Source organism: Panthera onca, chromosome D4, assembly GCF_046562875.1.
Source record: "Panthera onca isolate mPanOnc1 chromosome D4, mPanOnc1 haplotype 2, whole genome shotgun sequence".
Classification (NCBI taxonomy): Eukaryota; Metazoa; Chordata; class Mammalia; order Carnivora; family Felidae; genus Panthera; species Panthera onca.
This window is the reverse complement of record NC_138351.1, coordinates 31551522-31623610: the sequence shown is the minus strand read 5'-3', so window position 1 is coordinate 31623610 and position 72089 is coordinate 31551522. Positions and strand designations below refer to the sequence as shown.

The following is a 72089-nucleotide window of genomic DNA, read 5'->3' as shown; positions in this document are numbered from 1 at the left end:
ATTTCCACAAATTTGAATTTTCTAATTTTTCTTCTGTTACTGATTTCTGACTTCGTCCTGCTATGGTCATAGAAGAGCCTTTGTATAATACCTTTCTTTTTAAATCTATTGAGACTTCATTTTTATCCTAACATTTGGTCTCTCCTGAAGAATACCCCATGTGCACTTGAGACAAATGTGTATTTTGTTTAGTATTGTGTTCTATAAGTGTTAGATCTAGTTGTTTTATTTTGTTCTATAAATGTTTGTTAGATCTGGTTGGTTTATTTTGTTATATAGATCCTCTATTTCCTTATTTATCTTCTGTCTGGTTGTACTATCCATTATTGACAGTGAGATATGGAAATCTCCCTGTTATTGTAGAAATATATGTTTCTCCCTCAATTCTGCCTATTTTTGCTTCTTATATTTTGATCTGTTACTATGTGTGTAATTGTTTGCAATTGTTAGATCTTCTTGCTCTATTGCACCTTTTATTGTATAATGTATTTTGTGCCAAACTTTTTTTGATTTAAAGTCTATATTGTCTGATATTATAGGTATCCAGGCTCTCTTTTGGTTACTGTTTGCATAGAATATCTTTTCTATCCTTTCACTATCAACTAATTTGTTTCTTTGGATCTAAAGTCTCATGTAAATAGCGTAGAGTTAGATCAAGGTTTTGTTTTGTTTTGTTTTAATCCATTCTGCCAGTCTCTCACAATTGGAGAGTGTAATCCATTTACATTTAATTACTGAAAAAGAGGAATTAACTTCTATTTTACTTCTATTCATTTTGCTGTATGTTGTCTATATGGCTTATTGGTTTTTTTGTCCCTCATTTTCCACATTCATCTTTTTTGTTTTGTAGACTTTTTTTAAGTGAAACATTTAAATTACCTTCTCATTTCCTATTGTGCATATTCAAGAGCTATTTCTTTGTGGTTACCATGGGGATTACATTTAACTTCCTAGTGTTATTGCACTCTATATCAGCTTAACTTCAGTAATTTACAAAAGCTCTTGCCTCTATACAGGGATGGAGGGATGGAGATCCCTAACCCCTTTCAGTTATTGATGTCACAAAATTACATCATATGTTGTGTCTCCAAAACCATTAATAAGGTTTTTTTTATGCATTAGTCTCAAATCATGTAGAAAACAAAAAGCAGAGCTATCAACCAAAATTATAATACTGCTTTTTATACTTGTCTATATATTTATCTTTACTAGAAGTCTCTATTCTTTATATGACTTTCAGTTACTATCTGGTCTCATTTACACCTGAAGGACTTCGTTTAGCATTTCTTGCAGGACATGTAGTTGTTATAAACTTTTATTATTTGGTTTATCTGGAAATGCCTTATTTTCTGCCTCATTGAATGATGATTTTCACAGATACAGGATTCTTGACTGGCAGTTTTCTTTCTTCCTGCAGCATTTTGAATATATCAACTCCTGGCATCCAAAGTTTCTGATGAGAAATCTGCTTACTTTCTTATTGGGGTTCCTTGTATAGGATGGTTCGCTTCTCTCGCTGCTTTCAAGATTCTCTCTTTGGCTTTCAAAAGTGTGATTATAATTTGCCTCAGCGTGAGTCTTTGACTTTATCCTGATTGGGGTTTGTTGAGCTTTTGGTATGTTTATGTTCATGTTTTTTCATCAAACTTGGGAAATTTTAAGTTATAATTTCTCTAATGTTTCTGCCCCTTTCTCTTTCTCTTTTCCTTCTCAGACTCCCACATTGTGTATGTTGGTACACTTCATGGTGTCCCACGGGTCCCTTAGGCTCTGGTCACTTTTCTTACATATGTTTTCTTTCTGTTTCTCAGACTCTTATTTTATTTTATTTTATTTTATTTTATTTTATTTTATTTTATTTTATTTTATTATTATATGAAATTTATTGTCAAATTAGTTTCCATACAACACCCAGTGCTCATCCCAAAAGATGCCCTCTTCAATGCCCATCACCTACCCTCCCCTCCCTCCCACCCCCCATCAACCCTCAGTTTGTTCTCAGTTTTTAAGAGTCTCTTATGCTTTGGCTCTCTCTCCCACTCTAACCTCTTTTTTTTCTTTTTTTTTCCTTCCCCTCCCCCATGGGTTTCTGTTAAGTTTCTCAGGATCCACATAAGAGTGAAAACATATGGTATCTGTCTTTCTCTGTATGGCTTATTTCACTTAGCATAACACTCTCCAGTTCCATCCACGTTGCTACAAAGGGCCATATTTCATTCTTTCTCATTGCCACGTAGTACTCCATTGTGTATATAAACCACCATTTCTTTATCCATTCATCAGTTGATGGACATTTAGGCTCTTTCCACAATTTGGCTATTGTTGAGAGTGCTGCTATAAACATTGGGGTACAAGTGACCCTATGCATCAGTACTCCTGTATCCCTTGGGTAAATTCCTAGCAGTGCTACTGCTGGGTCATAGGGTAGGTCAGACTCTTATTTTAAATCCATAGATTCTTCTGCCTACTTAAATCTGCTTTTGAATCCTCTGTTGAATTTTTCATTTCAGCTACACTTCAGGTCCAAAATTTCTTTTTGGTTCCTTTTTATGTTTTCTGTCTCTTTATTGATATTTCCATTTTGACATTATTTTCCTGATTTTGTGCATGTTTTCTTTCAGCTCCTAGAGTATCTTTAAGACAGTTGTTCTATATCTTTGTCTAGTATAGGAGCACCTGGGTGGCTCAGTCGGGTAAGCGTCTGACTTCAGCTCAGGTCATGATCTCATGGTTCATGAATTCGAGCCCCATGTCAGGCTCTGTGCTGACAGCTCAGAACCCAGAGCCTTCTTCAGATTCTGTGTCTCCCTCTCTCTGCCCCTCCCCCTCTCATGCTGTCTCTCAAAAAATGAATAAACATTAAAAAAAAAAAAGATACACCCATACAATGGAATAATATGCAGTTGAGGAAAAAGATGAGGTAGTTTTACATATTTTTCCCAAAGAGCATGGCCATAAAACAATGTAAGTATAAAAGCAAGCTGTAATTTAATATTTTTTGCTCATATTTTGGGTTTTTTGAAAACTGTGTTTGTGTTTTCAGGACTGCACTGAAATCAGTCTAGAAAGCTAAACTCCATTTAACAGAGTGGGGAGGAGAAGGTAAGGAAGCTGTCATTTTCCATCAGTTACTGTTTTGGTTTTGTTTGAATAGTGCCTCTTTAGAAATGAAAAATAAAGTGGTTTAGACTTTCACTTTTGCCTTGGAGATGCAGAAAGCTGAAAGTGTCACTCCCACACTAAAAGCAAGGAGCTTGCAGGAAAAAAACAGAACTTGAGCATTTGTTTAACAAGGGCACCTGTTACAAAGACCATTTAAACCTGAGAGATTCAGCTTTATTTTTTAATTGAAAGGCTGAAGACTGAGATGGGCTATGGTAAGAATGTGAAGCATTCACATGGAGTCCCCATACATGGGGGTTTACACTGTCTTTCAGATTTTTCTTTACAGACTTCACCAGGTGCTCACAGAGATTACCTGAGAGATCCTTACTCTACCCAGGCCATCTTCCCTATCTTTCCTGTGGAACAAAAGCCTAATTCTTCAAGAAATATTGTAACAAAAATGGTAGCCTTGGGGCTCTGGTAGAAACTGACTGCAGCTGACTAACTAAAAGATATAACACCACAACAGAAGAAAAAAAATCTTGGGGTGCCTGGGTGGTTCAGTCAGTTAAGTGGCCGACTATTGATTTCTGCCTGGGTCATGATTTCAGAGTTCCTGAGCCCTGCATTGAGCTCCATGCTGATAGCACAGAGCCTACTTGGTATTCTCTTTCTCTCCCTGTCTCTCTGCCCCTCCCCTGCTCATGCTCTCCCTCTCAAAATAAAGGAGGAGGGAGAAATACAAGTGAGGCCTACCATACTGGAGAGGTAGAGTACTTGTGAAAGCCATACACCTGAGACCCAGGTTCATAGTGCGTGCATGAGACTGAAGCCTAACCTGAACATCATAGAACACACTCACTACAACACTAACGAGCATCTCATACAAGTAACAGTGGCATATGGATGGAAGAGCTACAAGAGACATTCTCTCTGGGGAGCAGTGCAAAGGGAAGACTGAAGGCAAACTGGGGACCAATACTGAGAATTTTCTGGCAACTTAGCCCACACTCTAAACACAAGTTACCACTAGTGTCCTTATGGTGCACTGAGAATAAACTCCAGCAGTGAGAAACTTTAAACTCACCCAGCTGCTGACTAGATGAACATAAAACCCCACATTAAAGGCCTAGGAGAAGGAAGGGTGTGCTCATCTCCCAGCATCAATGTTTGAAATGTCCATCTTTGAATTAAAAAGTATGAAACATGCAAAAACGCAAGAAAACACACAGTCGGAAAATACAAAGCAATGATCAGAAAAAAATTCAGATGAAGTTGGTACTATTAGGAAATTTAAAGTGTGAATAATAATAAAGACAATATTGGAAAAGGTACATAACATGCAAATTGGAGAATTTCAGAAGAGACAAAAAAATATGAAGAAAGAATGGGATGTAGTACTAGAAATAAAAAAAAAATAGTAACAGATAACACATCAGTAGACTTAACAATTCAGGAAAGAATCAATGAATTTGAGAAAAAAAGAGTGAAAGAAAAAACAGAACAACCAAGACCTATGGGGCAATATCAAACAGTCTAATATATACTTATTTGGAATCCCAGAAGAAGAAAAAAGACAGAAGAAATGTGTACTGTAAGAAAGAGCCTGACAGCTTTGTTTATTGTAATGTAAGTTGCTTGACATTAAGCTTTTGATTGCTACAGCATCCCTTTCAGACATCCATCTCAAATAAACACATTGCCAGATACACAACTGGATAAAGGGCCAGACCACCCAACCCATGAATTTCCCCTTTTTATTTTTTTAAATTTGTTTTTAAGTTTATTTATTTTTGAGAAAGAGAATGAGCAGGGAAGGGCCAGAGAGAGGGAGACAGAGGGTCAGAAGCAGGCTCCATGACAACAGAGAAGCCTGATGCAGGGCTCGAACTCACAAACCATGAGATCATAACCCCAGCTGAAGTTGGGGTCAAACTGACTAGGCCACCCAGGTGCCCTTCCCCTTTTTAGAAAGCTCTGAGTGGGGCGCCTGGGTGGCTCAGTCGGTTAAGCGTCCGACTTCGGCTCAGGTCACGATCTCGCAGTCTGCAAGTTCGAGCCCCGCGTTGGGCTCTGGGCTGATGACTCAGAGCCTGGAGCTTGCTTCCGATTCTGTGTCTCCCGCTCTCTCTGCCCCTCTCCCGTTCATGCTGTGTCTCTCTCTGTCTCAAAAATAAATAAACGTTAAAAAAAAAATTAAAAAAAAAAAAAAAAAGAAAGCTCTGAGTAACCTAGATAACGGACCATTTGAGTGACCATACTTTTCCCTTCCCACACCCTAATTCCCACTCTTGTTTTAAATTCACCAATAAAGAGTGAACTTGTGAAACCCTAGGCAACCCACCCTCAACCCCAATATAAAGCAGAACTCTAAGTCCCTGCTCTCTCTCTTGCTCACTCTCCCTTTCTCTCTCCCACCCTCACCCCTGCAACCTCACCATTTGGCCCCAGGCATGCCATATATCCTCCAGGAATTGTAATAAACCTTGCTTTTTTCAAAGCTGCCTGATGGTTGTTTCTGTGGTGTGTCTTGCAACCAAAAGAACCACAGAGGTTCTATAGTCTATTAAATGTACAACAGCATTATGTGTAAAAAAAAAAAAAAAAAAAAATTACACACCCTTATTTTAAAGATATTTTATTGCTAAAAAACAGCTTTCAGTGAGTCATAATCACTGATCACAGATCACCATAACAAACAAACAATAAAAAGTTTTGAAATATTGTGAGAATTATCAAAATGTGACACAGACACAAAGTGAGCAAATGTTATTGGGAAAACAGCATCAAATGACTTGCTTGATGTAGGGTTACCACAAACCTTCAATTTATGGGGGGGGGGGGGGAGAGGTGCAGGGAATGCAGTATCTATATAGTGCAATAAACTGAAGTGCAATAAAATGAATTATGCCCATATGTATTTCATTGGCTGAAATGCACCATAGGCCACTCCTGAGTCCACTGGGGTAGGAAAATATTAACTGTAACTGATAAATTGCTAGAGGCTAAGTATGAACAAATCTGAAGAGTTTTAAAAGCTTCAGAGGGGCACCTGGGTCGCTCAGTCGGTTGAGCATCCGACTTCAGCTCAGGTCATGATCTCGCAGTCTGTGACTTTGAGCCCTGCGTCAGGCTCTGTGCTGACAGCTCAAGAGCCTGGAGCCTGCTTCCGATTCTGTGTCTCCCTCTCTCTCTGCCCTTCCCCTGCTCATGCTCTCTCTCAGTCAAAAATAAAAAAAACATTTAAAAAAAAAAAGCTTCAGAGGGAGGGCACAGTCTTAGGGGAGCATTTTTTTGCAAGTTTTCCTCCATTAGTTCTATCAGATTCTCACAGTGAAGATTGGAGAACAGTGCTCTCATGTTTCACTCAGGGGAAAGAGAAAAGTAGTAGCCATTTTGCAATAAGCCAGAGCATTCTGTTCATCCTAATATAATCTGCCCTCAAAGGAAACTATTTTACCAAAGCCTAATCTGTAGAGATTTTATCAGAAACTTAACTGACTTGTGGAGAGAGAAATACCCAACTCCAGCCTCCTCTAGCCATCCTGATGCACCTCAAGATGGAGAAGGGGATTAATAAGCACCTATGAAGTACACTTGTAGTACACACTCCAGGTGTACAGGTTCACTGAAAATTTAACTGAGACCTAATAATTATAGGACTTTAGAATACTTCCTCTCTCCCACTTTATCACAACATGACCAAAGGCCTATGTACCAGAGTTCTTTACATCCAGTACATCTTATCTGGCTTTTAACAAAAATTTGCAAGGCATATTGAAAAAAACAAAAACAAAACACTGTTTGAAGGGAAAAAGCAAGCACAAGAAGCAGCTAGATATGGGAGGAGTATTGAAATTATCAGGCCAGCAATTTAACTATGACTAATATGCTAAAGACTCTAAAGGAAAAAAATATGCAACATGTAAGATCATCTGAGTAATGTAATCAAAGAGATAGAAATTGCAAGAAAAAATTCAAAAGAAATGCTAGAAATAAAACACACAGATATAAAAAATGTCTTTGATATACTCATTAGTGGACTAGACAAGGCTCAGGATATAATATCTGAGCTTGCAGATATATTAACAGAAACCTCCAGAACTAAAAACCAAAGAGAAAAAAAAAATGGAACAGAATATCCAAGAAATGTGGGACTATTACAAAATGGATAACATACTAATAATGGGAATACCAGAAGGAGGAGGAAGAGAAAAAGAAGCAAAAGAAATATTTGAAGTAATCATGACTGAGAATTTCCTCAAATTAATGTCAGACACCAAACCACAGATTCGGGAATCTCAGAGAACACAAAGCAAGATAAATGCCAAAAAACAAAAGCAAAACAACAACAACAACAAACATATACACAGGCATATAATATAACTCAGAAAATAAATGCTAAAGAAAAAAATCTTTAAGAAGTTTTTCTGAAAATCTGAAAGAAGCCAGAGGAGAAAACACTTTACCTATAGAGGAGCAAAGACAGGAATTAATCTGATTTCTCAGAAACCATGAAAGTAAGAAAAGAGTAGAATGAAATATTTAAAATGTTGAGAGAAAAAACTCACAAACCTGGAATTCTGTATCCTGCAAAATTATCTTTCAAAAGTAAAGAAGAAATAAATACTTTTTTGAACAAACAAAAATTGATGAAATTTTTACCAGTAAGCCCGCCTAGCAAGAAATGCTAAACTTCTTAAGAGAGAAGAAAAATTATATAAGCCATAATTCATATCTACATAAAGAAAGATCATTAGAAGAGGAATAAGTGATAGTAAAATAAAAACTTTTATTTTTCTTACTCTTAATTGATCTAATATAACAATTTGCTCAAAATAATAGCAAAAATATATTAAATAAATTATAGTTTATATATAAGTAAAATGAATGATAGTAATATTATAAGCACCAGGAATGAAGAATCTAAAACATTTTGTTATTACAAGGCACTTTATCCATGAAGTGATATATTAAAAGTGGACTTGGAATAGCTGTAAATGTACATTGCAAACTCTAGGGCAACCACTAACAAAAGTAAAAACAAACAAAAAAAACCCCTGTAATTGATATGTCAAAAATGAGAGAAAATAGAATCATGTAAAATGTTCAATTAAAAACACAAGAGGCAGGGGCGCCTGGGTGGCTCAGCCAGTTAAACATCCTACTTTTGATTTTGGCTCAGGTCATGATCTCATGATTCACGGGATCAAGCCCCGCATCAGGCTCTGCGCTAACAGAATGGAGACTGCTTAGGATTCTCTCTCTCTCTCCTTCTGCCCCTCTCCCTTCTCATGCTTTCTCTCTCTAAATAAATAAACAAACAAACACACAAAAGACAAAAATAGGAACAAAGAACAAAAGCAACAAATAGGAAACAATAACAAATATGGTAGATATTAATCCAATTGTATCAATAATTACTTTACATGTCAATGGCCTAAATATACCAATAAAAAGACAGAAATTGCCAGAGTGAATCAAAATAAGATTCAACTATAGGTTGTCTACAAGAAACCCAATTTAAATGTAAAGGTACATATAAATTAAAAGTAAAGGGTTGGATGGGGCCCCTGGGTGGCTCAGTCGGTTGAGCATTGTACTTCAGCTCACGTCACGATCTATCTTACAGTTTAGGAGTTCCAGCCCCACATTGGGTTCTCTGCTGTCAGTGCAGACCCCACTTTGGATCCTCTGTCTCCTCTCTCTGCCCTTCCCCTGTTCTCTCTGTCTCTCAAAAATAAATAAACATTAAAAAAAAGAAGAAAAAGGGATGGAGAAAGATATACCATGTTAACACTAATCAAGAGAACACTGCCAGGTGGCTGGCTGGCTGGCTGAGTTGGTGGAGTATGCAACTCTTGATCTCAGGGTTGTCGGTTCAAGCCCCCAGGTAAAGATTACTTTAAAAATAAAATATTAAAAAGAGAGAAAGAGAACACTGTAAGACCTGTATTAATTTAGACAAACAGACTTTAAAGCAAGGAAAATTATCAGGGATATAAAGGGGCTTTATGTAATGATAAAGGGGTCAATTCTCTAAGAAGTCATAACATTCTTTAATGTGTATATACCTAGCAACAGGGAATTAAAATATGAGGCAAAAACTGAAAGAACTAGGAGAAATAGATGAATCTACTATTACAGTTGGAGACTTCAATAGCCCTTTCTCAGAAATGGACAGAAAATCAGTAAAGACATAATTGAATTCAACAGCACCATGAATTAACTGATATAATTAACACCTACAGACTCATTTAACAACAGCAGAATACACATTCTTCTCTCAAACTCACGTGAAACATTCAGTAAGATAGACCACATTCTACATCTAAAACACATATCAACAAATTTTAAAGAATAAAAATCACACAGTGTAATACCACAATGGAATTAAACTAGAAATCAGTATAGAAAGATAGCTGGGAAATTCCAAAATACTTGGAGATTAAGCAATACACTTCTAAATTACAGATGAGTCAAAGATGAACTCCTGGGACGCCTGGGTGGCTCAGTTGGTTAAGTGTTTGACTCTTGATTTCAGCTCAGGTCATGACCTCATGATTTGTGAGATCAAGCCCCACATCAGGCTCTGAACTGACAGCACAGAGCCTGCTTGGGATTCTCTCTCTTCCTCTCTCTCTCTGCCCCACTTGTGTTCTATAAATAAATAAACAAACATTTAATGAAGAAGATGGCATAAAAACACTCAGATCAATGGAACAGAATAGAGAACCCAGAAATGGACCCACAAATGTATGGCCAACTAATCTGACAAAGCAGGAAAGAATATCCAGTGGAATAAAGACAGTCTCTTCAGCTAGTGGTGCTGGGAAAACTGGGCAGTGACATGCAGAAAAATGAACCTGGAACACTTTCTTACACCATACACAAAAATAAACTCAAAATGGATGAAAGATCTAAATGTAAGACAGGAAGCCATCAAAATTCCCAAGGAGAAAGCAGGCAAAAACCTCTTTGACCTTGGCCGCAGCAACTTCTTACTCAACATGTCTCCAGAGGCAAGGGAAACAAAAGCAAAAATGAACTATTGGGACCTCATCAAAATAAAAAGCTTCTGCACAGCAAAGGAAACAATCAGCAAAACTAAAAGGCAACCAATGGAATGGGAGAAGATATTTGCAAACAACATATCAAAGGGTTAGTATCCAAAATCTATAAAGAACTCAACACCCAAAAAACAATCCTGTGAAGAAATGGGGGAAATACATGAATAGACACTTATCCAAAGACATCCAGATGGCCAACCGACACATGAAAAAATGCTCAACATCACTTATCGTCAGGGAAATACAAATCAAAACCACAATGAGATACCACCTTACACCTGTCAGAATGGCTAACATTAACAACTCAGGCAACAACAGATGTTGGTGAGGATGTGGAGAAAGAGGATCTCTTTTGCATTGTTGGTGGCAATGCAAGCTGGTGCAGCCACTCTGGAAAACAGTATGGAGGTTCCTCAGAAAACTAAAAATAGGGGCGCCTGGGTGGCGCAGTCGGTTGAGCGTCCGACTTCAGCCAGGTCACGATCTCGCGGTCCGTGAGTTCGAGCCCCGCGTCAGGCTCTGGGCTGATGGCTCGGAGCCTGGAGCCTGTTTCCGATTCTGTGTCTCCCTCTCTCTCTGCTCCTCCCCCGTTCATGCTCTGTCTCTCTCTGTCCCAAAAATAAAAAATTAAAAAAAAAAAAAAAAAAAAAAAAGTTGAAAAAAAAAAAAAAAGAAAAAAAGAAAACTAAAAATAAAACTACCCTACGACCCAGCAATTGCACTACTAGGCATTTATCCACAGGATACAGGTGTGTTTTTTCAAAGGGATACATTGCACCCCCATGTTTATAGCAGCACTATCAACAATAGCCAAAGTATGGAAAGAACACAAATGTCCATCCATGGATGAATGGATAAAGAAGAGGTGGTGTGTGTGTGTGTGTTTGTGTGTGTGTGTGTGTGTGTGTATACATATACATACATATATATACATATACACACACACAATGGAGTATTACTCAGCAATCAAAAAGAATGAAATCTTGCCATTTGCAACTACATGGATGGAACTAGAGGGTATTATGCAAAGCGAATTGAGTCAGTTGGAGAAAGACATATATCATATAACTTCACTCATATGAGGACTTTAAGACACAGAACAGAAGAACACAAGGGCAGGGAAGAAAAAATAATATAAAAACAGGGAGGGGGACAAAACATAAGAGACTCTTAAATATGGAGAACAAACAGAGGGTTATTGGAGGGGTTGTGGGAGGGGGGATGGGCTAAATGGGTAAGGGGCATTAAGGAATCTACTCCTGAAATCATTGCTGCACTATATGCTAACTAACGTGGATGTAAATTTAAAAAAAGAAGAAGATCTATCAATAGAAATTTAAAAAATTTTTGAACTAAATGAAAATACAACTTAGCAAAATTAGGGGATGCAGTGAAAGTGTTTAGAGGGAATTTTATAGCCTTTTATGAATATATTAGAAAAGAGGAAAGCTCTAAAATCAGTAATCTAAGATTCTACCTTAGAAAACTAGAAAAGGAAGAATAAATCTAAAGTAAGCAGAAGAAAAGAAGTAATTAGGACAGAAATCAGTGAAATTGAAAACAGGAAGCCAACAGAGAAAAACAATGAAGACAAAAGCTGATTCATTTAAAAGATAAAATTGATTAACTTCTAGCCAGTCTAAAGAAAAAGAGAGAAGACACAAGTTACTAATATCAGAATTGAAAGGACATCACTACAGATACTGTGGACATTAAAAAGATATTAAAGGACTAGTATGAACAACTCACACACAAATGTTATAACCTAGATGAAATGAACCAATTCCTCAAAACACAGAAGGTACCAAAATTCACACAAAAAAATAAACAATCGGGATAGGCCTAATATCTATTAAAGAAATTAATAATTACTAAACTTCAAAAACATAAAGCACCAGGCCCAGATGAGTTTACTGATGAATTCCTCCAAACACTTAAGAGATTATACCAATTCTTTACAATCTCTTCCAGAAGGCAGAAGCAGAGGGAATACATGCTATTCATTCTATGAGGACAGCATTACCCTAATACCAAAATCAGACAAGGACATTGCAAGAAAAGAAAACTGCTGACCAATATTTCTCATTAACATAAATGCCAAAATTCTCAAAATATTAGCAAATTAAATCAAATGTATAAAAATAATTATATATACAACCAACTGGTTTATCCCAAATATGCAAGACTGGTTCCACATTTGAAAACCAATTGTAACATAACATAATCCCTCATACCAACAAGCTAAAGAAAAAGATCACATGTTCATATCAGTAAATGCAGAAAGAGCATTTAACAAAATCCAATACCTATTCATGATAACTCTCAGCAAACTAGGAATACAGAGGAGTTTCCGCAACTTGATAAACAAGATCTACAAAAAACCTACAGCTAACATCATACCTGATGGGAAGAAGCTTTCCCACTAAGATCAGGAGCAAAGCAAGGATGTCCCCTCTCACCACTCCTTTTTGACATAATACTGGAAGTCCTAATAAATACAGTAATATAAGAAAAGGAAATAAAACTTACTGATTGGAAAGAAATAAATAAAACTATCTTTGTTTGCAGATGACATGATTGTGTAGAAAATCTGAAAGAATGAATAACAAAACTCCTGGAACTAATAAGCAATTATAGCAGGGTTGCAGGATACAAGGATATGTACAAATGTCAATTATTTTCCTATACACCAGCAATAAGCAAGTGTCATTTGAAATCAAAAACATAATGCCATTTACATTAGCACGCCTCCAAAATCAAAAAATTAAATATAAGTCTAACAAAAAATGTACAAGATCTATATGAAGGAAACTACAAAACTGATGAAGAGATGAAAGAATAACTAGACAAATGAAAAGGTATTTCATGTTTATGAATAGGAAGAATCAATATGGACAGCATGTCAGTTATTCCTAATTTGATGTATAGATTCAATGGATTAAATGTAATCCCAATTAAAATACCAGAAATATTTTATGGATACAAACTGATTCTAAAGGTAATGTAGAGAGGCAAAGGACCCAGACTAGCCAACATAATATTGAAAGAGAAAAACAAAGTCATAAGACTGACACTACCTAACTTCAAGACTTACTATAAAGCTACAGTAATCAAGATAATGTGGTAGAAAGAATGGTGAAAGAAAAGACTAATAGATAATGGAACAGAACAGAGAGCCCGGAAATAAACCTACTAGTCAACTGATTTTTTTTTTCATTTTATTTTTTATTTTTTTAAATTTACATCCAAATTAGTTAGCATATAGTGAAACAATGATTTCAGTAATGCCCCTTACCCATTTAACCCATCCCCCCTCCCACAACCCCTCCAGCACCCCTCAGTTTGTTCTCCATATTTATGAGTCTCTTCTGTTTTGTCCCCCTCCCTGTTTTTATATTATTTTTGTTTCCCTTCCCTATGGTCATCTGTTTTGTATCTTAAAGTCCTCAGATGAATGAAGTCATATGATTTTTGTCTTTCTCTAATTTCACTTGGCATAATACCCTCCAGTTCCATCAACGTAGTTGCAAATGGCAAAATTTCATTCTTTTTGATTGCCGAGTAATACTCCATTGTATATCTATACCACCTCTTCTTTATCCATTCATCCATGGATGGACGTTTGTGTTCTTCCATACTTTGGCTATTGTTGATAGTGCTGCTATAAACATGGGGGTGCAATGTGTCCCTTTGAAACAACACACCTGTATCCTGTGGATAAACGCCTAGTAGTGCAATTGCTGGGTCATAGGGTAGTTTTATTTTTAGTTTTCTGAGGAACCTCCATACTGTCTTCCAGAGTGGCTGCACCAGCTTGCATTGCCACCAACAATGCAAAAGAGATCCTCTTTCTCCACATCCTCACCAACATCTCTTGTTGCCTGAGTTGTTAATGTTAGCCATTCTGACAGGTGTAAGGTGATAGCTCATTAAGGTTTTGATTTGTATTTCCCTGACGATGAGTGATGTTGAGCATTTTTTCATGTGTCGGTTGGCCATCTGGATGTCTTCTTTGGAGAAGTGTCTATTCATGTCTTTCCCCCATTTCTTCACTGGATTATTTGTTTTTTGGGTGTTGAGTTTGATAACTGATCTTTGAAAAAGGAGCAAAGATAACACAATGGAGAAATGACAGATTTTTCAATAAATGGTATTGAAACAACTGTATATCCACATGCAAAAAAGAAGCATCAGGACTTTACATCCTTTACAAATATTAACTTGAAATGGACCAGAAACCTAAATGTAAAGTACAAAGATAACATAGGAGAAAATCTAAGTGATCTTGGGTTTGGCAATGACTTTTTAGATACAACACCAAAGACATGATTCATAAAAGAAATAATTGATAAACTGGACTTCATTAAAACTAAAATTTTCTGGGGGTGCCTGGGTGGTTCAGTTGGTTAGGCATCCGACTTTGGCTCAGGTCATGATCTCAAGACTCTTGAGTTCAAGCCCCGCATTGGGCTCTATGCTGACGGTTCAAAGCATGGAGCCTGCTTTGGATTCTGTGTCTCCCTCTTTCTCTGCCCCTCCCCTGGTCAGGCTCTATCTCTCTCTCTGTCTCTGTGTCTCTGTCTCTCTCTCTCTCAAAAATAAATATTAAAAAAAACAAATTTTCTGGGGTGCCTGGGTGGGTCAGTCTATTAGGCGTCCGACTTCAGCTCAGGTCATGATCTCATAGTTTGTGGGTTCAAACCCCGCATTGGGCTCTGTGCTGACAGCTCAGAGCCTGGAGCATGCTTCAGATTCTGTCTCCCTCTCTCTCTGTTCCTCCCCCACTCATGCTCTATCTCTCTGTCTCTCAAAAATAAACATTTTAAAATTTTTTCTGTTCTGCAAAAGTCACTGTCAGAAGGATAAGGAGACAAGCCACAGACTAAGAAAATATTTACAAGAGACATATCTGATAAAGGACTGTTACCTAAAATATACAAAGAACTCTCAAAAGTCAATGATAAGAAAACAAACAACCTGATGAAACAAACAATGGACAAAATATCTGAATAGACACCCACCAAAGAAAATCTACAGACGGCAAGTAAGCATAAGAAAAATGTTCAACATCATATATTATTAGGGAGTTGCAAACTGAAACAATAAACATCAATACACAACTATTAGAATGGCCAGATTCAAAACACTGACAACAACAAATGCTGGTGAGGATGTGTAAAAACAGGAACTCTCATTCATTGCTGATGAGAATGCAAAATGGTTCAGCCATTTTGGAAGACAATTTGTTAATTTCTTACTATACACACTATACCATGTGATCCAGCAATCACGCTCCTTAGTAGTCACCCAAATGAGTTGAAAACTTATGTCTGCACAGAAGCTTGCACATGGATGTTCATAACAGCCTTACTTATAATTTTCAATACTCGGAAATAACCAAGATGACCTTCAGTAGGTGAATGAATAAATAAACTGTGGTACATCCAGACAATAGGATATTATTCAGTGCTAAAAAGAAATGAGCCATTGAGCCACGGAAAGACATGGAGGAACCTTAAATGCACCTTAGTAAGTCAAAGAAGCCAATCTGAAAAGGCTTCATACAATATAATTTCAAATATAATGACATTCTGAGAAAGACAAAATAATGGAGACAGAAAAAAATGAGTGGTTATCAGGAGATGAAGAGGAGGGAAGGATGAACAGGAAGAGCACAGAGGAGTTCTAAGACAGTAAAACAATTCTGTATGATATTTTAATGGTGGCAACATTTGTCAAAGCCTATAGAATGTGTAATACCAAGAGTGAATTCTAATGTAAACTGTGTATTTGGGTGGATAATGATATATCAAAGCAGGCTCTTTAAATGTAACAAATATACCATCCTTTGGTGTGAGATGTTTATAGGGGGAAGGCTGTACTTGTGTGGAGGCAGGAAGTATATAGGAATTGTCTGTATTTTATGAATTTTGTCATAAACTAAAACTGTTCTAAAAAATAAAGCCTATTAAGAGAAAAGGAAAAAAAAAAAAAAAAAGGACACAGAGCCAGCCTGAAAGAACTCCCAATAGCCAAAGATGGCACATATTTAGCAAAATAATAAATCTAGTAAAATAGTCCAAAGAGTGAAATAAATCTCCACGTGTCCATGCAGATAAAAACAAATGATTGAAAATAAATATATTGGAGAGAAGGGACAAATCTTTCTAACAGAATTCCAACTAATAACTGTAGAAGATGTCAATGTAATTCGGCCAAATACCACCAGCAACACACATGCAGTTGAACAATTTAGATTTTAGTAGTCATTGCAGTAAGACAGAGCACATATTACATTGGATGATAGGAATGATAAAGTGCTTCAGTAACAGATGTTAGGAAGGAATTATAGGATTTGAGTGTTAGTTACTTCATTTTGCAGTGGTTCCAAAGCAGCTGAGTTTATTCAGGATTGGGTGTTGTTAAAGCAAAGCAAAACAAAACAAAAACAAAAAAACAAAAAAACACAAGCAACAGTCACTTGTATCAGGTGAGAGGGGGATGTTTGGTATTTTGAAAGTAGCAGAGCAACCTTGTTTTTGTCTTTACTCATGCAAAACAATGACCTTGTTTGTGTTACATCATAAGGGTCAAAAAATGATTTTGTCTGCTTGGTGTTTGGTGTCATTGTTCTGCAGCCCATCTCAGCACACACAGGCCAGTTTTCCTTCGGTGTAGGGTAGGGTCTCAGGCATGGGATAAGAGTGAAGAGATAGGGTTTCCTAGGAAAGGAACGGAAAGGCCTTATATTTTTAAAACATTTGTATTCTTTAAGAACTTGGAAAATTCAGAAATTGAAATTTTAAAACTTTAGAAATTGTCTTTAATTGCTTATATTTGAATCCCTATGAAAGTTATTTATTGTAATATGAATTCCACGGATATGGCCTTGTGTTCCAGCACTTACCTTGTTCTAACAAAATTATTGAATGTTCTCTTTCCACTGCTTTAAATCCCAGCTCTGACATATACTACCTTCTCACTTTCTTTTCTACCTAGACTTAAACTTTTATTGCACCAGGATCAGTTTTTAAATACTTTAGCAATATCATACATGTTAATACAAACACATTGCTAGGCATTTTCAATTCTCTTCTGATCATTACTAAAAGTTTTTATTGGAATAAAAGTTGGGATCATTTCTTTAGGTTTAACAAACAAAATAAATGTCAAAGAGAAAGAACACAGAGAAAACTTTTTTAGGATTCTGATGGGAACATTAATTATATTCTTTTCATCTAGAAAGATGGTATTTATTAAAGTTTTTTAAGTGTCAACAGAATCGTTTTATACCTGGATTCACACCAGTTGCAATAACGTACTGGCAACATCAATCCTTCTTTTTTCTTGCTAATCAAAACTATTTGGTATGAGTGGTAGCTCAGTCAGTTAAGGGTCTGACTTTGGCTCAGGCTATGATCTCTCGGTCTGTGGGTTCAAGCCCTGCTTCAGCCTCTGTGCTGACAGCCCGGAGCTTGCTTTGGCTTCTGTGTCTCCCTCTCTCTCTGTCCCTGCCCCACTTGTGCTCTCTTAAAAATAAATAAATGTTTAAAAAAATTTGTTATTATTTTTTTTTAACGTTTATTTATTTTTGAGACAGAGAGAGGCAGAACATGAACAGGGGAGGGTCAGAGAGAGAGGGAGACACAGAATCCGAAACAGGCTCCAGGCTCCGAGCTGTCAGCACAGAGCCTGACGCGGGGCTCGAACTCATGGACCGTGAGATCATGACCTGAGCCGAAGTCGGAAGCTTAACCGACCAAGCCACCCAGGCTCCCCTAAAAATTTTTTTTTTTAAACTATCTTTTGGGGCACCTGGGTGGCTCAGTTGCCCCAAGCATCAGACTTCGTCTCCAGGGTTCGAGCTCCACATTAGGTTCTTCACTGACAGTGCTGAGCCTGCTTGGGATTCTCTCTCCTTCTCTCTCTGTCCCCCACCCCCCTCCCCAAAACACACACACACTCTCTCTCTCTCTCAAAATAAACTTAAAAAAAAAACCTATCTTTTTATCATTGCCATATATAATAATGTTACAAAATAACCAAGAAAAGTATGTGTTTATATGTAAGTATATGTATGTTTTGTATATATGTATAACACACACACACACACACACACACACACACACACACACACGAAGGCAGTCATAAAATGTGTTCATAGGTTCCTAATTTGGTTCCTAATTTCAGAAGTGTGCAAATGCAAGTTTATCCCTAGGAGATGCATAATTTGCATGATAATTGTTTTCTAACTGAGTTGTGTGTACTTTCAGATATTACTTACGAAAGATTGAACAGCTTACTTTTTCTTTTTTTCTCAGAAATAAACTCTGAGGATCACAGATATTCTTTTTTTATGTTACATTTTACAGTCTTAGTCACAAAAACTGTTTACACATGGTAAAGTTAATTGCATACTGGTACCCACAAAACGGGGGCCAAGGTCACAAATCTCAACCTAAGTCAGCCTGATCTAATGGTACTCCTCTCATTGTCAAAGAAACCTAATATATGCCAGTCACAATCTTGCAACTCAGCTTTAGCTAGCTTACTTGGCCTTATTAGGAAATCCCTATTAATCAAATTCACTCTTGACCAACATCCCTCCGAAGAGTGTTTATGGTTTGTTTTCCCTTGAATAAAAGACATCAAATTGTTACTGTTTTAGTTTTGTTATTTGACACATGTACCTTTCTTCCTTTTGGCAGCTCTGAGTTAAAAGGCACACTTTCGGAAAAATAGTTTAAAATTTCCCCTTTTATGAACTTTATATTACAAAACTTCCTAGCACATAGAAAAGGAGAAAACAGTAAAATGATCATACCCACATATTAGACGTAGAAATCCTTAACATGTTACTATATTTGCCTTTTCTGGTTGTTATTTAATTACAAATATATAATATAATGCTAAGTATTCTAATATGCATCTCTAAAAAAACTAAATCTTCCTACATAATCCCAATAGTTATTATCACAATTAACAAAACTAACGTAACTTCCCTTAATACTTTTAAGATCCGATCCATACACAAATTTCCCCAGTTGTTCCCAAACGTCTTTTTGTTTTCTCCAACCACGATCTGATCCAGGAGCACACTGTATTTGATGGTATGTCAAAGTTTAACCCATAACCTCTGGGACTTTGGTAGAATTTGGGCGCCAGAGAGCAATACAGACTGTTGATACCATCTCATTAATAACGCCCCCTTTACCGTCTGCCTCCCTGCCACGTGGACTGCCCCAACGTACACGAAACCTGCGAGCGGTCGCGGTATTTTCATGGAAATGTAGTTCTGGATGTTCCGGCTGACCGCGCGGCATTCTAGGAACGGATATCCTGGGCTTTTCCCTGCGCATGTGCAGTCACCCCCATTTACCGGCTTCCGTCCTCCCTGGCTGTGCGGATGCGCCGGGTTTGCCCTCAGGTGAGAGAGGCCTACTCCGCACGCTGGGAGGGAAAGGGGCGGGCTCGTGCCCACAGGAAGGGACCACGACGTCTCGGGAACTCCCCGTTCACCCCAAGTGCCGACCCCGGCAGGAACGTAGACCTGGCAAAGACGGGTGGGTGTGGGCTCCAGGGGCCCAGATGGGGCGAGTGCTGTCGGAAGATGTTCCCTGCAGACTGGGGTGCGGGAGCTGACTGCAGCGGGAGCGGGGAAGATCCAGGCCGGCGGCGGGAGGGTAATGCGCGTTTCCGTATTGGATACTGACCGTGAGCCCGGCACAAAGCGCGCCCTGGCGTTGAACTTGGAAGCCAGAAAGACCGGATAAATTCCGCCTTTGTCACTTGGGCATAAGTGAGGTTCTTATCTGAAAATAAGGATAGTAGTTAAAAACTGCTTTGTGGCGTTGTTCAGAAAGAGGTAAGTCATAATCTATAATGCATTTAGCCAAGTGTTAGTAACACTAGTAAGTAGTAGGCAATAAGCCAAAATATAGTGTTGGCTCCCATCATATTTGAAAGACACTTTGTTCTTTTTTATTTAGTATTTAACTTAGTTTTTGCAGCCACCCCATTTATAGGAATAACCATATCCTTAAAAAAAAAAAAAAAAAAAGAAAGAAAGAAAGAGAAAGAGAGAAAGAAAGAAAATGGGGGCTCAGAAGAGTGAAATTACAGACCACAGGTCAAAAAGGCGATGAAGCCAGGATGCAAATACTGATAGGCTTTACTCCTAAATTCAGCTGTTCCTAATACCCTGCCTCCCTAAAACCCAGCATTGTAGGCTTCACGGCAGTAGCAGAGTGACTATGATTATAAAGTTAGCATGATGTCACTCTCTGACGTAAATGTCACTTGCTGACACGTGCATCTATTCTGGGGCTTCTGGCATGTCTCCAGAGCCTCTGGATAAGACTGAGGCTCCTGGTACCTCCTGTGCTGTCCAGGCTGTCTTCAGAAGGCACAGTCTGATATCTAGTACAGTGCTGTCCAGTAGATAAGGTGAGCCACGTTGGTAATTTTAAATGTTCTAGTAGCCATATTAAAAACTAAAACGTGAAATTAATTTTAAGAACATACTGTGTTTATCTCAATATGTACAAAATATTCTTCAACATGTGGCACTAGCCACATTTCAAGTGCTCAGTAGTGGGATGTGGCTAGTGGCTATAATAATAGAACAGTTATAATGATCTTGAAGAAAATCAGGCCCTACACTAGTGGTGCCCAACTAGGGCAATTTTGCTCTCCAGAGGACTTTTGGAAATGGCTGGAGATGATATGGTTTGTCACAACAGAGAAGGATTGCTCCTAACATCTGGTGGGTAGACACCAGAAACACTGCTAGGCATCCTACAACGTACAGGACCCCCCCACCCCCCGTCACAAAGAATTCTGCAGCCCAAAATATCAGTAGTGCTGAAGCTAAGAAATTTTGCTCTCAATGAAAGTTTCAACTAAAAGGAATTTGTTTCCTAGGCCTAAATCTCAACGTCTTTGGAACAAAGCGGCTCTTGTGTGGCAAGCAGGAGAGAAGCCCTGGGGACAGGAGTCCCACCTGGAAGAAAAGTTTATCTGACAGGGACCATCCTCACCAAAGCTTCAGAACAAATGCAGAAGAACCCAGAAAGGAGTGGGTCCTAATTTGTTTCACCAGAAGCATTTTGTTATTACCTTTTCCAGAAAGAGCCAGACTTGGTGATGTCACCACATCCAGAAGCCATCACAGACTGTATGACAGTGGAAACTGGTCCAGCTTGCAGAAGGTGGTGAGCTGGGGTTGGAAGAGATTGGTGATTGTCAGGCCGTACAAGAAAAGCCAAGCCAGAGCCAAGGAAATTCATTCTCCGTCCCTAAACAGCCCCCTATTTTCTTCATTCTTCACTTATTTGCAGATTCTGAGCCACTCTCTCATTGTGTCCATCAGAAGGGGCATCTAGGGATATGCTGAGTTTTCCTTTATCCTGAACATAAAGAATTACAAAATGACAGTATAGGAGTAGATTTCTATCTCTGACTCTTTTGAAACTTTTAAAAAACTGGAGCCTCAGATGTATGTCCCCTGGTCACCCAGGACAGAGCTAGGAGGAAAGCATAGTGCTGTTCATTCTGTCACACGTAAGTCATTAGAAGTGTCTTATCAAAAGTCTTACCAAAAGTCCTTTGTTCAGAAGAACAAAAGTATTTTAAAATATTTGGTCACTAAGCATCTTTTTTTCCCAGAGTTTTCTGTTGATTCTCTAACTCAAAGTATAAATAATATTAATAGGATATTAATAATCAACGGGGAAATAATTCACAGTCACCTAGTGAAAAATAGCAAGGTTACATCCATGTGATCATATCAGAGATGTACTACATATTCAGGGAATGAAGCACTCTGTGGTGCTTCCTGCCCCTTCTCAAGGGTCAACAGGACATTTTTCCATAGGGAGGCTTTTCCCCAGCTGGTGTGATGAGACTTTTAGGCAACTGAATGCAGAATCTCACCAGACCTCTCATGATTCCTTTCCTCTTTCCTTATTCCCAGCTTATCCTTCACAGTTGTCCGTACTCTCCCAACAACAGCAGAAAATGGACACAACTCAGGTGAGTTGTATGTATGCACCTTTTTTTATAATGGATTTTATGGGTGGTTAATTAACATAGAAAAGTAGAAATAGAAATAGATCAAAACCCTCACAGTTTGTGAGTTCAAGCCCCATGTTTAGGCTCTGTGCTGACAGCTCAGAGCCTGGAGGCTGCTTCAGATTCTGTGTCTCCCCCTCTCTGTCTGCCCCTACCCCACTTGCACTTTGTCTCTCTTTCTCTCAAAAATAAATAGACACACAAAAAATTTTTTAATAATAATAAAGAAATGGATCAAAACCATTCAAGGAAGATACAGGAAAGCAGATGAGTAGTACAGCAGAGTTGGCATGTGGATAGATGGCAGTCCTCTGACTTTCCAGATTTTTCAAAGTGCAGGGGCAGATTTCTTCCTGACCTAATAAGCCATGGCAGAGAGTCAGACAGACAATATTTGTTTCAGATATGCATTGATGAGAATCTTAAACCAAACATTCCTCGTGGAGTCTAAAGTTACTGAAGTCAGGAAAAATGTCTTTGTTGGTCTTCAGGTAGGTGATAGTGCAGATCTTTCCAGAACAACCCTGAAATAATTATAGAATGTTGTTTCCACTTTTTCCTCAGTGGAAGTAAAGGGCACATTATCAAAGCAGGGCTTTCATTAATACAGTTGTCTGTGTCAATAAAACAGAAGAAGTAGACCTTTCTCTGATCATCCTGCTGGACCCAGAGATGACACTTAGACTAACTGGAGCCCAGCATGAATAGCTGGTACATTCATGTCCTAAAAATAGCTCTGTGTACATATTTCTCTCAAGTGCCCGAATTGAACAAGCTGTTTAGCAGACAGCTTAAAGTTCTATTCTCTAGCAAATGCTACTGCACTTTCCATTCACATTTCAGGCCGCTGCATGTGCCTGTGACCTACACTCACCGGTGACCTAATTACAGTTCAATCCAGTGGGTCTCGCACAGATCTGTCTGCAGTGTCTGACTCCGCCCCTACTTTGTCCTTCTGGACGGTCTCCCATGTTAGTGTCTGTGTCGGTTTATACTTGTTTCTTTTGTGGAGTCACCTTCCTTCTCTTGCCCTTTCACATGTCCCTTCACAAGTTTCCATTCCTTCTCCCTATTTTTCCAGCTAGTCTTCTTGACTCCTTTCATCCCCGCTCTGGTTTGAACAGTGATGTATTTGTTAGTTCTTGCAAATGTGTCTCTGCAGCCCCCTGTGACCAGTAGCACTTTTTGTGATGATGGAAATGATCTTTATCTGCATTGTCCCAAACGGTGGCCACTAGCCACATGTACCTGTTGAACATTCAAAATGCAGCTAGTGTGACTGAGTAACCGAATTTTTAATTTAGGTTTCAAATAGTCACACGTGGCTAGTGACTACCACATTGGACATAGTTCACTCGACATCTCTCTGTAGGTATCCAAAAGGCATCTCCAGCTCAACTGATTCAAAGTAAAAGTTAAGATTTACAGCCCTCCCCAAACTATCCCCTCATCTTTCCCTCCCTAGTCAGCCAGGCACCCAAGCCACAAAAGTGCAGTGCATCCCAGGCTCCTTTTGTTCTCAGTCTCGCAACTTCTGCCACATCTGGTGTGTACTCACGTCTTGCTACTTTCCTATTTGTCAAAGATGACAGCTATTTTATACGGTTAAACCTAAATGCATATTTTAAATGCATTCTTGGGGTGTGTGGGTGTCTCAGTTAAGCGTCCAGCTCTTGTTGTTGGCTCAGGTCACGATTTCGTGATTCATGAGTTCGAGCCCCACATCAGGCTCTGCGCTGAACCTGCTTGGGATTCTCTCTCTCTCTCTCTCTCTCTCTCTCTCTCCCCCTCCCTCCCTCCTTCCCTCCCTCCCTCCCCCCCCTCCCTCCCCCTCCCTCTCTCTGTGTTCCTCCCCCACTTGTGCTCTCTCTCTCTCTCTCTCTCAAAATAAATAAACCTAAAAACAAATAAATGCATTCTGCTACTTTATTCCTTTTTTGCTATCTCACAGTATCACAACTGAACTGTTGGAATAGCTTCTTTACTAACCTGCCCATTTCTTTTGTCACCTACTCAAGCATACCTTCCACATGGGTAGTTCATCTAAATGCTAATGAAGTAACGTCTTGTCCTTGTGTAAATCACCTCATGGCTCTTTACCCTATATGATAAAATTCCTAATTTCTCAAGACAATGTTCAGGCTTTGGAAGCATTACCCCTTCCTTTTATTTATTTATTTATTTTTCCACTTTTTTTGGTGTTCTGACTTTTTTGATAACTATTGAGCAACCAAGATGTTCCAAGAAAGTAGCATGTGCCATAGTTACAGCTTAAACAATACAGATACTTTTCTTCACTAATAGTGTTCACAATCTAGTGGGGAATATGACATTAAAAAAATTTGCTATTAAAAATATTACTAAAAGGTAAAAAAAAAAAATTACTAAACCAAACCTCATTGAGTTTTTTAAACATATCCTCCTATCCCTAACTGCTTCATATTATCTTTTCATTGTCTCCTCTGGATTGACCTTTAGAACCGCATCCTCATCCTGTGCATCTGGTGCTGTGGATTGAATTGTGTTCCCCCACCCCAAATTTATATGTTGAATCCCTACCCCCCAGTGTGACTGTATTTAGAGATAGAGCATTTTTTAAAAATGTCTATTTATTTATTTTGAGAGAGAGTGCACATGTAAGTGAGGAAGGAGTAGGGAGAGAATCCCAAGCAGGCCCTGTGCTGTCAGTACAGAGCCCTGACGTGGAGCTCGAACCCACAAACTGAGATCATGACCTGAGCCAAAGTCAAGAGTCTGACGCTCAACCAACTAGCCATCTAGGCACCCCTAGAGATAGAGCTTTTAGGAGGTAATGGAGATTAAGTGAAGCACAACAGTGGGATCCTAATCCAGTAGGATTGATGGTCTTACAAGAAAAGAAAGACAGAGAGAGACAGATTTCTCTCTCTACACATAGGCACCAGGCAAAGGCCATGTGAGGACACAGCAAGAAGTGGCCATCTGTAAACCAGGAAGACAATGTCACCAGAACCCAACCATGGTGATACTCTGATCTTGGACTTCTAGCCTCTAGAACTGTGAGGAAATAAATGTCTATTTAGTCTACCCAGTCTGTGGTATTTTGTTATGGCAGCCCAAGCATCTAAGACACTTGGCTCTTTATTTTTCTTTTTTCATTTTATTTTTAATTGTAGCAAAATGCAGATAATATATATCATTGTAGCCATTTTTCAACTGTACAGTTCAGTAATATTAAGTACATTCGTATTTCTATGCACCCAGTCTCCAGAACTCTTCATCTTGCAGAACTAAAGCTGTATATCCATTATTTTTTGTAAATGTTTATCTATTTATTTTGAGAGAGGTCATGAGCAGGGGAGGGGCAGAGAGAGAAGGAGAGAGAATCTTAAGCAGGCTCTGTGATGTTATTGAGGAGCCCGTCTCACTAACCATGTGATCATGACCTGAGCCAAAATCAAGAGTCAGGCACTTGACCGACTGAGCCACCCAGGTGCCCCAAGCTATATATCCATTAAACAACAGCTCATCATTCTTCTCAGCATTTGGCCTCTGGCAGCCACCACTCTACTTTCTGTCCATTAATGTCCCTACTCATATAAGTAGAATCATATAGTAATTGTTTTTTTGTGACTCATTTATTTCACTTAGCATGAAGTTCTCAAGTTTCATGCATGTATCAGAATTTCCTTCCTTTTTTTAAGGCTGAATAATAGTACATTGTGTGTATATACCACATTTTATTTATCCCTTCATCAGGTGTTAGACACTTAGGTTACTTCCACCTTTTGGTTATTGTGAATAATGCTGCTATGAGCATAGGTGTACAGATACCTCTTCCGAGAATGCCAGTCTCGTGGGTATTTATTTCCAGAAGTGGCATTGCTGGTTCATGTGGTAATTCTACATTTAATTTTTTGAGGAACCACTGTACTGTTCCACAGTGGCCGTGCCATTTTATATTCCCACCAGCAGTGCACAGGGATTCCAGTTACTCTACATCCTTACCAACACTTGCTATTTTCTGATAGTGGCTATTCTAATGGAGATGATGTCTGGCTCTTTACTTTGGTTGCCTCATCCAGGAAGTAATACTCTTCTCTTTCCCCTTGTCTCCCTCTGTGCTAATTTCCCCTTTTCTGAATCTGCACAGTCCCATTATAACTTCATGCATTGGTGTAAGTCACCTGATAATGTATTTGTCTCTCCAGTTAGGCTATTAGCTTCAAGGTGTGGAACTACCATGGGTTCATTTTCATATGCTCCATTCTAAGCCCTCTTCTTTAGTTGAGAATGCTCATTAAATTGTTTTTAATAAAAGATTATCTCCTCTCTATATAGAACTGGGCCACTGAAAAAAATTTGGATTTCTTTTTTTTTTTTTTAATGTTTATTTATTTTGAGAGAGAGCCGCGTGTGTGCACGCACACATGCATACATGAGCCAGAGAGGGGCAGAGAGAGAGGAGAGAGTGAATCCCAAGCAGGCTCCGCACTGACAGCACAGAGTCCGACTCCAGGCTAGATCCTATGAACCATAATATCATGACCTGCACAGAAGTCAAGAGTTGGAGGCTTAACCATCTGAGCCACCCAGGCACCCTAAGAATTTAGATTCCTATTTTCAGACCACCTTACTTCTTATAAGGCAGAGCCCGTGCCATTACTATCTTTTGTCCTAGAAACCTGTGCATATTTGTATGCATTACAAAAAAGACCTGTTCTTAATAAAGGATGCTCCAAGAGGATGTTTTCCTGACATCACCACCCCCATCTCATGCTTTTCTCTAAAATGCTGTCATTTAATTAATAAATAAGATGTTGTCATTTAGCCTTCTCATCTTTAAGACTGGATCATCTCCAGACTGTCTGTGTGCTTCTGAGAAGAACTAAACTTCTTGTGGGCAAGTACAGTCCCCTTAGAGGGGATAATACATAGGAGGTGCTAGGAATAATGTGGAGCTTTCTTCCTTATACATGGGAAACAAGTTAAGATTAAATGAATTAGCTAATCGATTGTTTGAATTGAATTAGCATCAGGATTTGCAATTTGTCAGAGAAAGACTAAGTCAATCAAAGGTGGATAATTGAAAAGGATCACGTCAGTCCTGAAAAACAAGTGGGATTTTAATTGTTGCAGAGTAGAGGGAGGTTACTGCATTTTGAGGGTCCAGTAAGAATCTCTGCCTATTCCACTTTAGAATTCCTCTTAAGGAATATTAAGAGCGAATGAGATAAATGTTGGGACCAGACTAGGTATATTAGTTTGCTAAGGCTGCCATAATAAAGTACCACAGACTGGGTGGCTTAAACAACGACTTTATTTTCTTACAGTCTAGAGGCTGGAAATCCAAAATCAGGGAATGGACAGGGTTGATTCCTTCTGAAGACTGTTGAGGGAAGAATCTGTTCCAGGCCTCTTTTCTTTGCTTATAGATGCTTTTTCCCTATGTCTTCACATCATCTTCCCTCTGTTCATATCTGTGTCCAGATTTTTCTTAAAAGGACACTAGTCAAATTGGGGTAGGGCCCACCCTGATGACCTCAGTGTATGCATTTTGTGTCAGACAAGAGGCACATAACACTAGAAGTTGTTAGATGTTTTCCTTAAGGGTTTGGCTTCATCCGGAGTTCTAACATGCAATAAATTCATGCAATAAAAGCAGTTTTGTGTTTACTCTGGAAGTACTAGCAGACTGTAAAAAACGTGAAAGGGGTGAAGTAAGAGTCAAGACTCCAGAGGTTTTCTTGACGTAAGGGCAGAAAGATGATGATCCCTGTTCCAGAAGTGTATGAGAGCTGAGATTGTGCATATTTAGTATATTTTTTAAGTGGTTTGTGTGTGTTTGTGTGTGTATAGTTGTTAATCAGCCTTCCTCCCTTTTGCTCGTTTTGAAAGCTTTTTAGGGGCGCCTGGGTGGCTCAGTCGGTTAAGGGTCCGACTTCGGCTCAGGTCATGATCTCACGGTCCGTGAGTTCGAGCCCCGCATCGGGCTCTGTGCTGACAGCTCAGAGCCTGGAGCCTGTTTCGGATTCTGTGTCTCCCTCTCTCTCTGCCCCTCCCCTGCTCATGTCTGTCTCTCTCTGTCTCAAAAATAAATAAAACATTTAAAAAAAATTTTTTTTAAAAGAAAGCTTTTTAATTATTAAAGAATTAATCCTTCTGACATGTAGGACATATATATTTCCCTGTTTAATTGTCTTTGGACTTAGTGTCTGCTAGACCAGGCTCTTTCATTTCTACTAGTGACATTTGGGGAAATTTTTAATTTATAGAAAGATACAAAGGGATAATAATGTAATAGACCTGTTCCTACCTTCTCAAATTATTAACTATGAATTTTTGTCAATTTTTCTCTTGTATGCATTCTTTATTTTTTCCTTTTATTTATTTCTGTAAATGAGATCGTTTATACTGGTGAAGTACACTCTTAAGTATGAACTGGGTGGATTTTTACATATGTATACATATGTGCAAATGTAACTTACCACTCAGATTAAGATGGAGAACATTTTTGTCACCCTAAACTTTCCTTCCTTCCAGTTCCCAGTTAATAACCACTGCCCTGCTCTGCAGAGGCAAGTGCTATTCTAACATCATATGTCCAAAAAAAGGATAACTTCATTTTTTAACATTGTATAAACAGAATCATAATCTGTACCCTTTTGTAGGAGATGGGGGGATCTGGCTTTTTTCTGTGTACATAACATGGTTTAGATTATCCGTCTTGCTGCTGTATGTTTCATTACTTGTTTTTTTTTTTTTTTTTTTTTTTTTTTTTGAGTGAGAGACAGAAAGAGAATCCCAATTAGACTTTGCACTGTCTGCACAGAGCCTAATGTGGGGCTCGAACTCATAAACTGTGAGACCATGACCTGAGCCGAAACCAAGAGTCAGACTCTTAACCAACTGAGCCACCCAGGCACCCCCATTACTTCCTTTTTATTGCTGAGCAGAAAGTATTTCATTATATGATCATATGATAACTTTATTGGCTCATTCTCTTGGTGGTGAGTTTTTTACTTTTATTTTCCCATTTGGGCACTATTATGAATAAAGCTGCTATGAACAATCCTTTGTGTCTCTTAGTATATCTTCATTTCTCTTGGTTATACCTAGAAATAGAATGGCTGATGCATGGAATAAACATATGTTCAGCTTTAATATATATTACAATTAGCTTTCTAAAGTGCTTGAACCAATTTATACTACCAGCGTTCTGACTGTACCAAATTCTCACCAACACTTGCTACTGTCAGTCTTTTTTGATTTTCGTTATCCTGGTGGCTGTATAGTGGTCTCTTGTTGAAATTTATAATTTGCTTTTCTGTAACAAATGCTAATTTCAAACACCATTATTTGTGTTGGGCCATGTAAATATTCTTTTATGTAAAGTACCTGTTCAGTTCTTTGTTTTAATTGGACTCTTTGCTTTATCTTCTTGATTAGTCGAAATTATTTCTATGTTATCAATACAAGTCATTCGCCAGATGTGTATGTTGCAACTGTTTTTGGATTCTGTGATTTGACTTTTTAAAATTAATTAATTTTTAAATTTACATCCAAGTTAGTTATAGTGCAACAATGATTTCAGGAGTAGATTCCAGTAATTCATTTCCTATGTATAACACCCATTGTTCATCCCAACAAGTGTCTTCCTTAATGTCCCTTATCCATTTAGCCCATCCCCTCCCACAATCCTCCAGCAACCCTCTGTTTGTTCCCTATATTTAAGAGTCCCTTATGTTTTGTGCCCCTCCCTGTTTTTATATTATTTTTGCTCCCCTTCCCTTATGTACATCTGTTTTATATCAAATTCCTCATGAGTGAAGTCATATATGATATTTGTCTTTCTCTGACTAATTTCGCTTAGCATAATACCCTCTAGTTCCATCCACGTAGTTGCAAACGGCAAGATTTCATTCCTTTTGATTGCCGAGGAATACTCCATTGTATGTATATACTACCTCTTCTTTATCCATTCATCCATCGATGGACATTTGGGCTCTTTCCATACTTTGGCTATTGTTGATAGGGCTGCTAAGAACATTGGAGTGCATGTGCCTCTTCGAAACAGCATCCCTGTATCCCTTGGATAAATACCTAGAAGTGCAATTGCTGGGTCATAGGGTAGTTCTATTTTTAATTTTTTGAGGAACCTCCATACTGTATTCCAGAGTGGCTGCACCAGTTTGCATTCCCACCAGCAGTGGAAAGAGATCCTCTTTCTCCACATCCTTGCCAACATCTGTTGTTGCCTGAGTTGTTAATGTTAGCCATTCTGACAGGTGTGAGGTGGTATCTCACTGTGGTTTTGACTTGTATTTCCCTGATGATGAATGAGCATTTTTTCATGTGTCAGTTGGCCATCGGGATGTCTTCTTTGGAGAAGTATCTATTCATATCTTTTGCCCATTTCTTCACTGGGTTATTTGTTTTTTGGGTGTTGAGTTTGATAAGTTATTTTTTTTTTTTTAATGTTTATTTTCAAGAGAGAGAGAGACAGAATGTGAGGGGGGAGGGACAGAGAGAGAGGGAGACACAATCCAAAACAGGCTTCAGGCTCTGAGCTGTCATCACAGAGCCTGATGTGGGGCTCGAACTCACGAACTGTGAGATCATGACCTGAGCCAAAGTTGGACACTTAACCGACTGAGCCACCCAGGCACCCTGAGTTTGATAAGTTCTTTATAGATTTTGGATACTAACCCTTTATCTGATATGTCATTTGCAGATATTTTCTCCCATTCCATTGGCTGCCTTTTAGTTTTGCTGATTGTTTCCTTCACTGTGCAGAAGCTTTTTATTTTGATGAGGTCCCAATAGTTCATTTTTGCTTTTGTTTCCCTTGCCTCTGGAGATGTGTTGAGTAAGAAGTTGCTGTGGCCAAGGTCAAAGAAGTTTTTGCCTGCTTTCTCCTTGAGGATTTTGATGGTTTCCTGTCTTACATTTAGGTCTTTCATCCATTTCGAGTTTATTTTTGTGTATGGAGTAAGAAAGTGGTCCAGGTTCATTTTTCTGCATGTTGCTGTCCAGTTTTCCCAGCAACACTTGCTGAAAAGACTCTTTATTCCATTGGATATTCTTTCCTGTGTTGTAAAAGATTAGTTGGCCATATGTTTATGGGTCCATCTCTGGGCTTTCTATTCTGTTCCATTGATCTGTCTGTTTTTGTGCCAGTACCATACTGTCTTGTACTATTACAGCTTTGTAATACAGCCTGAAGTACAGGATTGTGATGCCTCCTGCTTTGGTTTTCTTTTTCAGGATTGCTTTGGCTGTTTGGGGTCTTTTCTGGTTCCATACAAATTTTAGGATTGTTTGTTCTAGCTGTGTGAAGAATGCTGGTGTTACTTTGATAGGGATTGCATTGAATATGTAGATGGCTTTGGGTAGTATTGACATTTTAACAATATTTGCTCTTCCTTTCCAGGAGCATGGAATATTTTTCCATTTTTGTGTGTGTGGGTCTTCTTCAGTTTCTTTCATAAGCTTTCTGTAGTTTTCAGTGTTTAGATTTTTCACCTCTTTGGTTAGGCTTATTCCTAGGTATTTTATGGGTTTTGGTGCAGTTGTAAATGGGATCAGTTCCTTGATTTCTCTTTCTGTTACTTCATTATTAGTGTATAGGTATGCAACCGATTTCTGTGCATTGATTTTATATCCTAAGACTGCTGATTTCATGGATCAGTTCTAGCAGTTTTTTGGTGGAATCTTTTGGGTTTTCCATATAGAGTATCATGTCATCTGCGAAGAGTGAAAGTTTAACTTCCTCCTTGCCAATCTGGATGCCTTTTATTTATTTGTGTTGTCTGAATGCTTAGGCTAAGACTTCCAATACTATGTTGAAAAACAGTGGTGATAGTGGACATCCTTGTCGTGTTCTTGACCTTAGGGGGAAAGCTCTCCATTTTCCCCCCATTGAGGATGATATTAGCAGTGGGTCTTTCATATATGGCTTCTATGATCTTGAGGTATAATCCTTCTATCTCTATTTTCTTGAGGGTTTTTATCAAAAAAGGATGCTATATTTTATCAAATGCTTTCTCTGCATCTATTAAGAGGATCATGTGGTTCTTCTCTTTTCTTTTATTGATGTGATGCATCACATTGATTGTTTTGTGGATATTGAACCAGCCCTGCATCCCAGGTATAAATCCCACTTGGTCGTGGTGAATAATTCTTTTAATGTATTGTTGCATCTGGTTGGCTAATATCTTGTTGAGGATTTTTGCATCCATGTTCATCACGGAAATTGGTCTGTAGTTCTTTTTAATGAGGTCTTTTTCTGGTTTTGGAATCAAGGTAATGCTGGCTTCATAGAATGAGTTTGGAAGTTTTCCTTCCATTTCTACTTTTTGGAACAGCTTCAAAAGAAAAGGTGTTAAGTCTTCTTTAAATGTTTGGTAGAATTCCCCTGGAAAGCCATCCAGCCCTGGACTCTGGTTTTTTTTAGGAGATTTTTGATTATTAATTCGATTTCTTTATTGGTTATGGATTTGTTCAAATTTTCTATTTCTTCCTGTTTCAGTTTTGGTAGTTTATATGTTTCTAGGAATTTGTCCATTTCTTCCAGATTGCCCATTTTATTGGTATATAATTGCTCATAACATTCTCTTATTATTGTTTATATTTCTGTGTGGTTGTGATCTCTCCTCTTTCATTCTTTGTTTTATTTATTTGGGTCCTTTCCTTTTTCTTTTTGATCAAACTGGCTAGGGGTTTATCAATTTTGTTAATTCTTTGTTCTTTCAAAGAACCAGCTCCTGGTTTTATTGATCTGTTCTACTGTTTTTTGGGTTTTTTGTTTGTTTGGTTGGTTAGTTTCGATAACATTGATTTCTGCTCTAATCATTGTTATTCCCTGTCTTTGCTGATTTTGGGTTTTATTTGCTGTTCTTTTTCCAGCTCTTTCAGGTGTAAGGTTAGGTTGTATATCTGAGACCTTACTTTCTTCTTTAGGAAGGCCTGGATTGCTACATACTTCCCTCTTAGGACTGCCTTTGCTGCGTCCCAGAGGTTTGGGACTGTGGTGTTATCATTCTCATTGGCTTCCATGTACTTTTCAATTTCCTCTATAACTTCTTGGTTAGCCCTTTCATTCTTTAGTATAGGATGTTCTTTAGTCCCCAAGTATTTGTTATCTTTCCAAATTTTTTCTTGTGGTTGATTTCAAGTTTCATAGTAGTGTGGTCTGAAAATATGCATGGTATGATCTGTCTTTCTGTACTTGTTGAGGGCTGATTTGTGTCCCAGTATGTGATCTGTTCTGGAGAATGTACCATGTGCACTCAAGAAGAATGTGTATTTTGCGGCTTTAGGATAAAATGTTCTGAAAATATCTGTTAATTCAGATCCCTCCGGTCCAGTGTGTCATCAAAGCCATTGTTTCCTTGTTGATTTTCTATTTAGATGATCTGTCCATTGCTGTAAGTGGGGTGTTGAAGTCCCCTACCATTATGGTATTATTATCAATGAGTTTCTTTATGTTTGTGATTGATTTACATATTTGAGTGCTTGCATGTTTGGATCATAAATGTTTACAATTTGTTATATCTTCGTGGTGGATAGACCCTTAATTTTGATATAATGCCCTTCTTCATCTCTTGTTACAGTCTTTATTTTAAAATCTAGATTATCTGATATAAGTATGGCTGCTCCGGCTTTCTTTCGGTGACCATTAGCATGACAAATGGTTCTCCATCCCCTTACTTTCAATCTGAAGGTGTCTTTAGGTCTAAAATGTGTTTCTTGTAAACAGCATATAGATGGATCTTGTTTTCTTATCCATTCTGTTACCCTCTGTCTTTTGATTGGAGCGTTTAGTTCATTGACGTTTAGAATGAGTACTAAAAGATAATGAATTTATTGCCATTACGTTGCCTGTAGAGTTGAAGTTTCTGGTGGTAGTGTCTGGTTGTTTCTAGTCTTTTTTGCTTTTGGTCTTTTTGGTTTGTTGGTTTGGTTTTATTCATCTTTTCTTCCCTCAGAGTGGGGGAGGAACCCTTTGGGGGGAAGGTCTCGCCAAGCAATGGTTGGGTGCTGGTCTGCCCCCAGGAACGTTTGCAGGACCATGCTGCTGCAGATGCCCAGAGACTGTGGCTGGGTGCCAGTCTGACCCAGAAAAAGTTCCCGCGATCATGTAGCCACAGCATTTCAGGGATTATGGTAAATCACAGCACACATCTGGCATCAGACTTCACCCTTAACATACTCGTTCCAGCATCAGCAAAATGTTGTTCTCTGGGGTGTGCTGGGACCTTTGCCTGTGGGGAGGCCGCAGAGCTTCTACCAGATGTCCTCCCAGCACGGGAATTGCCTCTCCCTGTGTGGCCCGAGGAATTGATCTCTGCTCCTGGGGATTGGCCCTTCCCACCAGAGCACCGCCAGGTATCGGAGCTGCAGCGTTTCAGACTCAGCACTCCCCCTGTTTATAGAGTCTTAATGGAATTTAAACCCTCTCCTTTCTCCTTTCTCTCTTTTTTGTTCAGTCCCTTGCAGCTGTTTCCACTCTCCCTCTTTTTCTCCAGCTGCTTTCAGGGGTTGAGGGGGAGTGCTTCCCATACTCTTCTCCCACCCACCAACCCATCTCTGTCCTCTCTCAGCAAGCAAAAAAAGCTCCCTTCCTTCTGTGGCTCTCTCTCCCCCAGTTCACCTCTCCACACTGTGTACCTGCCGAGTTCTGTGATTTAAGTTGTCCAGATTGTTGTGTTAATCCTCAAATCAGTTTTCTAGGTGTGCAAGATGGTTTGCTGTTGATCTGGCTGCATTTCAGGGATGAGAGATGCAAAAAAACTTCCATGCTGCTCTGCCATCTTGGCCCCCTCCTTTGACTTTTTTTTTAAATAATGTTTTCTGATGAGCCAAGTTCTTAAATTTAATACAGTTCAGGATCAGTGTTTTCTTTAATGATAGTTCTTTGTGTGTCTGCTTGAAAGATTGTTCCCTTTTCCAGGAACACACGAATATTCTCCTATGTTCTTAGTAGATGCTTGATTATTTGAGCTTGATCCACCTGGAATTGTTTTTGTGTGTAGTTTAAGGTAAGTGTCAAGATTTATATTACTATATGGATATACAGTTGCACTACCACCGTTTGTTGGAAAGACCATCCTCTGTCCACTGAATTGTAGCAGGGCCTCTGTTGTCAATCCAGTGACCACATATATATATGTAGATCTCTGTCTAGACTGTGTATTCTCTTCTTTTGATCCAATTATTTTTCTTTATCCTACTACAGTTATAATTATATTTGCGTTATAGTAAGTTATGAAATATGGTAAGTTATGAAATATGGTAGTGTAAGGCCTTAAAGTTTTACTTCTTCAAAAAATTTATTGGCTAACTTAAGACCTTTGCATTTTCATAGAAATTTCATCTGTTTCCATAGCAAATCCTGCTGGGTAGTTTTTCAAAGTAGAGGTGAAGCCTTTGACATGTGTCATTAGATTTATTCCTATGTATTTTTTTCTATTTTGATACTATTATAAATAATACATTTTTTAAAATTTTATTTTCTAATTTATTATTGGTTTATTAAAATACGGTGGATTTTTAAATACTGATCTTATATCAAGGCATTTTGTTAAATTTACCTATTCTAGTAGCTTATTTGTAGATTCTTTTGGATTTTAAATATGCACAATCATGTCTTTTGCAAATAAAGACATTTTTACTTCCCTCCTTTCCAATCTTTATGTCTTTAATCTCTTTTTAAGCCTTATTCTTGTCTTTCTAGTACAGTGTTGAATACAAATTATGATAATAGAAATCCTTTTGTTACACCTCAACTGAGGGAGGAGAAAGTATTCAATATTTCACTGTTGAGTCTGGGTTTAACAGGATTTTTACACACACCCTTTGTTAGAATAAGGAAGTTCTCTTTCTGTTTTTAGTTTCCTGAGAGTTTTTAATCATACATAGATATTAAATTTGTGAAATGCTTTTTCTACATCTAGTGAGATAATAATACAGTTTTCTTCCTTTATTCTGTTATAGGGATGAATTATATTGACTGATTGATTTATCAATGTTTAATCTTGGATTCCTGACATAATTCCTACCTGGTCATAAAATATTCTCCTTTAATATGTCTCTGGATTCAGTTTGTTAGTATTTCAGTTAGTATTTTTGAATGTGCATTAATGGAGAGATAATTGGCCTGAAATTTTCATTTTATGTACTGTGCTGGTCAGGTTTTGGCATCAATATTATGCTCCCATAAAGTGAGTTGTGAAGTGAGTCCTTATTTTCGGTTCTCTGGAAGAGTTTAAGATTGCTGTTAATTCTTCCTTAAATGTTTGGGAAAATATACTGATAAAGCAACATGGCCTTGGAGTTATTTGTAGCTGGTTTTTAATTATAAATTCAGTTTCTTTAATAGATATTAGAAAATCTAAATAATCCTATTTTTAGTGTCCTTTTTTTAGCTTTACGGACATATAATTCACATACCATACAATTCATACATTTAAAGTATACAATTCAGTGTGTTTATTTTTTTATTTTTGAAAGTGTTTATTTATTTTGAGAGAGAGAGAGAGATCATGAGCAGGGGAGGGCAAAGTAAGAGTGATAGAGACAATCCCAAGCAGGTTCTACTCTGTCAGCATAGAGCCTGTCACAGTGCTCAATCTAAACAAACTGGGAGATCATGACCTGAGCTGAAATCAAGAGTTGGGATGCTTAACTGAGTGAGCCACCCAGGCTCCCATCAGTGTTGTTTTTTTTTTTTTTTTAGTATATTCACTGTTGTGCACTCATCACCACAATCAATTTTTAGAGTATTTTCATCACCTAAAAAATTCTGTACCATAAGTTATCATCCCCCTATCCCAACATGCCCTACCCCAGCCAAAAGCAACCACTAATCCATGTTTTGTCTCAATAGATGTGTCTAGTCTGAACATTTTAAATAAATGAATTGTGTGATGTATGGACTTTGTGACTGTTTCTTTCACTTAGCATATTTTTAAAGTTTCAAGGTAAGGCTGTACCACATTTTGTTTATCCATTCAGCTGATGGACATTTGGGTTGTTTCTATCTTTTGGCTGTTGTGAATACTGCTGCTATTAACATTCAAGACATATGTACATATATACAAAATATATGTATACACACATATACATACAAGTTTTTGTGTGAACACCGGTTTTTCATTTCTTTTTAAAAATTTTTTAATGTTTTATTTATTTTTGAGAGAGAGAAAGAGAGCACAAGTTGGGGAAGGGCAGAGAGACAGACACCGAATCTGAAGCAGGCTCCAGGCTCTGAGCTGTCAGCACAGAGCCTGATGTGGGGCTCAAACTCACAGACTGTGAGATCATGACCTGAGCACAAAGTCAGATCCTTAACCGACTGAGCCACCCAGGTGCCCCACCTGTTTTTCATTTCTTTGTGGAGTAAATATAGAAGTGGAGTGACAAGGTTATATGTTAGCACTACATTTGTGTTATTCAGGAACTGCCAAACTGTTTTCCACAACTATACCATTTTGCATTTACACTGACAGTGTATTAGGGTTCCAATTTCTCCACATTGTCACCACTACTTATTATTTTCCTTTTCTTTTTTTAAATTATGGCCATCTTAGTGATTATGAAGTAGTATGTCACTGGAGTTTTTTGTTGTTTGTTTTATTTTAGAGAGTGAGCATGAGCCAGGGAGAGAGAGAGAAAGACAGAATCCCAAGCAGTTTCCATGCTTAGTGTGAAGTCCAACACAGGGCTTAATCCCATGACCCTGGGATCATGATCTGAACCAAAATCAAGAGTCAAATGCTCTATCGACTGAGACACCCAGCTCCCCTTTATTGGTGTTTTAAGTTTTGATTTGCATTTTCCTGACAATAACATTGAGCATCTTTTCATGTGCTTATTGACCATTTGTGTGTCTTCTTTAAGGAAATGTTTGTTCAAATTCTTTGCCCATTTTTTAATTAGATTGTCCTTTAGTTCAGATATAAGAGTTCTTTATGTATTTTGGCTACTAGATGTTTATTAGTTATGTAATTTATGAATATTGCCTCCCATTCTGTGGATTTTCTTTTCACTATCTTGATAGTGTTCTTCAGTGAACAAGTTTTTAATTTTGATTTAAGTCCACTTTATTTTTCTCAATTTTCTTGTGCTTTTGGTGTAATATTCAGGAAAGTATTGCCAAATCCAAGGTCATGAATGTTTACCCCTGACTTCTAAGAGTTTCATAGCTTAAGCTCTTAGATTTAGGTCTTCACTCCTTTCTGGGGTAATTTTTGAATATGGTATCAGGACTCCAACTTCTTTCTTTTACATGTGGCTATCCTGTTTTGCCAGCATCACTTGTTGAAAAGACTCTTCTTTCTCTATTAAGTGATCAATGCATGGGTTTATTTGTGGACTCTCAATTCTGTTGCATGGATCCATAAGTGTTTTTATGCCAGTACCACACTGTCTTAATTATTGTTTTTCATAGTTAAATTTTGAAATCTGGAAGTACAACTCCTCCAGCTTATTTCTTTTTCAAGTTTTTTTTTTGACTATTCAGGGTCCCTTGCAATTTCATATAAATTTTAGGATCAATATTTATGCAAGGGTTTTGACACAGATGTCATTGAATGAAAAACAAAGCCATTGGGGTTTTGATACAGATGTCATTGAATCTGTAGATTGCTTTGGGAAGTATTGCCATCTTAACAATATTAAATCTTCCTGTGGTGTATATATACAATGGAGTATTACTCGGCAATCAAAAAGAACGAAATCTTGCCATTCACAACTGCGTGGATGGAACTAGATGGTATTATGCTAAGTGAAATTAGTCAGTCAGAGAAAGATAAATATCATATGACCTCACTCATATGAGGGCTTTAAGATACAAAACAGATGAACATAAGGGAAGGGAAGCAAAAATAATATAAAAACAGGGAGGGGGACAAAACATAAGAGACTCCCAAATATGGAGAACAAATAGAGGGTTACTGGAGGGCTCGTGGGAGGGGGGATGGGCTAAATGGGTAAGGGGCACTAAGGAATCTACTCCTGAAATCATTGTTGCACTATATGCTAACTGACTTGGATATAATTAAAAATTAAATGTAATAAATAAATAAATAAAAACTTTTTAAAAAATTAAAACTTCTAATTCATGAGCATAGGATGTTCTTCCATTTATTTAGATTAAAAAAATTTTTTTTAACGTTTATTTATTTTTGAGATAGAGAGAGACAGTGTGAAGGGGGGAGGGTCAGAGAGAGAGGGAGACACAGAATCCGAAACAGGCTCCAGGCTCTGAGCTGTCAGCACAGAGCCTGATGCAGGGCTCGAACTCTTGGACGGTGAGATCATGACCTGAGCTGAAGTCGGATGCTTAACCGACTGAGCCACTCAGGCGCCCCGATTTAGATTTTTTTAATACATTCAGCAAAATTTGCTAGTGTTGAGTGCACAAGTTGTGTACCTTCTTGGTTAAATTTATGCATATTTTATTTTTTATTCTCTTGTGAATGGAATTGCTTATTTTTTTTTATTGTTCGTTGCTAGTGTATAGCAATACAATGGTTTTTGAGTTCATCTTAAATCCTGAAAATGTTCTGAATTTATTTTATAGGTCTAGTAGGTTTTTTTAATAGATTCTTTAGTGTTTATATTTTAAATACATATATTTATACATTAGATCATGTGGTCTGTGATTACAGATGGTTTTATTTTTTCCCTTTCTAATTTTGAGGTCTTTCTTTTTATCTTGCCTATTTTCTCTGGCTAGAACTTCCAGTATAATAAATAGAATCGTTTAGGGGCGTTTGGGTGGCTCAGTTGGTTAAGCATCCGAATTTAGCTCAGGTCGTGATCTCACGGTTCATGAGTTTGAGCCCCGTGTCGGGCTCTGTGCTGACAGCTCAGAGCCTAGAGCCTACTTCAGATTCAGTGTCTCCCTCTCTCTCTGTCCTTCCCCTGCTCATGCTCTGTCTCTCTCAAAAATAAATAAACATTAAAAAAAATTTTAATAAAAAAAAATAAATAGAATTGGTTACAGCAGACATCCTTGTCTTATTTTTCATTTTTGGAGGGAAACCCTGTATTTTAGAATTGTGTTGATGTTAGCTGTGGGTTTATCCTAAGTGCTTTTTTTTCCCCAGTAAATTCTGCCTGCAATGTGGGGCTTGAACTCAAGACCCTGAGATCAAGAGTTAAATCCTCAATTGATTGAGCTAGCCAAGCCAGGTGCCCCATAAGTGCTTTTTATTTTGTTGAGGAAGTTCCTTTTTATTCCTGTTTGTTGAGTGTTTTTATCATGAAGTGATATTGGATTTTGTCAAATACTTTTTCTGCATCAACTGAGATGATCATGGTTTATTTCCTCCATTCTGTTACTGTAGTATGTTACATAGATTGATTTTCATTTGGTGAGCCATGTTTACATTTCTGGGATAATCCTTCTTGGTCATGGTGTATAGTAATCATTTTGATATATTGCTAGATTCTGTTTGCTAGTATTTTGTTGAAGAGTTTTACATCTGTATTCATAAAGGATATTTATCTTTAGTTTGTGAATTCTTAGTCTGACTTTAGTGTGAAGTAATTCATAGAATAACTTAGGAAATGTTCCCTCTTCTATTTCTGGAAGAGTTAGAGATAGATTTGTATTAATTCTTACATGTTTGATTGAACTTAATCAGTAAAGCCATCTGGTCCTGAGCTTTTCTTTATTGAGAGGTTTTTAATTTACCAATTCAGTCCTATCCTATGGATGTGTTCAGATTTTCTGTTTCCTTTTGAGTCAGCTTTAGTAGTTTGTATGTTTCTAGGAATTTGTCCTTTTCCTCTCGGTTATGTAATTTGTTGGTGTACAGTTGTTTATAGTACTCTCTGATAGTCCTTTTTGTTTCTGAAAAGTCAGTAGTAATGTCCCCCATTATATCTGATTTTAGTAATTTGAGTATTCTTTTTTTCTTGGTCTACCTAAAGGTTTATCAATTCTGTTGATTTTTCAAAGAACCAGCTTTGTTTTGTTGATTCTATTGTTCTTCTGTTCTTTATTTTTTGTTTGCTCCAATCTTTATTATTTCTTTCCTTCTTAAGGTGTACACTTAAGTTATTGATTTGAGATTTCTTTTAAATGTAGGTGTTACAGCTATAAATTTCCCTGTAACCACTGCATTAGCTGTATCTCATGAGTTTTGGTGTATGCTGTGTTTTCATTTTGTCTCAGAGTATTTTGTAACTCCCTTGTGAGTATTCTTTGATCTTTGGGGTTTTTTTTGAGTGTGTTGTTTCATTTTCACAGATTTTTTAATTTTCCAGTTTTCTCATTGATTTCTTGTTTCATTTTATTTTGGTCATAGGAGATATTTTATATGTTTTTAACCTTTAAAATGTATTGAGGGGCACCTAGGTGGCTCAGTTGGAAAAGCATCCAACTCTTGATTTTGGCTCAGATTACAATTTTACAGTTTATTGGATCTAGACCTCCATCGAGATTCTCTCTTCTTCTCTCTCTGCTCCTCCCCTGCTCATCCTCTCTTAAAATAAATATTTTAAAATGTATTGAGACTTGTTTTGTGGCCTAACATTTAATCTATACTGGAGAGTGTTCCATATGTACTTGAGAAGAATGTGTATGCTGCCAGTGTTGGCCTGAGTGTCTTTGTAGATAACTATCTTTGTATCTGCCTTGGTCCAGTTGATATAGTGTTGTGTAAGTGTGTTTTTCCCATATTGGTCTTCTATCTAGTAGTTCTATTCATTATTAAAGTGAAACATTAAAATCTCCCAACTGTTATTGTTGAATTGTTTGTCTTTTTAATTCTGTCAGTATTTTGAAGCTCTGTTGTTAGGTATGTGTATGTTTATAATTGGTGTATTGTCTTCATGTGTTGACACTTTTACCACTAATAAATGTCCTTTTTCTCTCCTATTTTTGTCTGAAAGTCTATTTTGTCTAATCCTATTTATAGGCAATCCAGGGCTCTGTTGGTTACTGATTACATAGTATATTTTTTACCAGTCTTACTTTCAAGCTATTGTGTCTTTAAGTGTAAAGTGTCTCTAGCAGATAGGATATAATTGGATAATGTTTGGTTTTTTTAATTTAATTTTTTTTTAATTTACATCCAAATTAGTTAGCATATAGTGCAACAATGATTTCAGGAGTAGATTCCTTAGTGCCCTTACCCATTTAGCCCATCCCCTGTCCTATAACCCCTCCAGTAACCCTCTGTTTGTTCTTCATATTTATGAGTCTCTTATGTTTTGTCCCCCTCCCTGTTTGTATATTATTTTTGTTTCTCTTCCCTTATGTTCATCTGTTTTATATCTTAAAGTCCTCATATGAGTGAAGTCATATGATATATGTCTTTCTCTAATTTCACTTAGCATAATACCCTCCAGTTCCATCCACATAGTTGCAAATGGCAAGATTTCATTCTTTTTGACTGCTGAGTAATACTCCATTGTGTATATATATACCACCTCTTTATCCATTCATCCATGGATGGACATTTGGACTCTTTCCATACTTTAGCTATTGTTGATAGTGCTGCTATAAACATTGGGGTGCATGTGTCCCTTTGAAGCAGCACACCTGTATCCATCCCATGGATAAATACCTAGTAGTGCAGTTGCTGGGTCGTAGGGTAGTTCTATTTTTAATTTTTTTTTTTTAACGTTTATTTATTTTTGAGACAGAGAGAGACAGAGCATGAACGGGGGAGGGTCAGAGAGAGGGAGACACAGAATCTGAAACAGGCTCCAGGCTCTGAGCTGTCAGCACAGAGCCCGACGCGGGGCTCGAACTCACGGACCGCGAGATCATGACCTGAGCCAAAGTCGGCCGCTTAACCGACGGAGCCACCCAGGCACCCCCTATTTTTAATTTTTTGAGGAACCTCCATACTGTTTTCCATAATGGCTGCACCAGCTTGCATTCCCATGGATTATGTTTTTTAATCCATTCTGCCAGTCTCTGCCTTTTAATTCAAGTATTTAGCTACTAACATTTAATGTGATTACTGATAAGTAATCATCCATTGAAACATTTCTTTTCAGTCTGTGATTAAGTCTTTTTTGTTTCTCTACTTCACCATTTTTTTTTTTTACTTCTTTCATGTTGAATCAATATTTCCTAGTGTACCATTATAATTACTTTGTGTGCCTTTACTACATTTTTTCCTATTAATGGTTACCTCATTGATTACAATTAACATCTTATGACAGTCTTGTTCAGATGAATACCAATTTCAATAATCTATTAAAACTTTCTACCTTGTTGATTACAGTTAGTAACTATGACAGTCTTGTTCAGATGAATACCAACTTAGTTTCAACAATACACTAAAACTCCTCTATAGTTCCAGCCCCTTCTGCTTTGTGGTTTTACTAAATTACAATTTCATGTATTGTGTGTACATTGTGTGAGATTTCTAATTACTGCTTTAAGCAGTTGTCTTGAAATCATATAGGAGAAAAATAAATACAGCAAATACACTTACAGTGGCTTTTGTATTTGCACCTGTGTAGTTACTTCTACCTATATGGTTTTCTTTATTCATGTGGATTTGAGTTATAATCTAATGTATTCTCATTACAGCCTGAATGACTTCTCTATTAATAGTTCTTATATGGCATGTGTAATTTGACAGATTTTCCTAGTCCTTGTTTATCTGGGACTGTCGTAATTTTTTCTTCATTTTTGCTGAATGCTGTCTTGATTGATAGACTTTCCTTTCAGCACTTTAAATGTGTCATACCACTGCCTTCTGGTCTCTCTGGTTTCTGATGACACATCAACTGTTAATCATATTTGGGAATCTTTAGAAGTGATAAGTCACTTCCCTTTTGCTGCTTTCAAGATTTACCCTTTGTTTTTCTGCCCCTTCTGCTCTCCCCTTTTACTCCTCTCTTGTGGATGTTGCTATGTTTAAATGTTTGATTGTGTCCTACAGGTCCCACAAAAACTGAGGCTTTTTGTTCATTTTCCCTATTTTTACTATCTTCAGATTGTATCAGCTCAGCAGGTTTATATTCAAATTGGCTGATTCTTCTGCATGCTCAGATCTCCCTTTGAGACCTCTAGGGAATTTTTTACTTCAGTTATTTTACTTTCATGTTTCAAATTTTCAAATTCTAAAATTTCAGAATTTTAGTTTACTTTTTCATTACATATCTATTATTTCTGTCTCTTTATTTATATTCTTTATTTGGTGAGACTTCATTACCATACTTTCTTTTGGTTCTTTAGATGTGGTTTCCTTTAGTTATTTGTATATATTTGTATATATATATTTATTTAGTTATTTGTATATATTTCTTTAGTTATTTGTATATATTTCAAACAGTTTATTGAAAGTCTTTGTCTAGTAAGTCCAGTGTCTGGACTTCCTCAGAGGCAGGTTTTACACTGTTTCATATATAGTTTAGGGTTTTCTTTTTTTCTGTGTATGAGCCATACTTTTTCATTTGTAGGTCTCAGATTTTTATGGAAAACCTGACATTTAACATATAATGCGCCAGGGTGCCTGGGATGGCTCAGTCAGTGGAGTGTGGGATTCTTGATCTTGAGGTTGTGAGTTGGAGCTCCACGTTGGATTGAGAGAGTACTTAAAAAATAAAATCTTAGGGGCGCCTGGGTGGCTCAGGTGGTTAAGCATCCAACTCTTGATTTTAGCTCAGGTCATGGTCTCATGATTTGTGGGATCAAGCCCTGTGTCAGGCTCTGCACTGACAGCCTGGAGCCTGTTTGGGATTTTCTCTCTCTCTTTTCTCTCTGCCCCTCCCCTGCTTACATGTGCACTCTCAAAATAAGTAAAAACATTAAAAATATATAAATAAGTAAAATCTTAAAATAGGTATGTATATATACATATATCACCTGAATATCACCAACCGCTGCTGCTGTTATTTGTTTAGTGACTCTGTTGAACAGAATATTTACAACCTATATTCTTTGTCATATGTGGCCACTAAAGTCTCCACTCCATTAGCTAAATATCAGCAATTGCACAATGATTTCCTTAAATATTTGTAACCAGTAAGTCTCCAGTCTTTGCCAAGATGCTCTTATGTTGGGATATGCCTTCAACAGTAACTTGATATTTTGTATTCACTTTCACTTTTCTTTCACAGAGTCTCAAGGTTAATCAGAGGCAAATTTAGTACCTTCTCAGATATTTTCCTGAATATGCACATAGCCCAGAGGATGTGTGCCACCTTCTAGATTCCCAGAGATATGTCTGAGCTTTTCAAAGCCCCTTCTGGATATACCATGTTCCAGCTTTTCCCTTTAAGCTTTTAATTAGACTGTTTTCCTTAATTGTTATAAACTGCCTGAAGTAGCTATGATGGTAAACAATATCCCTTTTTTTTTTCATTAATGTCATGTCCTCAGAAAATGCTGTTTGCAGTGTGTGAGCTTTAAGTCATGTCAAATGAAGATAGCCTTATGAGTGGTATGTTCCAAACAGGTCAAATAATGACAGTTCTCTGGAAGTGGGATTCATCTTCTAATTTAACCTCAGTCTTAGGCACTAAGAACTTGCATCTCACCATTTTATTACTTGGGAAAAATAGGGCATATGGGTCTGGGCAACATTTTGGTAGCGTCTGCCATTGCTCTTCCCTTACCGCAAAAAGATACCATCAGTGGCCTCAAGGTATGTGTTTTATTTACTTTTCCCTTACAGATTAAGTGTTCTGTAGTGGAAATAAGCAATATGGATCTGAGTGGATTTAAACAATAACTCTTTTCCCCCTATACTAGCCAGCATCACATGGGGCAGAAAGGGACTTCCTCTTAATTGTGCCCCAATCCTCTCTGTGACATATTGGGTTCCTGGAGAAAATCTCACAAAAAGGTACAAATCACACTATGTCTGTGACACACACCACATCCCCAGGGACTTCACACTCTAACATTATGCACATGGGTCTTTAGCAGGTTGTTAAATTTTTTCTACCTTTATCTTCCTATTATCTTATGTGACGTTTGGTAGCATAAGGTCCAGTAAGCAAACAGGTGGGCTCTGATTCTCCCTACAGTGCTTATCTCTCCCCTCATTTCAAATTATTTGTTATGCAATTTCATTTCTCTGATGATTTTTTTAAAATACCTTAACTTCCAACCTGCCCAGCTTGTTCTTGTTTTAAGGCTGCTCTTTTCAGCTCTCTATATCTCTGAACTAAAAGCCAAAGTCAAACTATATGTTTGTAATCTTTTCTAATTTGATGAGACTTACTGTTTTTATTTTTAATATACAAAATGCGCCAGAAAATATTTTGATTAGATTATCCTGTATGTTTCAGTTACTTAAATTTGTTATTTATGTCATGTAAATCTTCTGTGTCAGTGGTCAACAAATTCTATCTGTAAATGTCACATAGTAGGCTTTGTGTGAGATAGGATCCCTAGAAATACTGAACTCTACAGTTGTAGGGCTATAGCAGCCATAGATAACATAACAAATGAACATGACTGTGTTCCAATAAATTTTTATTTACAAAATGAAAACAGGGGCACCTGGTGGCTTAGTCAGTTAAGCATCCAACTTTGGGCTCAGGTCATGATCTCACAGTTCATGAGTTCAAGCCCCACATCAGACTGTGCTTACAGCTGGAGCCTGCTTCAGATTTTGTGTCTCCCTCTCTCTCTGCCCCTCCCCTGTTCATGCTCTGTCTCTCTCTCTCAAAAATAAATAAAGATTAATATTTTTTTTAAATGAAGAAAAACAGTGGGCCAGATTTTTCCTCTTGGCTGTTGCTGATCTCTTCCTAAATCTCTATTGTTTTGTTTTGTTTTTTTCTGCTTGCCCTCTGAGTTGAGAGTTGTGTTGAAATCACCAGTTATAATTATGGATCCCTCTATAACATTTCTGTTAACTTTTGTTTATACATAGTTGATTCTCCCTATTCTCAGTGGTTATTTTCTATAAAATCACTATGAGCACTGAATTAGCAAATACTGAATCATTGTTCCTAGGGGAAGTACAGGGTTAAGTTCCTGTGAGTTTCCAGTCACAACATTTTGGTCCACCATTCAATATGCAGTCTTATTTTATGTGTGTTTCTGTTTAAAAATACCTTATTTAATATATTGTTGATTCACGAGCAAGAACTAACAGCCATCTGCATGATAATTAATTCTCAAAGTTTATCTAACACACTTGGTTTCTCCCTAAGGCATATCACAAACTTCCTGCTCTTGGGAACACTAGACTGCATTTTTGCATTACGCAGGGGTGGGGGAGCATTTTAAAAAGTGAAAACACTAAGAAAAAGCACAAAAATGCCAAGAATGCACTAAATAGACTGCAAAAAAAACATTTGTCAAAGCATTATCTTGTTCAGTTCCAGCTGGAAAAACGTGCTGAGCACTCAAATTTTTTTAACCATTCTGCAAGTGTCCATAAATCCTGCAAAATCATAACTGTTGAGGTTAGAAGTAAATTTTAGGTGAATTTGCAGATACAGAATCAGTGAATAATTAGGATTGACTGTATTTGGAAGCTGTGCTTTCAAATGCATACCAATTTATGATTTTCATATCTTCTGTTAAAAGGATCATAAATTGTTATTATGATACTTTCTTACCTTTATTTTTTTTCATGTTAATATAACCATACCAACTTACTTTTGCCTCATAATTACGTGTATTTTTTTTCCATTCTGTTATTTTCAATCTACAATATATCCCTCTCTATTAATTGGGGGGGGGGGGGTTGTTGTTTTTAAGCTGTTAATCTTTCCTTTAATTGCACTGGTTTAGCCCAATGGTTGGCAAACTTTGCCTCTAATGGGTCAGATAGTAAATGTTTTCACATTTTATAGTCCTAAGGTTTCTGAGGGGAGTACTAGGCTCTGCTGTTACAGCACAAAAGCTACCATGAACAGTACAGAATGATTGGCTGTGTGTGTGGTTATGTTGCAATAAAAACTTATTTAAAAAAGTGGCAAGCTGGATTTGGCCACAGGTCATAATTTGCTGGCCCCTACCCTAGAATATACCCAGGGTAGTATATTGGGGTGTGGGATAAAAATTGAAGGAAATTTATCATTTGTGCTTTAAAAAATTTTAAGACAAAAGTTTTACTAATATACTTATTGATAGTACATGTGTAGAACTCATAAAAATACAAAAATTAAGTTAGGGGTACCTGGCCGACTCAGTCAGTTGAGCATCAACTCTTGAACGTTTTTACTAGTTGAGTAGTTCCGAAACAAACTTAAAATTATCAGGGTGCCTGGGTGGCTCAGTCAGTTAAGCATCTGACTCTTGATTTCAGCTCAGGTCATGATCTCACAGTTCATGGGTTCAAGCCCCACATCAGGTTCTATGTTGACAGTGTTCTTAGGATTCTCTCTCTCTCCCTCCCTTTGAGCCCCTCCTCCCTCCCCCCCCTTAAATAAACATTTCAAAAAATTAAAGTTAAAATTAGATTCAAAGAAGCATCCTTTATATTCATTTTAAACTCTTTACAGTAAACATAAGAATGGTTTTTAGGGGTATTTTCTTTGTTACCTAATTATGAACACTTCACATTGAGCAGAAATGTACTGTTGCAGGCATCAGTGTCATTCAAGGACGTGACTGTGGAGTTCACCCAGGAGGAGTGGCAGCAAATGGGTCCAATTCAGAGGACCCTGTATAGAGATGTGATGCTGGAGAACTACAACAACCTGGTCTCAGTGGGTGAGCATATAAGTGTAACTTATCCTCATCACACCACATGGAAAGTATTTCCTTTTTATACACCAATACACATGAATACTTTATTTAGATTTTAATGTTATTTAAGCATTTCATTCAGGAATATAAAATTATTAGCTATGCCCTTTTGAAGATAAAAGGAGCGTTTTGTCGGCTCTCCATGATAAATCCAAACCAGGATCTTCAGGATGCAGCTCTTGAAGCTCTATCTTTTTTACACTTTTGGAGACTAAAAAGCTCATCATCTGTCCTAAGTACTCCATTGTTCCCTGTTTACAGGTAACTGTATTTTCAAACCAGCAGTAATCTTCAAATTGGAGCAAGGAGAGGAGCCTTGGTTCTTAGAGGAAGAATTCTTAAACCAGAGCCACCAAGGTGAGTTACTGAGCACTAGCAGATAGAATTCTGTAGGGGTGGTTAGACTCCAGAAGGTCAGTTTGGTGATAAAAACCTTTATATTTCAAGACTTTTCTTTTAGGCTCAAAGGTGCAAAAAGCACCAATCAAAAGAAAATGATTAATAAACTTGACTACTTTAAAATTAAGAACTTTGTTTATAAAAGATACCACTAAAAGGATGAGAAGACAAGCCACAGAGTAGCAGAATATGTATATAGTACAAGTAACCTAGAAAGGATAAGTATCCTGAAAATGTAAAAACTTCCATAAGTCAACATAGGAAAAGGTGGCAACCCAACTAAAAAATAAGTGAAAGACTGAACAGGAACTTTCAAATGGCCATTAAATCTTTGAAAATGTGTTCAGTCTCATTAGCTTTCATGGAGTGCAACATAAAATATAAAGTGTTATGAGAGATGTATGAGGTGACATTAACAAGTTTGGCAAAGCCAAGTCCTGATGAGGATGTGAAATATTAAAGAATCTTACTCACTAATGGAAAATGTAAATTGGTAAAACCACTGTGTTATCAGAAGGATGTTATCAAATCATGGTAAAGTTCTATATAACTTGTAACCAAGGAATTCCTTTCCTAACTGTATACCCTACAGAAAGGCATGATTGTATTCTCTAGGATAAAGAAAACAATATTTGTGGCAATATTGTTTGTTTTTGTTTAAAATTGGGTACATCAGCAGTAGGATGAAAAAATAGTTGTATTCCTTAAGGGATAATTAGCTATATAATATTAAGCAAAAGAAACCAAACAATATAAGTATGCATGTATGGTTACATTTATGTAAATGTCAGAAATGCAAAACTCAATTACATTTTTAGGAATTCATTTTTTGGTGGTAAAACTACAAAGAAAGCCAAGGAAACAATTATATAAATATTCGGAGAGTATGAACTCTTAAGCATGAAGTTGTAACTGGGCAGAGACAAATAGGGATTTTTGCAGACCCATTTTGGGTTCTGTTTCTTGACCTGGTTTCTAATTACACCAGTGTTCACTCGGTACTGTTAAATTGCACATATAAGTTTTATGCAGATGTAAATCATGTTTCATACTTAAGAGAGTGAAGAGATGAACCAAAAATAAATGATATTTACAACTCATAAAAGCCTCAAAGGAAGAGCATCTAGAATTCATAAATGATTTGGAGCTTTCTTAAGTGCCATCTCTGCAGTTAAGGCCTTCCATGATACTCCATTTAAAATTGTACCCCTTGGAATACCTGGCTGGTTCAGTCAATAGAGCATGTGACTCTTGATCTCGGGGTCCGGAGTTCAGGCCCCACACTGGCCACAGAGCGTACATACTTGCATACATATATAAAGTATACCCCTCGCATCAAATTGAAATGTGGAAAATTAGGATGAGGTGATCAGGTACACTTATTCAACTTTGATAAAGGTACCACAGCAGGAATTGAGCAGTGAATCTAATTTAGTTGCAAAAATGGATTTTTCTTTCATCTTTTTTCACTTGTTTGTATTTCCATAACTTATAAGATGGTTAGAGTCTGAGCTGTAAACTTCTTAATTTAATCATGAGGAATCTTGTACTCAATTTTAATTTGATGTTGAAGGATTTAATGAAAATAAGGGATATCAAATTGGAAGTATAGACTCTTGAGTATTTTACCAGTATGGCCTCTAGATAGTGTAGGGCTATATAATATACTTCCTCAAAGCAAACTCTTCTTCTGTCGGGCCTAGCCCATCAGTGTTCATTATCTCCTAATTTTTTTGTTACTTAATTAATACTAATTTTTTTTGTACTTAAGTTTATATAGTCCAGTTGGGTTCATCCCATTATCTGATTTTTCTGCTCCCTAAAATAACCACTCCTGTAAAAGTCTATTCAATTTTATCATTCTCCACCCTGGTAGGAAAATCCAATTTATTACAACCCAAATAAAGATATGTATTTATTACTAGTTTCCTCTCTCATTTTCACTGTATTGTTTTTTAAAGCAGAGTGAAGATATACACACAAATTATTTAATCTTAAAAAAAACAAAAAGTGAAATATAATATAAGCTATATGTCTGTGTCCCAGCCATAAGAAATGTAAGATTTATAAGATGTTTTCAATTTATCTCCATTTTAGAAGATTACAGAGATGATTACCTGATCAAGAGGAACAAGAAAATCAAAGACAACCACTTTCAGGAAGTAATATCCATTAATAATAAACTATTGACTGGAGAGGAAGAGGAAATTTTGGGAAAACAGTTTAATCTGCACATAGCTCCTGTTTCAACAAAAATGTCCTGTAAATATGACTCATGGGGAGTAAATTTGCAAAATATTTCCCAATTTATCATTAATAATAGAAACTATTCAACAAAAAAACCAGATTGCTGTAGTAGTATATGTGAAAATTTGTCTTTCAAAATTAAGTTTGAGAGAAATCACACTGGAGAGAAGTTATATGAATATAATAGAAGTGGGGAAGCTTTCAGTTATAAGGAAAATCCTCCTGAGAGTCAAAAGTGTCAAACGTTGGAGCAAGCTTTTAAATATAATGAAATTGGAAAAACCATCTATGATGAGGCTGCCTGTGTTACACATAAGAATATTCACACAGGAGAAAAATCCTATAAAAACGATGGATTTAGGGGAAAAAATGAAAAAACAACTGTCTTTAACTATAAAAGAACTGGGACAGGGGAGAAATACCCTCATCTTAACCAATGTGGGAAATCCTTCTGTGAGAAGTCAGCTCTCAAAGAATACAATAAATTCAACATGGCTGTGAAACATGAATGTAATGCAAGTGGGAATAATTTCTACAGGAAGTCATACTTCACTCAACCTCAGATAACTGTCACAGAAGAGAACTCATTAGTATGTAATGACAGAAGACAAACTGGGGATAAATCCTTTGAATATCATGAAGATAGGAAATCCTACCACATATCAGCCCACAAAGTACGACAGCGGAGTCACTCTGAAGTAAAACCCTATAAGTGTAATGAATGTGGTAAATCTTTCTTTCAAAAAGGACATCTCATTCAACATCAGAGAACTCACACAGGAGAGAAACCATTTGAATGTAATGAATGTGGAAAAACCTTCTCCCAGAAGTCACACCTCAGTACACATCAGAGAATTCACAGAGCAGAAAAACCCTATAAGTGTAATGAATGTGGGAAAACATTTGTCCAGAAGTCAACCCTCAGGGGACATCAGAGAATTCATACAGGAGAGAAGCCTTATAAATGTAGTGAATGTGGGAAAACTTTTGTTCAAAAGTCAACCCTCAGAGATCATCACAGAATTCACACAGGAGAGAAATCCTTTCAGTGTAATGAATGTGGGAAAACTTTTGGTCAGAAGTCAAACCTCAGAATACATCAGAGAACACATAGTGGTGAGAAAACATATCAGTGTAACGAATGTGAAAAATCGTTCTGGCGAAAAGACCATCTCATTCAACATCAGAAAACACACACAGGAGAGAAACCTTTTAAATGTAATGAATGTGGGAAAACTTTTGCCCGGACATCAACCCTTAGAGTGCATCAAAGAATTCATACTGGGGAGAAACCATTTAAATGTAATGAATGTGGGAAAAAATTTGTCCGGAAGGCAATCCTTAGTGATCATCAGAGAATTCATACAGGAGAGAAACCTTTTCAGTGTAACAAATGTGGGAAACCTTTTGGCCAGAAATCAAACCTCAGAATACATCAGAGAATTCACAGTGGTGAAATCTTATAAATGTAATGAATTTAGAACATTGTCTAAGAAGTCAACCCTAAATATTTACCAGAGAATTCAGGGAGGGAGGGAAATCCTGTTGATATAATAGCTGTGGAAAATCATTGTGGCTGAAAGACCAATCCATTTGACTCCAGAAAATCCACACACGAGAGGAACCACATACATATGAATGTAGGAAAACCTTTATCCAAAAAGCAACCTTGAATATATATCAGAGAATGCACACAGGCTGATACTCCTTTCAAGATACTATGGAAAGCCCTCTTGAAAGAAGCCATGCCTTTTAAGATAACTCACACATAATTGTCTGGGTCTCCCTTTCCTCCAAATAGGGCTGGTGGACTTTGAATGTTCATGTTGTATGCCGTATCTAGTTCTGACAAAAGACCTCCCTGACAAACTACAGGGATACTGTCAGAATAAAACAGAGATGACCCAAGACAACCTTGGGTATCATGCTTCAACATGGCACTGCTTTTATAAGATAAAAGGGTGCCTGGGATATGTGGAACAAAATTCTCATTCCCATCTTTACCATTTGAACATTTTATAATTAAGAAGTAAGCTTTTGTTAAGCTCTTAAATGTTTAGGTCTATTTGCTTTTGAACATAATTTAGCCATCCCTCTGCTGGGGAGGTAGAAAACTATTTGAGTAAGCCAAGCTTATGTCAGCCAGCGGGTATAACACTTTAAATTAAAGTGTGGTGTTGGGAGGAGTCTCTCAAAGATCATCAGAGAATTCATTTAAAAAAAATCACCTTCTTTCAATGTAATGAAATAAATAATACACCTGTAACAGGGCTTTCGATGAACCAAAAGGTTGAAAGGTTTTTTGGTTAAAATATGAGTATACCTCATGCAACTAAAGTAAATGTGGCTTAATGTCATGAAGCCCCTCTCCTTCCACACTTCCTTTTACCTCCATATACCCCAATATTCGCTGCTTTAGGGGAGAGAAATTTTCCTGTCTCCAAAGGGGACACAAGGCCATTGACACCTACCCAAGTATTTGGGGGAACTTTGAGGGAGGAAAGGGGTCCAAACTTTTCTGGATCTATGAGATACAAGTGCCCAAGTCAACATCTTATCAATTTCCATGTGATTAGAGGGTATCTAGATTTAGAAAATGTTGTTAGGGCAGGGTTTACAGTAGGGAAGGGAAATGAATTTGATCTTGGAATAAAGGAGGCCCTTTAGGCCAGTACAGTATACTGGGATTATTTCTAAATCTGAAACTATAGTAGGAATGTGTTCTATATTTCCCCTTCCCATAACTCAGAGGAGATTCTCCTAGTCAGGAAAAGTTGTGTGTAAAGAAGATAACTTTGAGGTCTCACAGCCCTTAATGACTACCCTGGGCTTCAAGTCTCTGTGACTTGTCATTCTGTTGATTGGAATTTCTAGCAAAAGGAGATGCCCTTGGGGTGGGGGAGAAGGGTTGACTTGATACCCTAATGAGGCTATGAAGTATACTCCTTTTGTAAAGCAGCCATTAGCTTACTCTTGGGCTCTTTTACACTAGACACCTGACTCTGACTTGATATTCCAATTTTAGGGTGTCATCTTGGACTTAACTGGCTAACAAGATGTAAAGTACTCAGGCCTCATGTGTAAAATGTACATGGTATATTTAAGAATACAGCTGTCTTGGTCCCAGAAGTATCTCAGCTGTACATGAGGTGATAGCAGCTATCCCTTACAGAGGAAATTTATCCCCCATTCTGCTGCGTGAAGCAAAGCTACTGGCTCAGTTGGGCCCTCAGTTCATAGAGGTTACTCTAATTGGGCCTGGTTCACTGAAAGGCTAGTGAGAACCACTTGGGCACTGTGACTAGTCAACCTTATTGCCATTAATGCAGACCTAAAAATTGATGTGGCTGATCCTCTCAAGGGGCAGGACACAAGGATGTTCTTAACTCTAGCAGATATTCCCTCTGATAAAACTTCTGGCATTTTTATTTTGGGTTCTTACTGTGCCTAGCTGCTTGACACACCAGTAAAACTGCAGACTGACAAAAGCACCCCTTTTTGGTGCTGTGAACTGTAGGGAAAAGTCATAGCTGCTGACATCTGGGTTGTTAAACTAGGTGCTCTTGGTAAGTGACTATTCTATGGTAATACCGAGTGGAACCAAGCTGCTGAGTAAGACTTCACCACCCTGATTGCCAGCATTGCTACCTGGATCCATCATCATACTGATAGAGCAAAATATTCACCATTTTAACTGCATACAAAGTAAAGGTCTCTATATGTCCAGTGCTTCCTTTGATGTCATTTGACCTAATACAATTTTTTCTTTTGTATTAATATCCAGTGCTCCACATACGATAATTCACCCCTTTCCTAATGATTTTAAATCTGTTCATATTCTAAATTGCCATTTGTAAAGATATTGCACAGAGCTGCTCATGACCCATTCCCTGCATTCTGTTATACTAGCAACATATCCACCTTTTGGGATCAAGGCTAGCGTATACCTCATATGAGCCAAAATATTCCTTTTCTAGCCTGATACTGAATTTTTTCACTGAAGAGTATTTGAATCAAGAAAAGGAAAATATGTCCTAGGACTACAGAAATGGAACATCAGATGCCGGTTAAATTATTACTCTAGAGCTGCCAATAGCCTTGCAAAGATGCATCTGCAAAAACAGAAGATAATATCTAGTTAGTGCTATATTCCCTAAAAATAATCAAGAGATTATTGTTCACTCTGCTTTTATAATAGTTGGTAATATAAAGAGTCCTTCTTTCTTAGTTTCTTAAGTTTCAGTTTCTTAAGATATTTAGAATCATCTCCTTTATACCCTTTTTTATATATAATCTTTTAGAATTGTGATTGGATTTGCTATTAAGTTCAAGATCATCTACCCATTAGGATGAAATAAGTCCACCCAGGTAGTCTGAGTCACTCATTGGGAGTACAGGTGACAAAGTCCCATGATTGGACACTTAGGCTTTACCTGCTGTCCCCTTGCTGGGGTAGGCCCACAGGACAACTCCCTGTATAATACATTATTAACTGGAGACCATGGTCTGTGCTATAGCCATGAATGCTTCTTTCTCCCTACTTGGCTGATGACCTTTCCAGATCGTGGGCTTTTATTCCAACATGGATGCCACATCTAGAGACCCTGGAAGAGTCAATTTTCTGTCTGCCTGCCTATTAAGGACCTTTATGCTAATTTTAAAAAGCCTCCATTGAGGGCAGGAATTTTTATGTTCTGTTCATAATGTGTATCTCAAACAACTGAAACAGACCCTCTACATATTGCTCACTCAGAAATACTTCCTGAAGGTGAAATTATCAAAGTGAAATCTGAATATATTTTCTTTTGATGCTGCAAATGATCTTCTGTGATTATTCATCATTTATTATAAATAGTTAAGGAAAACTATTGCTATAAGCTCCACTCAAAGACTTCTATTCTGGATATTTTTTTTTTTTTTTTTTTTTAACGTTTATTTTTGAGACAGAGAGAGACAGAGCGTGAACAGGGGAGGGGCAGAGAAAGAGGGAGACACAGAATCTGAAACAGGCTCCAGGCTCTGCGCAGTCCGCACAGAGCCCGACGTGGGGCTTGAACTCACGGACCATGAGATCATGACCTGAGCCGAAGTCGGACGCTTAACCGACCGAGCCACCCAGGCAACCCTGTTCTGGATATTTTCTAAAGTTGATAAAAGAAACGTGTTTATTAATGTTCAGAAGTGTACAGTTCTTCAAATATTTGTCACCCAAAATAAGATTTATTTTCAATAAACTAGAATTCCCAATTCAAAATTATGCCTACATATCAGTTTTTATTAGCATTGTACAGTGCAGGCATTTTTTTTTTTTACCTCTTTTGTTTGTTTTTAGCTTTGCTTCTACTAATTCAAGCAATTTTGCAAAACAATAGTGATAGTAAATCAGATTTTCAAGATCCAACCAGAAGACAAAGGAACTGGTTCTTGGGGTCATCCCTTTACTCCATCGTGCCAGTAGTTCCACTCATTTTTAATTTCCAAATAATTCTCTTGGCAGCTCCAAAAAGAAGTATTTTCTCAGGTTCAAGGATCTACTGAGAGAGGTGTCTGATGCCAAAAGAAGGGGCATAACATTTGTTCTGAGCTGCCTCCATATTTGTCTTTCCTTGCCAGGTGTGTAATACTTTTTCTTCCTCACATTAAAGGTTCCTTGGAACTCCAGAAGAAATAATACATCATGCCTTTTTACGAGGGCAGCTTCACACTATAATGAGGGAGAAACAAATTTATTTTCTTCTTAGAGACAGCACAATCTCCAAGTACCATTAGCTTGCCTGGCCAACTGGCTATTTTAATGATCTTTCAGTATTCTAAAAAACTGACTTCCAGGGGCCCCTGACTGGCTCACTTCATAGAACATGGGACTCTTCATCTCGGTCATGAGTGCAAGCCCTGCATTGGGCATGGAGCCTACTTAACAAAAAAAAAAAAAAACTGCCAAATCCCAGAACAGTATAATTAGCTTAACTACCAGATGATTGACTCTTATACATAATTAAAATAAGCTAAGAAACTAATTTGCCTGACCTGTGCCAATTCTACTTCTCAATATATGCTGCAAACTTAATGTTCAAACAAAACTTGTGTACAAATGTCATAACAGCACTATTCACAATAGCCAGAATATGGAAATAATCTAAATTTCCATCAACAGATGACTGGATAAATAAAATATGGCATATTTGTAAACTACAATATAATTCAGCCATAAAAAGGAATGAAGTATTGATATATACTATAATAGAGATAAACCTTGAAACATGCTCAACTGAAAAAGCAAAACACTAAATAAAGATAACACTTCACAGCAAAGAATATTTCCAGGGTAAAATGTGCATTACAGTAGACTCTATCCACTAAGAATACAACAACCCTGTGTGCAAGAAACAGCAGAACATCGACATACATGAAGCAAAATCTGAGAGAACTGAAAGGATAAATAGACAAATCTAGTATAGTTGACAAATTCAACATCCCTCTCTTAGCAGTTGATAGCACTACTAAATAGGAAATCAGCAAGGATATAAAAAACATAAGACCTCGGCAAACACCCAATGCTGTGCTTCTACAGATCCATCCCTCTGACAGGTCTACCTCCCTCCGAGTGCCACAGGGCCCCTCCCGAAGCGGACCACCAAAGGCAAAATGAGCTGAGCCTGCCCCTCCCGCCCCTGTGCACCTTGCAGATCCACCCTGGCTAATATGCCAGATCCCAACGAAGCAGTACCACAAGACTGGCAGTGTGCAAGTAGCCCAGAGGTCACACCATTCCACAGTGAGTCCTGCCCCTGGGAGAAGGGAAAATAAGGTACACACCAGTCTGACCATGGCCCAAGCTGTGGGCTGGGGGCAGACATCAGGTCTGGCTGCGGCCCTGCCCACCAATGCAAGTTACTCCACACAGCACAGAGGAAGAGCCCTGCAGTTCCCTGACACTCCAGGGACTATCCAAAATGACAAAACAGAGGAATTCTCCTCAAAAGAAACTCCAGGAAGTAGTGACAGCTAATAAACTGATCAAAAATGATTTAAGCAATATAGCAGAAAATGAATTTAAAATAATAGTCATAAAATTAATCTCTGGGCTTGAAAAAAGTATAGAGGACAGCAGAGAATCTATTATTACAGAGATCAAGGGACTAAGAAACTGTCAGGAGGAGCTAAAAAATGCTATAAATGAGCCGCAAAATAAAATGGAGGCAACCACAGCTCAGATTGAAGAGGCAGGGGAGAGAATAGGTGAATTAGAAGATAAAATTAGGGAAAAAGAAGAGGCTGAGAAAAAGAGAGATTAAAAAGTCCAGGAGTATGAGGGGAGATTCAGAGAATTAAGTGACATAACAAAATAATGTACATATAATTGGGATCCAGAGGAGGAAGAGAGAGGGAAAGGTGCTGACGGTGTACTTGAAGAAATAATAGCTGAAACTCACCTGATCTGGGGAAGGAAAAAGGCATTGAAATCCAAGAGGCACAGAGAACTCTCTTCAGACGTAACTTGAATTGATCTTCTGCACGATATATCATAGTGAAACTGGCAAAATACAAGGATAAAGAGAGAATTCTGAAAGCAGCCAGGGATAAACGTGCTCTAACATATAAAGGGAGACCGATAAGACTCCTGATGGATCTGTCTACTGAAACTTGGAGGTCAGAAAGGAATGGTAGGAAATCTTCAATGTGATGAACAGAAAAAATATGCAGCCGAGAATCCTCTATCCAGCAAGTCTGTCATTTAGAATAGAAGAACAAACCAAAACTGAAGGAATTCATCACCACTAAACCAGCCCTACAAGAGACCCTAAGGGGGATCCTGTGACACAAAGTACCAGAGACATTGCTACGAGCATGAAACCTACATACATCACAATGACTCTAAACCCATATCTTTCAATAATAACACTGAATGTAAATGGACTAAATGCGCCAACCAAAAGACATACGGTATCAGAATGGATAAAAAAACAAGACATATCTATTTGCTGTCTACAAGAGACTCATTTTAGATGTGAAGACACCTTCAGATTGAAACTGATGGGATGGAGAACGATCTATCATGCTACTGGAAGCCAAAGGAACCAGGAGTAGCCATTCTTACATCAGACAAACTAGACTTTAAATTAAAGGTTGTAACAAGAGATGAAGAAGGGCATTATATAATCATTACAGGGTCTATCCATAAGGAAGAGCTAACAATTATAAATGTCTATGTGCCGAATACGGGAGCCCCCAAATATATAAAACAATTAATCACAAACATAAGCAACCTTATTGATAAGAATGTGGTAATTGCAGGGGACTTTAATACTCCACTTACAACATTGGATAGATCACCTAGACACAGGATCAATAAAAAAACAAGGGCCCTGAATGATACACTGGATCAGATGGACTTGACAGATATATTTAGAACTCTGCATCCCAAAGCAACAGAATATACTTTCTTCTAGAGTGCACATGGAACATTCTCCAACACAGATCACATACTGGGTCACAAGAGAGCCATTCATAAGTATACAAGAATTGAGATCATACCATGCATACTTTCAGACCACAATGCAATGAAGCTTGAAATCAACCACAGGAAAAAGTCTGGAAAACCTCCAAAAGCATGGAGGTTAAAGAACACCCTACTAAAGAATGAGTGGGTCAACCAGACAATTAGAGAAGAAATTAAAAAATATATGGAAACAAATGAAAATGAAAATACAACAATCCAAACGCTTTGGGATGCAGTGAAGGCAGTCCTGAGAGGAAAATACATTGCAATCCACGCCTATCTCAAGAAACAAGAAAAATCCCAAATACAAAATCTAACAGCACACCTAAAGGAAATAGAAGCAGAACAGCAAAGACATCCCAAATCCAGCAGAAGAAGAGAAATAATAAAGATCAGAGCAGAAATATACAATATAGAATCTAAAAAACCTATAGAGCAGATCAATGAAACCAAGAGTTGGTTTTTTGAAAAAATAAACAAAATTGATAAACCTCTAGCCAGGCTTCTCAAAAAGAAAAGGGGGATGACCCAAATAGATAAAATCATGAATGAAAATGGAATTATTACAACCAACACTTCAGAAATACAAGCAATTATCAGGGAATACTATGAAAAATTATATGCCAACAAACTGGACAACCTGGAAGAAATGGACAAATTCCTAAACACCCACACACTTCCAAAACTCTAACAGGAGGAAATAGAAAGCTTGAACAGACCCATAACCAGCAAAGAAATTTTATCAGTTATCAAAAATCTCCCAACAAATAAGAGTCCAGGACCACATGGCTTCCCAGGGGAATTCTACCCGACATTTAAAGCAGAGATAATACCTATCCTTCTCAAGCTATTCCAAAAAATAGAAAGGGAAGGAAAACTTCCAGACTCATTCTATGAAGCCAGCATTACTTTGATTCCTAAACCAGACAGAGACCCAGTAAAAAAAAAAGAGAACTACAGGCCAATATCCCTGATGAATATGGATGCAAAAGTTCTCAATAAGATACTAGCAAATCGAATTCAAAAGCATATAAAAAGAATTATTCACCATGATCAAATGGGATTCATTCCTGGGATGCAGGGCTGGTTCAACATTCACAAATCAATCAGTGTGATACATCACATTAATAAAAGAAAAGATAAGAACCACATGATCCTGTCAATCGATGCAGAAAAAGCATTTGACAAAATTCAGCATCCTTTCTTAATAAAAACCCTCGAGAAAGTCGGGATAGAAGGAACATACTTAAACATCATAAAAGCCATTTATGGAAAGCCCACAGCTAATATCATCCTCAATGGGGAAAAACTGAGAGCTTTTTCCCTGAGATCAGGAACACGACAGGGATGTCCACTCTCACCGCTGTTGTTTAACATAGTGTTGGAAGTTCTAGCATCAGCAATCAGACAACAAAAGAAAAATCAAAGGCATCAAAATTGGCAAAGATGAAGTCAAGCTTTCATTTTGCAGATGACATGATATTATACATGGAAAATCCGATAGACCCCACCAAAAGTCTGCTAGAACTGATACATGAATTCAGCAAAGTTGCAGGATACAAAATCAATGTACAGAAAGCAGTTGCATTCTTATACACTAATAATGAAGCAACAGGAAGACAAATAAAGAAACTGATCCCATTCACAATTGCACCAAGAAGCATAAAATACCTAGGAATAAACCTGACCAAAGATGTAAAAGATCTGTATGCTGAAAACTATAGAAAGCTTATGAAGGAAACTGAAGAAGATATAAAGAAATGGAAAGACATTCCATGCTCATGGATTGGAAGAATAAATATTGTTAAAATGTGAATACTACCCAAAGCTATCTACACATTCAATGCAATCCCAATCAAAATTGCACCAGCATTCTTCTCAAAGCTAGAACAAGCAATCCTAAAATTTGTATAGAACCACAAAAGACCCTGAATAGCCAAAGTAATATTGAAGAAGAAGACCAAAGCAGGAGGCATCACAATCCCAGGCTTTAGCCTCTACTACAAAGCTGTAATCATCAAGACAGCATGGTATTGGCACAAAAACAGACACATAGACCAATGGAATAGAATAGAAACCCCAGAACTAGACCCACAAAAGTATGGCCAACTCATCTTTGACAAAACAGGAAAGAATATCCAGTGGAAAAAAGACAGTCTCTTTAACAAATGGTGCTGGGAGAACATGCAGAAGGATGAAACTAGACCACTTTCTTACACCATTCACAAAAATAAACTCAAAATGGATAAAGGACCTAATTGTGAGACAGGAAACCATCAAAACCCTAGAGGAGACAGCAGGGAAAAACCTCTCTGACCTCAGCAGCAGCAATTTCTTACTTGACACATCCCCAAAGGCAAGGCAATTAAAAGCAAAAATGAACTATCGGGACCTCAAGAAGATAAAAGACTTCTGCACTTCCAAGGAAACAATCAACAAAACTAACAGGCAACCAACAGAATGGGAAAAGATATTTGCAAACGACATATCAGACAAAGGGCTAGTATCCAAAATGTATAAAGAGCTCACCAAACTCCACACCCAAAAAACAAATAATCCAGTGAAGAAATGGGCAGAAAACATGAATAGACACTTCTCTAAAGAAGACATCCGGATGGCCAACAGGCACATGAAAAGATGCTCAATGTCGCTCCTCATCAGGGAAATACAAGTCAAAACCACACTCAGATATCACCTCACGCCAGTCAGAGTGGCTAAAACAAACAAAACAGGAGACTATAGATGCTGGTGAGGATGTGGAGAAACGGGAACCCTCTTGTACTGTTGGTGGGAATGCAAACTGGTGCAGCCGCTCTGGAAAACAGTGTGGAGGTTCCTCAAAAAATTAAAAATAGACCGACCCTATGACCCAGCCATAGCACTGCTAGGAATTTACCCAAGGGATACAGGAGTACTGATACATAGGGGCACTTGTACCCCAATGTTTATAGCAGCACTCTCAACAATAGCTAAATTATGGAAAGAGCCTAAATGTCCATCAACTGATGAATGGATAAAGAAATGGTGGTTTATATACACAATGGAACACTTTGTGGCAATGAGAAAGAATGAAATATGGCCTTTTGTAGCAACATGGATGGAACTGGAGAGTGTTATGCTAAGTGAAATAAGTCATACAGAGAAGGACAGACTCCATATGTTTTCACTCTATGTGGATCCTGAGAAACTTAACAGAAGACCATGGGGGAGAGGAAGAAAAAAATGGTTAGAGAGGGAGAGAGCCAAAACATAAGAGACTCCTAAAAAGTGAGAACAAACTGAGGGTTGATGGGGGGTGGGAGGGAGGGGTGGGTGGGTGATGGGTATTGAGGGCACACTGGGTGTTGTATGGAAACCAATTTGACATAAATTTCATAATAAAAAAAAATAAGACCTCAATCAATGGATACAATTTGCATTTATAGAACATTCCACCCAGCAACAGAATACACATTTTAAGAACCAATTAAACATTCTATAGATCATATACTATGACATAAAATAAGTTGTAAAATTTTAAATTTTTTTAATGTTTTTTATTTATTTTTGAGACACAGAAAGACAGAGCATGAGCAGGGGAGGGGCAGAGAGAGAGGGAGACACAAAATCTGAAGCAGGCTCCAGGCTTTAAGCTGTCAGCACAGAGCCTGATGCGGGGCCCGAACTCACGAACCCATGAGATCATGACCTGAGCTGAAGTCAGACGCTCAACCGACTGAGCCACCCAGACGCCCCTAAATTGTAAAATTTTAAAAACTGACATCATGCAAACTATATCCTCTGAGTGTAATCAAACTAGAAATGAGCAATGGATAAGAAAAATGTGGAAATTAAACCCTTCTAAATATTCCTTAGGACAAAGAGGAACTTACAAAGGGAAAGAAAAAGTTATTTAAGCTTAATGAAAGGAAAAAAAAAACCACTTGTCAAGATTTTTACCTTGGAAGAAAACATAGGCAGTAATCTCTTTGACATTAGCCTTTGAAACATTTTTCTAGATATGTCTCCTCAGGCAAAGGAAAGACCAGCAAAAATAACTATTTATACTACACCAAAATGAAAAAGCTTTTGCACAGCGAAGGAAAACCTCAACAAGGCAAGAGGGCAACCTACTGAATGGGAGAGAATATTCGCTAATGATACATTCAATAATACATTCAATATACAATATGTAAAGAACTTATATAACTGAACATAAGCATCATCATCATCTGATTAAACAATGGGCAAAGGACCTGAATATACATTTTTTCAAAGAAGATATACAGAGAGCCAAGAAACATGAAAGATGTTCAACATCACCATCATGAGGGAAATACGAATCAAAACCATGAGATACCATCTTACACCTGTCAGAACGGAATAGCTAGAATCAAAATGACAAGAACAAGGGTTGGCAAGAATGTGAATAGAAAGGAACCCTCATGCCTTGTTGCTGGGAACATATATTGGTGCAGCCATTGTAGAAAAGAGTATGGAGATTCCTCAAAAATCTGAGCCTGAGTGGCTCAGTCAGTTGAGTGTCCAACTCTTGATTTCAGCTCAGGTAAGGATCTCTGCACTGAAAGCATAAGGCCTGCTTGGTATTCTGTCTCCCTCTCTCTCTATTCCCCCACTCCCTAAATAAATAAATAAATAAATAAATAAATAAATAAAGTTAAAAACAAATTAAAGATAGAATTACTGTACAATCTAGTAATTCCACCACTAGGTATTTATTTTCCCAAAGAAAATAAAACTACTAATTCAAAAAGATACATGCACCCCTATGTTTATTGTAGCTCTATTTATAATAGCCAAGGTAGAACAGAAGCAACATCCATAGATGAATGGACAAAGAACACGTCACACACACACACACACACACACACACACACACACACACACACACGAATATTAGTCATAAAAAAAATGGTGAGATCTTGCCATTTACAACAATATGAATGGACCTAGAGGGTATTATGCTAAGTGTAATATGTCAGAGAAAAACACATGCCATTTGATTTCACTTACATGTGGAATCTGAAAAACAAAAGAAATGAACAAACCAACAAAAACAGAAACAGATCTGTAAACACAAAGAATGAACTGATGATTGCCAGAGGAGGAATGGGGGGAATGACAAAATGGGTGAAATGTGCCTTGGAGCTAAAACACTGTTGACTGGAAAATTTATACCACTGAATGTTTACATTAGAAAAGAAGAGGGTGGGGGGTGGATGATATAGGTGAAGAGGATTAAGAATACATTTATCGTGATGAGCACTGAGTAATGTATGGAATTGTTGAATCATTATTGTACATATGAAACTAATATAACACTGTAGGTTAATTATACTTGAATTTAAAAAAAAAGGTTTAAATCAATAGTGTAAACTTTTATCCCAGAAAATAAACAGAAAAACAGAATAAAAAATCCAAAGCCAAGTAGAAGCAAAGACATAAGAGCAAGATTAAATGATACTGAAAATAGAAAAATGATAGGGATAAAAAACCATGAAAACTAAAGTTGATCCTTTGAAAAAATCAATAAAATTGAGGGGTGCCTGGGTGGCTCAGTCACTTGAGCATCTGACCCTTGATTTTGGCTCAGGCCATGATCTCATGCTTCATGGGATCAACCTCCACATAGGGCTCTGCACTGACAGCCAGAGCCTACTTGGGATTCTCTCTCTCCCTGTCTCTGCTCTTCCCCTGCTCACACTCGCTTTCTCTCTTTCTCTCTCTCTCTCCCTCTCTCTGTCTCTCTCAAAATAAATAAACTTTAAAAAAGAAAAGATCAGAGGTGCCTGGGTGGCTCAGTCAGTTGAGTGTCCAACTTCGGCTCAGGTCATGATTTCACGGCTCAGTTGGTGAGTTGGAGCCCCATGATGAGCTCTGTGCTGACAACTCAGAGCCTGGAGCCTGCTTCCGATTCTGTGTCTCCCTCTCTCTCTCTCTCTCTCTCTCTCTCAAAAAATAAACATTAAACAATTTTTCAAAAAAAGAAAAACTAAAATTGAAAAAAACTTTACCATGACTGAAAAAAATACAAAATACCAAATTCAGGAATGAAAAAGATATCACTACACACAGATACTCAAGGATAGTCAGGATTATTAAAGGATAGTCAGGAAACACCAGAAACAATTCTCTGCATGTTAATTTGACAACTTAGGTGAAACTGAAATTAGGTCATTCCATCAAAGCCAAAAATTACCAAATGTCACTCAAGATAAAACAGATAACCTAAACTTTTCTATAACTATTAAATAAGTAGAATTCATAGTAAAAAGCATTTCAGAAAAGAAATGCTCAAGCCCAGTTGATTGCAGTGGAGAATTCTATACTCAATGAATTAACACCAATTCTACACAAACTCTTCCAGAAAATAGAATAGAAACACAACACATTTTATGAGTCCAGTATTACTTACATGAAAACACAACAAAGATAATAATTCAAAAAGTAAAGATTTATGGGGTGCCTGGGTAGCTCAGTTGGTTATACAACCATCTTCAGCTCAGGTCATGATCTCATGGTTCATGGGTTCGAGCCCCACGTTGGGCTCTGTGCTGACAGCTCAGAGCCTGGAGCCTGCTTTGGATTCTGTGTCTCCCTCTCCTCTGCCCCTCCCCTGCTCATGCTTTGTCTGTCTCTCTCTTTCTCTCAAAAATAAACATTAAAAAAAATTAAAGATTTATATCACTCATAAATTTATATTCAAAAGTTCTCAAAAACATAGTGGCAAATCAAATCTAGTAATATATATAAAAAAATATACATCACATCAAAGTGAAGTTTATGACAGTAATGACAGGCTCATTCAAAATTTGAAAATAAATTAATGTAATCCACTGTACTTAGCTTAAAAGAAAAACGACATGACATGACATCACATCAATGCAAAAAAATCATTTGACAAAATTCAATGCCATTTTATAATTAAAAAGAAAAACCTCAGCAAGCTAGGAATAGAGAATGTCACCAACCTGATAAAGATATCTATTGAAAAAATATAATTAACATTATACTTAATCATGAAAGACTGAATGCTTCCTCATAAAATTAGGACAAAGGCCAAGATGTCCACTTTCATCACTCTTATTCAACATAGTACTGGAAGGCTAGCGAGCACAACAAGGTAAGAAAAAAATAAATAAACGGCATATAAATAAGAAAAGGAAAATATTAGTGAATACATAATTACATATGACATAATTGTCTATAAATGTACAAAATCTCAAGGGACACACATACACATACACACACACACACACACACACACACACACACACTTCCTAGAATAAATCAATTGAAGTTGCGGGTTAGGAGATCAACACAAAAAATTATATAATATATGCGGTACACACACAATTTCAATATGAAATGTGAAAATACAAAATTGTAGGAGGAAATATGGGAAATATTCTAACTAGAGTTATGCAAAAAGTTCTTAGTCATGACAACAAAATCATGATCAATAAGACAAAACTGAGAAGTTGAACATCAAAATAAAACATTTACTCTGTGAAAGGCAATGGCAAGAGAATGAAAATATAAGCCACAGACTGAGTGAAAACATTTGCAAACCATTTATACAGCTTGTATCACAACTATACAAAGAATGATTTAAATAGTAACAAAACCAATTAGAAAGTGGACAAAAGGCATGAACAGCAACTTTACCAATGAGAACATGCCAATGTGTGTTAATTTTTAATTTTCTGTATATTACGTTTTGACATCTTAAATATCTTTTCTGGCTGGAGAGAGATTGTCCCCTCCAAGGGCTAGCCAATTCTTCAGAGATAGCCAACAACTCAGCTGCTATGCAAAACTATCCAGAGCTGTATCTCCATCTGGCCAGTACACCCCAGGAGGCATTATTCTTCAACCTTAATAATCCCAGGGCTGAGTACTTGGTAAATTGGAACCACTCCTATAAAGACCACTGGAATTACTCAAATTAATGCTAAACTATTTACTCTGCCCAGCCTTGACTTTCCCACAGAAACCCCAATACAGGCTCTGACCTTGGCTTTTTCCCTTTGCTTCTGTCTTCTGTGACCTTACCGAACCTGCCATTCCTCGCATGGCCCTGCATGGTGTGCTGTGCCTCTCATTTCGAACAGAACTGTGGGTAATATTAAAATTTTCTTTCAATGGCAATGACCTCTCCATGTCATCACTCAGTCACCTCCATAAATGAAGACCCAGGAAGAGACACAATGGCAAATAAACAAATAATATATTGGAGAAATCATTTGAAATTAGGGAACTACAAATTAACACCACATTGAGGTACTTATTAGATGGCTAAACTTTAAAATATTTCCAATAATTAGGGCACCTCAGTGGCTCAGTAGGTTAAGTGACTGGCTCTTGTTTTCAGCTCAGGTGAGCCCTGTATCAGGCTCTGTGATGATGGTGCAGAGCCTGCTTGGGATCCTCTCTCCCTCTCTCTCTGCCCCTTGCCCTGCTCAATCTCTCTCTCTCTCTCTCTCTCTCTCTCTCTAAATAAGTAAATAAGCTGGGGCGCCTGGGTGGCGCAGTCGGTTAAGCGTCCGACTTCAGCCAGGTCACGATCTCGCGGTCCGTGAGTTCGAGCCCCGCATCAGGCTCTGGGCTGATGGCTCGGAGCCTGGAGCCTGTTTCCGATTCTGTGTCTCCCTCTCTCTCTGCCCCTCCCCCGTTCATGCTCTGTCTCTCTCTGTCCCAAAAATAAAATAAAAAACATTGAAAAAAAAAAATTTAAAAATAAGTAAATAAGCTTTAAATAATTAAAATAAAATATTTCCAATAACAAATGCTAATGTGGATACACAACAATTAGATCTGTTATATATTAGTGATAGAAATGAAAAAAAAATGTTACAGCCTCTCTGAAAAATACTTTTGCAGCTTCTTACAAAATTAAACAGTTAGCATGCAACCAAGCAATCTTGCAACTGGAAATTTATCCTAGAGAAATAAAACCATGTTCACATAAAAACCTGTACACATTGTTTATATCACATTTGTTTGTTATAATTAAAAAGTAGAAACTCAAATGTCCTTCAGTGGGTAAATGTATAAACAAACTGTGGTATGTTCATATTATATGTTATTGGGTAATAACCAACAATAAAGAATAAACTATTACTAAATATAACTTTGATGAATCTCAAGGGAATTACGCTGAAAGAAGCCAGTCTGAAAACGTTATTCACTATACGATTCTATTTATAAGAAATGACAAAATTATAGAGATGGAAACCTAATGAAAGAGTGCTGTATCTTGACTGTGGTAGTAGTTACATGAATCTAAATATGTGATAAAACTGATAAGATAAAATTGACAAGCCTTTAGTGAGACTCACCATGAAAAATGAAGACTCAAACATATAAAATCAGAAATGAAAGAGGAGACATTACAACTGATAAAAACAGAAATACAAAGGGTCATTAAGAGACTACCTTGAATAATTATACACAAATAAATTGGACAACCTAGAAGAAATGAATATATTTCTAGAAATATATAACCTACCAAGACTGAATCATGATGAAATGAACAGACCGATTAAGGAGATTGAATCAGTAATAAAAAACCTCCCAACAAGGGCACTGGCTGGCTCAGGTAGTTGAGCATACAACTCTTGATCACTGCCCACCCCCCATGTTGGGGTTAGAGTATACTTTAAAAAAGAAAGAAAGAAAGAGAGAGAGAAAGAGCAAAAGAGCGAAAGAGCAAAAGGAAGGAAGGAAGGAAGGAAGGAAGGAAGGAAGGAAGGAAGGAAGGAAGAAAGAAAGAAAGAAAGAAAGAAAGAAAGAAAGAAGAAAGAAACTTCCTAACAAACACAAATCCAGGACCAAGTGGCTTCACTGGTGAATTCTACCAAACATTTAAAGAAGAAATAATACCAATCCTTCTCAAACTCTTCCAAAAAATAAAAGAGGCAGGAGCTCTTTCAAACTCATTTTATGATACCAGCATTACCCTGATACCAAAACCAAAGATGCCATAAGAAAATTATAAACCAATATCCCTGATGAAACTACACGCAAAAATCCTCAACAAAACATTAGCAAAGTGAATTCAGCAATACATTAAAAAGATTATACACCATGATTAAGTAGGATTTACTCCAGGGAGGCAAGGATGGTTCAACATCCACAAATCAATGTGATAAACCACATTAACAAAATTAAGGATAAATATCATATGATAATTTCAACAGATGTCGATAACTCATGTGACAAAACACAACATCCATTTATGATAGAAACTCTCAACCAAGTGGGTATAGAGCAAATATACCACAAGATAAAAATGGCCATACATGTCAGTCTCACAGCTAACATAATACTCAATAGTGAAAAGCTGAAAATTTTCCCTCTAAAATAAGAACAAGAAAAGGATGCCATCTCTCACCACTTGTATTCAACTAACTGTTGAAGTCCTAGCCACAGCAATTAGACAAGACAGAGAAACAAAGCGTTCAAACTAGAAGTAAAAATGTCACTATTTGTAAATGACATACTATATGTAGAAAAATCTAAAAGTTCCAACAACAAAAACCCTTAAAACTATTTCAAAAAATTCAAGTGAGTTAATTTTAAAGATCTTATTGGCTTTATTCACTGATTCATGAATCAGACAGCATCCCACATACCAGACAAAAAGAGCTCTGAGGAACTGTACAAAATGAGACTTTTATAGGCAGAAAGGATCAGGACAAGTAAGTTATACTAACAAAAGCAGATTGGTTTTGATGACTTTCCTTTAGGGGACAGGGAGGGTCTATCACTTTCCTTTAGAGGACTGCAAGGGTCTCTCAGCCAAATTACCTCACTAGTGCTGACCTGGGAATTCTAAATTAACTGGTTTAAGATTCCTTTCCTGGGAGATGCTGAAACTGTAAGTAACTTAGGTATTAAGTGTTGGTTTGGTGACATGGGGCTTAGCACAAATATCTCCATTTTGGGTCTGTTGTCTCTTCTTTAACAGAACTAATATTAAAATTCAGTAAAGTTACAGTACATAAAATCAATACATAAAACTAATAACAAACTACCAGAAAAATTAAGAAAATAATTCCATATACAATTGCATCAAAAAGAATTTAAAAACCTAGGAATCAATTTAATGAAGAAGGTGAAAGTCATGTACATTGAAAACTATAAGACATTAATGAAAGAAATTAAAGACACAAATAAATAGAAAGATATTCTGTGCTCATGAATTGGAAGAATCAGTATTATTAAAATGTCAATACCAAAACAATCTATAGATTTATTATAAACCCTATAAAAACTCCAATGCCACATTTTACAAAATTAGAATGATCCTAAATTTGTATGAAAACAAAAGAGGTCCCAAAAGCCAAAGCAATTTTGAGAAAGAGGAACAAAGCTGGAGGTATCACACTTCCAGATTTCAAACTATATTACAAAGCTAAGGTAATTAAAGCAGTATAGTGTTGGCATAAAAACTGATGTATAGATCTATGGGAAAGAATAGAGAACACAGAAATAAACCCATGTATATGTGGTCAATTAATTTACACAACAGAGACAAGAATATACAATGAGAGTGTACAGCAGAGGCTTTCATCTAAATGGTGTTAGAAAAACTGGACAGTCACATACAAAAGAATGAAATTGAACCACTATCTTAGGCCATACACAAAAATTAATTCAAAATGGATTAAAGACGTGAAACCATATAACCCCTAAAACAAACAAACAAAACAACAACAACAAATACTCCATAAACAATAAGCTCCCTGGGAATGATTTTTTAAATCTGACACCAAAAGCAAAAGCAAAAAAAGTAAAAATAAATAAATGGAACTACATTAAACTAAAAAAGCTTTGCACAGCAAAGAAAATCATCAACAAAATGAAAAGACACCTGCTGAATGGGAGAAAATAGTTGCAAATCATATATCTAGTATGGGACTAATATCTAAAATATGTAAAGATCACACACAATTCATTAAAAAAAAAAACCCAAATAATCCAATTTAAAAATGGGTAGAAGATCTGAATAGACATT

The 72089-nt window shown here is 37.3% G+C and overlaps 1 protein-coding gene and 1 long non-coding RNA gene across 2 annotated transcripts; one reads left to right on the top strand and one right to left on the bottom strand.

Moving 5' to 3' along the window:
• Positions 1 to 16413: 16413 nt before the first annotated feature.
• On the bottom strand, positions 16414 to 19518 carry LOC132663400 (uncharacterized). Its single transcript, XR_013551789.1, has 2 exons — positions 19427 to 19518; positions 16414 to 16897 (listed from the first exon to the last, which is right to left on the bottom strand). It is a non-coding gene; the product is annotated as an uncharacterized LOC132663400 (long non-coding RNA).
• Positions 19519 to 21556: 2038 nt separating this feature from the next.
• On the top strand, positions 21557 to 56665 carry ZNF510 (zinc finger protein 510). Its single transcript, XM_060609830.3, has 5 exons — positions 21557 to 21737; positions 22150 to 22208; positions 48759 to 48885; positions 49183 to 49278; positions 51418 to 56665. The coding sequence occupies exons 1-5, from the start codon at positions 21671 to 21673 to the stop codon at positions 53031 to 53033; spliced, it is 1965 nt and encodes a 654-aa protein (XP_060465813.1). The 5' UTR covers positions 21557 to 21670; the 3' UTR covers positions 53034 to 56665.
• The last annotated feature ends 15424 nt before the right edge of the window (positions 56666 to 72089 follow it).

Excerpts from the sequence above, each read along its gene's own strand:
- ZNF510 (XM_060609830.3), top strand. The coding sequence starts at position 21,671 with ATGTATGTCCCCTGGTCACCCAGGACAGAGCTAGGAGGAAAGCATAGT. Across the intron at positions 22,209-48,758 it reads AGAAAATGGACACAACTCAG|GCATCAGTGTCATTCAAGGA; the intron begins GTGAGTTGTATG and ends GTACTGTTGCAG. Across the intron at positions 49,279-51,417 it reads CTTAAACCAGAGCCACCAAG|AAGATTACAGAGATGATTAC; the intron begins GTGAGTTACTGA and ends TCTCCATTTTAG.